The 70,064-nt window shown below is 48.9% G+C and overlaps 1 protein-coding gene across 1 annotated transcript; it reads left to right on the top strand.

Moving 5' to 3' along the window:
• The first annotated feature begins 35,999 nt into the window (after positions 1-35,999).
• LOC140209066 (myelin and lymphocyte protein-like) lies at positions 36,000-69,655 on the top strand. The gene is made up of 4 exons (XM_072277620.1): positions 36,000-36,089; positions 51,031-51,198; positions 53,230-53,355; positions 69,578-69,655. Exons 1-4 carry the CDS (start codon positions 36,000-36,002, stop codon positions 69,653-69,655), a joined length of 462 nt encoding a protein of 153 aa, XP_072133721.1.
• The last annotated feature ends 409 nt before the right edge of the window (positions 69,656-70,064 follow it).

The following is a 70,064-nucleotide window of genomic DNA, read 5'->3' as shown; positions in this document are numbered from 1 at the left end:
GAGTCTTCAGGCTTGAGGCTAGGCAGGAGGCTGGAGGCTTCGGGCTTGAGGCTAGGCAGGAGACTGGAGTCTTGAGGCTAGGCAGGAGGCTGGAGTCTTCAGGGTTGAGGCGAGGCAGGAGGCTGGAGTCTTCAGGCTTGAGGCTAGGAAGAAGTCTGGAGTTTACAGGCTTGAGGCTAGGATAGAGGCTGGAGTCTTCAGGTTTGAGGCTAGGCAGGAGGCTGGAGTCTTCAGGCTTGAGGCTAGGCAGGAGGGTTGAGTCTTCAGGCTTGAGGCTAGGCAGGATGGTGGAGTCTTCAGGCTTGAGGCTAGGAAGGAGGCTGGAATCTTCAGGCTTGAGGCTAGGCAGGATGCTGGAGTCATCGGGCTTGAGGCTAGGCAGGAGGCTGGAGTCTTCGGGCTTGAGGCTAGGCAGCAGGCTGGAGTCTTCGGGCTTGAGGCTAGGCAGGAGGCTGGAGTATTCGCACTTGAGGCTAGAAAGGAGGCTGGAGTCATCGGGCTTGAGGCTAGGGAGGAGGCTGGACTCTTCCGGCTTTGGGGCTAGGCAGGAGGCTGGAGGCTTGAGGCTAGGCAGGAGGCTGGAGTCTTCAGGCTTGAACCGAGGCTGGAGGCTGCAGTCTTCAGGTTTGTGGCTAGGCAGGAGGCTGGAAACCAGGCTTGAGGCTAGGAAGGAGTCTGGAGTCTTCAGGCTTGACGCTAGACATGAGGCTGGAGTCTTCGGGCTTGAGGCTAGGCAGGAGGCTGGATTCTTCGGGTTTGAGGCTAGGCAGGAGGCTGGAGTCTTCGGGCTTGAGGCTTGGCAGGAGGCTGGAGTCTTCGGGCTTGAGGCTTGGCAGGATTCTGGAGTCTTTGCAGTTGAGGCTACGCAGGCGGCTGGAGTCTTCGGGCTTGAAGCTAGGCAGTAGGCTGGAGTCTTTGGGTTTGAGGCTAGGCAGGAGGCTGGAGCCTTCGGGCTTGAGGCTGAGCCGGAGGTTGGAGTCTTCAGGCTTGAGGCTAGACAGGAGGCTGGAGTCTTCGGGCTTGAGGCTTGGCAGGAGGCTGGAGGCTTGAGGCTAGGCAGGAGGCTGGAGTCTTCAGGCTTGAAGCGAGGCTGGAGGCTGCAGTCTTCAGGTTTGTGGCTAGGCAGGAGGCTGGAAACTTCAGGCTTGAGGCTAGGAAGGAGTCTGGAGTCTTCAGGCTTGACGCTAGACATGAGGCTGGAGTCTTCGGGCTTGAGGCTAGGCAGGAGGCTGGAGTCTTTGGGTTTGAGGCTACGCAGGAGGCTGGAGTCTTTGGGCTTAAGGCTTGGCAGGATGCTCGAGTCTTTGAGCTTGAGGCTAGGCAGGAGGCTGGAGTCGTCAGGCTTGAGGCTAGGCAGGAGGCTGGAGTCTTCGGGCTTGAGGCTAGGCAGGAGGCTGCAGTCTTCGGGCTTAAGCCCAGGCAGGAGGCTGGAGTCTTCGAGCTTGAGGCTAGACAGGAGGCTGGCGTCTTCGGGCTTGAGGCTAGGCAGGAGGCTGGAGTCTTCGTGCTTGAGGCTAGGCAGGAGGCTGGACTCTTCGAGCTTGAGGCTAGGCAGGAGGCTGGAGTCTTCAGGCTTGAGGCTAGGCAGGAGGGTTGAGTCTTCAGGCTTGAGGCTAGGCAGGATGGTGGAGTCTTCAGGCTTGAGGCTAGGAAGGAGGCTGGAATCTTCAGGCTTGAGGCTAGGCAGGATGCTGGAGTCATCGGGCTTGAGGCTAGGCAGGAGGCTGGAGTCTTCGGGCTTGAGGCTAGGCAGCAGGCTGGAGTCTTCGGGCTTGAGGCTAGGCAGGAGGCTGGAGTATTCGCGCTTGAGGCTAGAAAGGAGGCTGGAGTCATCGGGCTTGAGGCTAGGGAGGAGGCTGGACTCTTCGGGCTTTGGGGCTAGGCAGGAGGCTGGAGGCTTGAGGCTAGGCAGGAGGCTGGAGTCTTCAGGCTTGAACCGAGGCTGGAGGCTGCAGTCTTCAGGTTTGTGGCTAGGCAGGAGGCTGGAAACCAGGCTTGAGGCTAGGAAGGAGTCTGGAGTCTTCAGGCTTGACGCTAGACATGAGGCTGGAGTCTTCGGGCTTGAGGCTAGGCAGGAGGCTGGATTCTTCGGGTTTGAGGCTAGGCAGGAGGCTGGAGTCTTCGGGCTTGAGGCTTGGCAGGAGGCTGGAGTCTTCGGGCTTGAGGCTTGGCAGGATTCTGGAGTCTTTGCAGTTGAGGCTACGCAGGCGGCTGGAGTCTTCGGGCTTGAAGCTAGGCAGTAGGCTGGAGTCTTTGGGTTTGAGGCTAGGCAGGAGGCTGGAGCCTTCGGGCTTGAGGCTGAGCCGGAGGTTGGAGTCTTCAGGCTTGAGGCTAGACAGGAGGCTGGAGTCTTCGGGCTTGAGGCTTGGCAGGAGGCTGGAGGCTTGAGGCTAGGCAGGAGGCTGGAGTCTTCAGGCTTGAAGCGAGGCTGGAGGCTGCAGTCTTCAGGTTTGTGGCTAGGCAGGAGGCTGGAAACTTCAGGCTTGAGGCTAGGAAGGAGTCTGGAGTCTTCAGGCTTGACGCTAGACATGAGGCTGGAGTCTTCGGGCTTGAGGCTAGGCAGGAGGCTGGAGTCTTTGGGTTTGAGGCTACGCAGGAGGCTGGAGTCTTTGGGCTTAAGGCTTGGCAGGATGCTCGAGTCTTTGAGCTTGAGGCTAGGCAGGAGGCTGGAGTCGTCAGGCTTGAGGCTAGGCAGGAGGCTGGAGTCTTCGGGCTTGAGGCTAGGCAGGAGGCTGCAGTCTTCGGGCTTAAGCCCAGGCAGGAGGCTGGAGTCTTTGGGCTTGAGGCTAGACAGGAGGCTGGCGTCTTCGGGCTTGAGGCTAGGCAGGAGGCTGGAGTCTTCGTGCTTGAGGCTAGGCAGGAGGCTGGACTCTTCGAGCTTGAGGCTAGGCAGGAGGCTGGAGTCTTCAGGCTTGAGGCTAGGCAGGAGGCTGGATTCTTCAGTTTTGAGGCTAGGCAGGAGGCTGGAGACTTCAGGCTTGAGACTAGGCAGGAGGCCTGAGCCTTCCGGCTTCAGGCTAGGCAGGAGGCTGGAGTCTTCGGGCTTAAGGCTTGGCAGGAGGCTGGAGACTTCGGGCTTGAGACTAGGCAGGATGCCGGAGTCTTCGGGCTTGAGGCTAGGCACGAGGCTGGAGTCTTCAGGCTTGAGGCTAGGCAGGAGGCTGGACTCTTCAGGCTTTAGGCTAGGCAGGAGTCTGGAGTCTTTGGGCTTGTGGCTAGGAAGGAGGCTGGATTCTTGAGGCTGGGCAGGATGCTGGAGTCTTCAGGCTTGAGGCTTGGCAGGAGGCTGGAGTCTTCGGGCTTAAGGCTAGGCAGGAGGCTGGAGTCTTCGGGCTTGAGGCTTGGCAGGAGGCTGGAGTCTTTCGGCTTGAGGCTTGGCAGGAGGCTGGAGTCTTCGGGCTTAAGCCTTGGCAGGATGCTGGAGTCTTTGAGCTTGAGGCTAGGCAGGAGGCTGGAGTCGTCAGGCTTGAGACTAGGCAGGAGGCTGAGGGTCTTCGGGCTTGAGGCTAGGCAGGAGGCTGGAGTCTTCAGGCTTGAGGCTAGGAAGGAGGCTGTAGTCGTCGGGCTTGAGACTAGGCCGGAGGCTGGAGTCTTCGGGCTTGAGGCTAGGCAGGAGGCTGGAGGCTTCGGGCTTGAGGCTAGGCAGGAGACTGGAGTCTTGAGGCTAGGCAGGAGGCTGGAGTCTTCAGGGTTGAGGCGAGGCAGGAGGCTGGAGTCTTCAGGCTTGAGGCTAGGAAGGAGTCTGGAGTTTACAGGCTTGAGGCTAGGATAGAGGCTGGAGTCTTCAGGTTTGAGGCTAGGCAGGAGGCTGGAGTCTTCAGGCTTGAGGCTAGGCAGGAGGGTTGAGTCTTCAGGCTTGAGGCTAGGCAGGATGGTGGAGTCTTCAGGCTTGAGGCTAGGAAGGAGGCTGGAATCTTCAGGCTTGAGGCTAGGCAGGATGCTGGAGTCATCGGGCTTGAGGCTAGGCAGGAGGCTGGAGTCTTCGGGCTTGAGGCTAGGCAGCAGGCTGGAGTCTTCGGGCTTGAGGCTAGGCAGGAGGCTGGAGTATTCGCGCTTGAGGCTAGAAAGGAGGCTGGAGTCATCGGGCTTGAGGCTAGGGAGGAGGCTGGACTCTTCGGGCTTTGGGGCTAGGCAGGAGGCTGGAGGCTTGAGGCTAGGCAGGAGGCTGGAGTCTTCAGGCTTGAACCGAGGCTGGAGGCTGCAGTCTTCAGGTTTGTGGCTAGGCAGGAGGCTGGAAACCAGGCTTGAGGCTAGGAAGGAGTCTGGAGTCTTCAGGCTTGACGCTAGACATGAGGCTGGAGTCTTCAGGCTTGAGGCTAGGCAGGAGGCTGGATTCTTCGGGTTTGAGGCTAGGCAGGAGGCTGGAGTCTTCGGGCTTGAGGCTTGGCAGGAGGCTGGAGTCTTCGGGCTTGAGGCTTGGCAGGATTCTGGAGTCCTTGCAGTTGAGGCTACGCAGGCGGCTGGAGTCTTCGGGCTTGAAGCTAGGCAGTAGGCTGGAGTCTTTGGGTTTGAGGCTAGGCAGGAGGCTGGAGCCTTCGGGCTTGAGGCTGAGCCGGAGGTTGGAGTCTTCAGGCTTGAGGCTAGACAGGAGGCTGGAGTCTTCGGGCTTGAGGCTTGGCAGGAGGCTGGAGGCTTGAGGCTAGGCAGGAGGATGGAGTCTTCAGGCTTGAAGCGAGGCTGGAGGCTGCAGTCTTCAGGTTTGTGGCTAGGCAGGAGGCTGGAAACTTCAGGCTTGAGGCTAGGAAGGAGTCTGGAGTCTTCAGGCTTGACGCTAGACATGAGGCTGGAGTCTTCGGGCTTGAGGCTAGGCAGGAGGCTGGAGTCTTTGGGTTTGAGGCTACGCAGGAGGCTGGAGTCTTTGGGCTTAAGGCTTGGCAGGATGCTCGAGTCTTTGAGCTTGAGGCTAGGCAGGAGGCTGGAGTCGTCAGGCTTGAGGCTAGGCAGGAGGCTGGAGTCCTCGGGCTTGAGGCTAGGCAGGAGGCTGCAGTCTTCGGGCTTAAGCCCAGGCAGGAGGCTGGAGTCTTTGGGCTTGAGGCTAGACAGGAGGCTGGCGTCTTCGGGCTTGAGGCTAGGCAGGAGGCTGGAGTCTTCGTGCTTGAGGCTAGGCAGGAGGCTGGACTCTTCGAGCTTGAGGCTAGGCAGGAGGCTGGAGTCTTCAGGCTTGAGGCTAGGCAGGAGGCTGGAGTCTTCAGTTTTGAGGCTAGGCAGGAGGCTGGAGTCTTTGGGCTTGAGGCTAGACAGGAGGCTGGCGTCTTCGGGCTTGAGGCTAGGCAGGAGGCTGGAGTCTTCGTGCTTGAGGCTAGGGAGGAGGCTGGACTCTTCGGGCTTTGGGGCTAGGCAGGAGGCTGGAGGCTTGAGGCTAGGCAGGAGGCTGGAGTCTTCAGGCTTGAACCGAGGCTGGAGGCTGCAGTCTTCAGGTTTGTGGCTAGGCAGGAGGCTGGAAACCAGGCTTGAGGCTAGGAAGGAGTCTGGAGTCTTCAGGCTTGACGCTAGACATGAGGCTGGAGTCTTCGGGCTTGAGGCTAGGCAGGAGGCTGATTTCTTCGGGTTTGAGGCTAGGCAGGAGGCTGGACTCTTCAGGCTTGAGGCTTGGCAGGAGGCTGTAGTCTTCGCGGTTGAGGCTACGCAGGAGGGTGGAGTCTTCGGGCTTGAAGCTAGGCAGTAGGCTGGAGTCTTTGGGTTTGAGGCTAGGCAGGAGGCTGGAGTCTTTGGGCTTAAGGCTTGGCAGGAGGCTGGAGTCTTCGGGCTTAAGCCCAGGCAGGAGGCTGGAGTCTTTGGGCTTGAGGCTAGGCAGGAGGCTGGAGTCTTCGTGCTTGAGGCTAGGCAGGAGGCTGGACTCTTCGAGCTTGAGGCTAGGCAGGAGGCTGGAGTCTTCGGGCTTGAGGCTAGGCAGGAGGCTGGAGTCTTCAGGCTTGAGGCTAGGCAGGAGGCTGGAGTCTTCAGGCTTGAGACTAGGCAGGAGGCCTGAGCCTTCCGGCTTGAGGCTAGGCAGGAGGCTGGAGTCGTCAGGCTTGAGGCTAAGCAGGAGGCTGGAGTCTTCGGGCTAGAGGCTAGGCAGGAGGCTGGAGTCTTCGGGCTTGAGGCTAGGCAGGAGGCTGGAGTCTTCGGGCTTGAGGCTTGGCAGGAGAGTGGAGTCTTCGGGCTTGAGGCTTGCAAGGAGGCTGCAGTCTTCAGGTTTGAAGCTTGGCAGGAGTCTGGATTCTTCGGGCTTGAGGCTTTGCAGGAGGCTGGAGTTTTCGGGCTTGAGGCTGGACAGGAGGCTGGAGTCTTTGGGCTTGAGGCGTGGCAGGAGGCTGGAGTCTTCGGGCTTGAGGCTTGGCAGGAGGCTGGAGTCTTCCGTCTTGAGGCTTGGCAGGAGGTTGTTGTCTTCGAGCTTGAGGCTAGGCAGGAGGCTGGTGTCTTCGAGCTTGAGGCTAGGCAGGAGGCTGGGGTCTTCAGGCTTGGGGCTTGGAAAGAGGCTGGAGTCTTCGGGCTTGAGGCTTGGCAGGAGGCTGGAGTCTTCGGGCTTGAGGCTAGGCAGGAGGCCCGAGTCTTCGGGCTTGAGGCTAGGCAGGAGGCTGGAGTCTTGAGGCTAGGCAGGAGGCTGGAGTCTTCAGGGTTGAGGCGAGGCAGGAGGCTGGAGTCTTCAGGCTTGAGGCTAGGAAGGAGTCTGGAGTCTTCAGGCTTTAGGCTGGACAGGAGGCTGGAGTCTTCAGGCTTGAGGCTAGGCAGGAGTCTGGAGTCCTCTGGTTTGAGGCTAGGCAGGAGGCTGGAGTCTTCAGGCTTGAGGTTAGGCAGAAGGCTGGAATCTTCAGGCTTGAGGCTAGGCAGGAGGGTGGAGTCTTCAGGCTTGAGGCTAGGAAGGAGGCTGGAATCTTCAGACGAGGCTAGGCAGGGGGCTGGATTCTTCCGGCCAGCGGCCTGGCAGGAGGCTGGAGTCTTCGGGCTTGAGGCTAGGCAGGAGGTTGTGGTCTTCAGGCTTGAGGCTAGGCAGGAGGCTGGAGTCTTCGGGCTTGAGGCTAGGCAGGAGGCTGGAGTCTTCGGGCTTGAGGCTAGGCAGTAGGCTGGAGTCTTCGGGCTTGAGGCTAGGCAGGAGGCTGGAGTCTTCGGGCTTGAGGCTAGGCAGGAGGCTGGAGTCTTCGGGCTTGAGGCTTGGCAGGAGACTGGAGTCTTTGGGCTTAAGGCTTGGCAGAAGTCTGGAGACTTTGGGCTTGAGGCTTGACAGGAGGCTGGAGTCTTCGGGCTTGAGGCTTGGCAGGATGCTGGAGTCTTCGGTCTTAAGGGTTGGCAGGACGCTGGAGTCTTCAGACTTGAGGCTTGGCAGGAGGCTGGAGTCTTCAGGCTTGAGACAATGCAGGAGGCTCGAGTCTTCAGGCTTGAGGGTAGGCAGAAGGCTGGAATCTTCAGGCTTGAGGCTAGGCAGGAGGGTGGAGTCTTCAGGCTTGAGGCTAGGAAGGAGGCTGGAATCTTCAGGCTTGAGGCTAGGCAGGAGGCTGGAGTCTTCACTCTTGAGGCTTGGCAGGATGCTGGAGTCTTCGGGCTTGAGGCTAGGCAGGAGGCTGGAGCCTTCGGGCTTGAGGCTAGGCAGGAGGCTGGAGTCTTCGGGCTTTGGGGCTAGGCAGGAGGCTTGAGTCTTGAGGCTAGGCAGCAGGCTGGAGTCTTCGGGCTTGAGGCTAGGGAGGAGGCTGGATTCTTCGGGTTTGAGGTTAGGCAGGAGGCTGGTGTCTTCGGGCTTGAGGCTTGGCAGGAGGCTGGAGTCTTCGGGCTTGAGGCTTGGCAGGATTCTGGAGTCTTTGCGGTTGAGGCTACGCAGGCGGTTGGAGTCTTCAGGCTTGAAGCTAGGCAGTAGGCTGGAGTCTTTGGGTTTGAGGCTAGGCAGGAGGCTGGAGTCTTTGGGTTTGAGGCTAGGCAGGAGGGTGGAGTCTTCAGGCTTGAGGCTAGGAAGGAGGCTGGAGTCTTTGATTTTGAGGCTAGGCAGGAGGCTGGAGTCGTCAGGCTTGAGGCTAGGCAGGAGGCTGGAGTCTTCGTGCTTGAGGCTAGGCAGGAGGCTGGACTCTTCGAGCTTGAGGCTAGGCAGGAGGCTGGAGTCTTCAGGCTTGAGGCTAGGCAGGAGGGTTGAGTCTTCAGGCTTGAGGCTAGGCAGGATGGTGGAGTCTTCAGGCTTGAGGCTAGGAAGGAGGCTGGAATCTTCAGGCTTGAGGCTAGGCAGGATGCTGGAGTCATCGGGCTTGAGGCTAGGCAGGAGGCTGGAGTCTTCGGGCTTGAGGCTAGGCAGCAGGCTGGAGTCTTCGGGCTTGAGGCTAGGCAGGAGGCTGGAGTATTCGCGCTTGAGGCTAGAAAGGAGGCTGGAGTCATCGGGCTTGAGGCTAGGGAGGAGGCTGGACTCTTCGGGCTTTGGGGCTAGGCAGGAGGCTGGAGGCTTGAGGCTAGGCAGGAGGCTGGAGTCTTCAGGCTTGAACCGAGGCTGGAGGCTGCAGTCTTCAGGTTTGTGGCTAGGCAGGAGGCTGGAAACCAGGCTTGAGGCTAGGAAGGAGTCTGGAGTCTTCAGGCTTGACGCTAGACATGAGGCTGGAGTCTTCGGGCTTGAGGCTAGGCAGGAGGCTGGATTCTTCGGGTTTGAGGCTAGGCAGGAGGCTGGAGTCTTCGGGCTTGAGGCTTGGCAGGAGGCTGGAGTCTTCGGGCTTGAGGCTTGGCAGGATTCTGGAGTCTTTGCAGTTGAGGCTACGCAGGCGGCTGGAGTCTTCGGGCTTGAAGCTAGGCAGTAGGCTGGAGTCTTTGGGTTTGAGGCTAGGCAGGAGGCTGGAGCCTTCGGGCTTGAGGCTGAGCCGGAGGTTGGAGTCTTCAGGCTTGAGGCTAGACAGGAGGCTGGAGTCTTCGGGCTTGAGGCTTGGCAGGAGGCTGGAGGCTTGAGGCTAGGCAGGAGGCTGGAGTCTTCAGGCTTGAAGCGAGGCTGGAGGCTGCAGTCTTCAGGTTTGTGGCTAGGCAGGAGGCTGGAAACTTCAGGCTTGAGGCTAGGAAGGAGTCTGGAGTCTTCAGGCTTGACGCTAGACATGAGGCTGGAGTCTTCGGGCTTGAGGCTAGGCAGGAGGCTGGAGTCTTTGGGTTTGAGGCTACGCAGGAGGCTGGAGTCTTTGGGCTTAAGGCTTGGCAGGATGCTCGAGTCTTTGAGCTTGAGGCTAGGCAGGAGGCTGGAGTCGTCAGGCTTGAGGCTAGGCAGGAGGCTGGAGTCTTCGGGCTTGAGGCTAGGCAGGAGGCTGCAGTCTTCGGGCTTAAGCCCAGGCAGGAGGCTGGAGTCTTTGGGCTTGAGGCTAGACAGGAGGCTGGCGTCTTCGGGCTTGAGGCTAGGCAGGAGGCTGGAGTCTTCGTGCTTGAGGCTAGGCAGGAGGCTGGACTCTTCGAGCTTGAGGCTAGGCAGGAGGCTGGAGTCTTCAGGCTTGAGGCTAGGCAGGAGGCTGGATTCTTCAGTTTTGAGGCTAGGCAGGAGGCTGGAGACTTCAGGCTTGAGACTAGGCAGGAGGCCTGAGCCTTCCGGCTTCAGGCTAGGCAGGAGGCTGGAGTCTTCGGGCTTAAGGCTTGGCAGGAGGCTGGAGACTTCGGGCTTGAGACTAGGCAGGATGCCGGAGTCTTCGGGCTTGAGGCTAGGCACGAGGCTGGAGTCTTCAGGCTTGAGGCTAGGCAGGAGGCTGGACTCTTCAGGCTTTAGGCTAGGCAGGAGTCTGGAGTCTTTGGGCTTGTGGCTAGGAAGGAGGCTGGATTCTTGAGGCTGGGCAGGATGCTGGAGTCTTCAGGCTTGAGGCTTGGCAGGAGGCTGGAGTCTTCGGGCTTAAGGCTAGGCAGGAGGCTGGAGTCTTCGGGCTTGAGGCTTGGCAGGAGGCTGGAGTCTTTCGGCTTGAGGCTTGGCAGGAGGCTGGAGTCTTCGGGCTTAAGCCTTGGCAGGATGCTGGAGTCTTTGAGCTTGAGGCTAGGCAGGAGGCTGGAGTCGTCAGGCTTGAGACTAGGCAGGAGGCTGAGGGTCTTCGGGCTTGAGGCTAGGCAGGAGGCTGGAGTCTTCAGGCTTGAGGCTAGGAAGGAGGCTGTAGTCGTCGGGCTTGAGACTAGGCCGGAGGCTGGAGTCTTCGGGCTTGAGGCTAGGCAGGAGGCTGGAGGCTTCGGGCTTGAGGCTAGGCAGGAGACTGGAGTCTTGAGGCTAGGCAGGAGGCTGGAGTCTTCAGGGTTGAGGCGAGGCAGGAGGCTGGAGTCTTCAGGCTTGAGGCTAGGAAGGAGTCTGGAGTTTACAGGCTTGAGGCTAGGATAGAGGCTGGAGTCTTCAGGTTTGAGGCTAGGCAGGAGGCTGGAGTCTTCAGGCTTGAGGCTAGGCAGGAGGGTTGAGTCTTCAGGCTTGAGGCTAGGCAGGATGGTGGAGTCTTCAGGCTTGAGGCTAGGAAGGAGGCTGGAATCTTCAGGCTTGAGGCTAGGCAGGATGCTGGAGTCATCGGGCTTGAGGCTAGGCAGGAGGCTGGAGTCTTCGGGCTTGAGGCTAGGCAGCAGGCTGGAGTCTTCGGGCTTGAGGCTAGGCAGGAGGCTGGAGTATTCGCGCTTGAGGCTAGAAAGGAGGCTGGAGTCATCGGGCTTGAGGCTAGGGAGGAGGCTGGACTCTTCGGGCTTTGGGGCTAGGCAGGAGGCTGGAGGCTTGAGGCTAGGCAGGAGGCTGGAGTCTTCAGGCTTGAACCGAGGCTGGAGGCTGCAGTCTTCAGGTTTGTGGCTAGGCAGGAGGCTGGAAACCAGGCTTGAGGCTAGGAAGGAGTCTGGAGTCTTCAGGCTTGACGCTAGACATGAGGCTGGAGTCTTCAGGCTTGAGGCTAGGCAGGAGGCTGGATTCTTCGGGTTTGAGGCTAGGCAGGAGGCTGGAGTCTTCGGGCTTGAGGCTTGGCAGGAGGCTGGAGTCTTCGGGCTTGAGGCTTGGCAGGATTCTGGAGTCCTTGCAGTTGAGGCTACGCAGGCGGCTGGAGTCTTCGGGCTTGAAGCTAGGCAGTAGGCTGGAGTCTTTGGGTTTGAGGCTAGGCAGGAGGCTGGAGCCTTCGGGCTTGAGGCTGAGCCGGAGGTTGGAGTCTTCAGGCTTGAGGCTAGACAGGAGGCTGGAGTCTTCGGGCTTGAGGCTTGGCAGGAGGCTGGAGGCTTGAGGCTAGGCAGGAGGATGGAGTCTTCAGGCTTGAAGCGAGGCTGGAGGCTGCAGTCTTCAGGTTTGTGGCTAGGCAGGAGGCTGGAAACTTCAGGCTTGAGGCTAGGAAGGAGTCTGGAGTCTTCAGGCTTGACGCTAGACATGAGGCTGGAGTCTTCGGGCTTGAGGCTAGGCAGGAGGCTGGAGTCTTTGGGTTTGAGGCTACGCAGGAGGCTGGAGTCTTTGGGCTTAAGGCTTGGCAGGATGCTCGAGTCTTTGAGCTTGAGGCTAGGCAGGAGGCTGGAGTCGTCAGGCTTGAGGCTAGGCAGGAGGCTGGAGTCCTCGGGCTTGAGGCTAGGCAGGAGGCTGCAGTCTTCGGGCTTAAGCCCAGGCAGGAGGCTGGAGTCTTTGGGCTTGAGGCTAGACAGGAGGCTGGCGTCTTCGGGCTTGAGGCTAGGCAGGAGGCTGGAGTCTTCGTGCTTGAGGCTAGGCAGGAGGCTGGACTCTTCGAGCTTGAGGCTAGGCAGGAGGCTGGAGTCTTCAGGCTTGAGGCTAGGCAGGAGGCTGGAGTCTTCAGTTTTGAGGCTAGGCAGGAGGCTGGAGTCTTTGGGCTTGAGGCTAGACAGGAGGCTGGCGTCTTCGGGCTTGAGGCTAGGCAGGAGGCTGGAGTCTTCGTGCTTGAGGCTAGGGAGGAGGCTGGACTCTTCGGGCTTTGGGGCTAGGCAGGAGGCTGGAGGCTTGAGGCTAGGCAGGAGGCTGGAGTCTTCAGGCTTGAACCGAGGCTGGAGGCTGCAGTCTTCAGGTTTGTGGCTAGGCAGGAGGCTGGAAACCAGGCTTGAGGCTAGGAAGGAGTCTGGAGTCTTCAGGCTTGACGCTAGACATGAGGCTGGAGTCTTCGGGCTTGAGGCTAGGCAGGAGGCTGATTTCTTCGGGTTTGAGGCTAGGCAGGAGGCTGGACTCTTCAGGCTTGAGGCTTGGCAGGAGGCTGTAGTCTTCGCGGTTGAGGCTACGCAGGAGGGTGGAGTCTTCGGGCTTGAAGCTAGGCAGTAGGCTGGAGTCTTTGGGTTTGAGGCTAGGCAGGAGGCTGGAGTCTTTGGGCTTAAGGCTTGGCAGGAGGCTGGAGTCTTCGGGCTTAAGCCCAGGCAGGAGGCTGGAGTCTTTGGGCTTGAGGCTAGGCAGGAGGCTGGAGTCTTCGTGCTTGAGGCTAGGCAGGAGGCTGGACTCTTCGAGCTTGAGGCTAGGCAGGAGGCTGGAGTCTTCGGGCTTGAGGCTAGGCAGGAGGCTGGAGTCTTCAGGCTTGAGGCTAGGCAGGAGGCTGGAGTCTTCAGGCTTGAGACTAGGCAGGAGGCCTGAGCCTTCCGGCTTGAGGCTAGGCAGGAGGCTGGAGTCGTCAGGCTTGAGGCTAAGCAGGAGGCTGGAGTCTTCGGGCTAGAGGCTAGGCAGGAGGCTGGAGTCTTCGGGCTTGAGGCTAGGCAGGAGGCTGGAGTCTTCGGGCTTGAGGCTTGGCAGGAGAGTGGAGTCTTCGGGCTTGAGGCTTGCAAGGAGGCTGCAGTCTTCAGGTTTGAAGCTTGGCAGGAGTCTGGATTCTTCGGGCTTGAGGCTTTGCAGGAGGCTGGAGTTTTCGGGCTTGAGGCTGGACAGGAGGCTGGAGTCTTTGGGCTTGAGGCGTGGCAGGAGGCTGGAGTCTTCGGGCTTGAGGCTTGGCAGGAGGCTGGAGTCTTCCGTCTTGAGGCTTGGCAGGAGGTTGTTGTCTTCGAGCTTGAGGCTAGGCAGGAGGCTGGTGTCTTCGAGCTTGAGGCTAGGCAGGAGGCTGGGGTCTTCAGGCTTGGGGCTTGGAAAGAGGCTGGAGTCTTCGGGCTTGAGGCTTGGCAGGAGGCTGGAGTCTTCGGGCTTGAGGCTAGGCAGGAGGCCCGAGTCTTCGGGCTTGAGGCTAGGCAGGAGGCTGGAGTCTTGAGGCTAGGCAGGAGGCTGGAGTCTTCAGGGTTGAGGCGAGGCAGGAGGCTGGAGTCTTCAGGCTTGAGGCTAGGAAGGAGTCTGGAGTCTTCAGGCTTTAGGCTGGACAGGAGGCTGGAGTCTTCAGGCTTGAGGCTAGGCAGGAGTCTGGAGTCCTCTGGTTTGAGGCTAGGCAGGAGGCTGGAGTCTTCAGGCTTGAGGTTAGGCAGAAGGCTGGAATCTTCAGGCTTGAGGCTAGGCAGGAGGGTGGAGTCTTCAGGCTTGAGGCTAGGAAGGAGGCTGGAATCTTCAGACGAGGCTAGGCAGGGGGCTGGATTCTTCCGGCCAGCGGCCTGGCAGGAGGCTGGAGTCTTCGGGCTTGAGGCTAGGCAGGAGGTTGTGGTCTTCAGGCTTGAGGCTAGGCAGGAGGCTGGAGTCTTCGGGCTTGAGGCTAGGCAGGAGGCTGGAGTCTTCGGGCTTGAGGCTAGGCAGTAGGCTGGAGTCTTCGGGCTTGAGGCTAGGCAGGAGGCTGGAGTCTTCGGGCTTGAGGCTAGGCAGGAGGCTGGAGTCTTCGGGCTTGAGGCTTGGCAGGAGACTGGAGTCTTTGGGCTTAAGGCTTGGCAGAAGTCTGGAGACTTTGGGCTTGAGGCTTGACAGGAGGCTGGAGTCTTCGGGCTTGAGGCTTGGCAGGATGCTGGAGTCTTCGGTCTTAAGGGTTGGCAGGACGCTGGAGTCTTCAGACTTGAGGCTTGGCAGGAGGCTGGAGTCTTCAGGCTTGAGACAATGCAGGAGGCTCGAGTCTTCAGGCTTGAGGGTAGGCAGAAGGCTGGAATCTTCAGGCTTGAGGCTAGGCAGGAGGGTGGAGTCTTCAGGCTTGAGGCTAGGAAGGAGGCTGGAATCTTCAGGCTTGAGGCTAGGCAGGAGGCTGGAGTCTTCACTCTTGAGGCTTGGCAGGATGCTGGAGTCTTCGGGCTTGAGGCTAGGCAGGAGGCTGGAGCCTTCGGGCTTGAGGCTAGGCAGGAGGCTGGAGTCTTCGGGCTTTGGGGCTAGGCAGGAGGCTTGAGTCTTGAGGCTAGGCAGCAGGCTGGAGTCTTCGGGCTTGAGGCTAGGGAGGAGGCTGGATTCTTCGGGTTTGAGGTTAGGCAGGAGGCTGGTGTCTTCGGGCTTGAGGCTTGGCAGGAGGCTGGAGTCTTCGGGCTTGAGGCTTGGCAGGATTCTGGAGTCTTTGCGGTTGAGGCTACGCAGGCGGTTGGAGTCTTCAGGCTTGAAGCTAGGCAGTAGGCTGGAGTCTTTGGGTTTGAGGCTAGGCAGGAGGCTGGAGCCTTCGGGCTTGAGGCTGAGCCAGAGGCTGGAGTCTTCAGGCTTGAGGCTAGACAGGAAGCTGGAGTCTTCGGGCTTGAGGCTTGGCAGGAGGCTGCAGTCTTCAGGCTTGAAGCTTGGCAGGAGTCTGGATTCTTCGGGCTTGAGGCTTGGCACGGGGCTGGAGTCTTCGGGCATGAGGCTTGGCAGGAGGCTGGAGTCTTCAGTCTTGAGGCGTGGCAGGAGGCTGGAGTCTTCAGGCTTGAGGCTAGGCAGGAGGCTGGAATCTTCAAACGAGGCTAGGCAGGGGGCTGGATTCTTCAGGCCAGCGGCCTGGCAGGAGGCTGGAGTCTTCGGGCTTGAGGCTAGGCAGGAGGCTGTAGTCTTCAGGCTTGAGGCTAGACAGGAGGCTGGAGTCTTCGGGCTTGAGGCTTGGCAGGAGGCTGCAGTCTTCAGGCTTGAAGCTTGGCAGGAGTCTGGATTCTTCGGGCTTGAGGCTTGGCACGGGGCTGGAGTCTTCGGGCATGAGGCTTGGCAGGAGGCTGGAGTCTTCAGTCTTGAGGCGTGGCAGGAGGCTGGAGTCTTCAGGCTTGAGGCTAGGCAGGGGGCTGGATTCTTCAGGCCAGCGGCCTGGCAGGAGGCTGGAGTCTTCGGGCTTGAGGCTAGGCAGGAGGCTGTAGTCTTCAGGCTTGAGGCTAGGCAGGAGGCTGGAGTCTTCGGGCTGAGGCTAGGCAGGAGGCTGGAGTCTTCGGGCTTGAGGCTAGGCAGGAGGCTGGATTCTTCGGGCTTGAGGCTTGGCAGGAGGCTGGAGTCTTCGGGCTTGAGGCTTGGCAGGAGACTGGAGTCTTTACGGTTGAGGCCACGCAGGCGGCTGGATTCTTCGGGCTTGAAGCTAGGCAGGAGGCTGGAGCCTTCGGGCATGAGGCTAGACAGGAGGCTGTAGTCTTCGGGCTTGAGGCTTGGCAGGAGGCTGCAGTCTTCGGGCTTGAGGCTTGGCAGGAGACTGGAGTCTTTGGGCTTAAGGCTTGGCAGAAGTCTGGAGACTTCGGGCTTGAGGCTTGACAGGAAGCTGGAGTCTTCGGGCTTGAGGCTTGGCAGGATGCTGGAGTCTTCGGTCTTAAGGGTTGGCAGGACGCTGTAGTCTTCAGGCCTGAGGCTTGGCAGGAGGCTGGAGTCTTCGGGCTTGAGACAATGCAGGAGGCTCGAGTCTTCAGGCTTGAGTCTTTTCAGGAGTCTGGAGTCTTCGGGCTTGAGGCTAGGCAGGAGGCTGGAGTCTTCAGGCTTGAGGCTAGGAAGGAGGCTGGAATCTTCAGGCTTGAGGCTAGGCAGGATGCTGGAGTCATCGGGCTTGAGGCTAGGCAGGAGGCTGGAGTCTTCGGGCTTGAGGCTAGGCAGCAGGCTGGAGTCTTCGGGCTTGAGGCTAGGCAGGAGGCTGGAGTATTCGCGCTTGAGGCTAGAAAGGAGACTGGAGTCATCGGGCTTGAGGCTAGGGAGGAGGCTGGACTCTTCGGGCTTTGGGGCTAGGCAGGAGGCTGGAGGCTTGAGGCTAGGCAGGAGGCTGGAGTCTTCAGGCTTGAACCGAGGCTGGAGGCTGCAGTCTTCAGGTTTGTGGCTAGGCAGGAGGCTGGAAACCAGGCTTGAGGCTAGGAAGGAGTCTGGAGTCTTCAGGCTTGACGCTAGACATGAGGCTGGAGTCTTCGGGCTTGAGGCTAGGCAGGAGGCTGATTTCTTCGGGTTTGAGGCTAGGCAGGAGGCTGGACTCTTCAGGCTTGAGGCTTGGCAGGAGGCTGTAGTCTTCGCGGTTGAGGCTACGCAGGAGGGTGGAGTCTTCGGGCTTGAAGCTAGGCAGTAGGCTGGAGTCTTTGGGTTTGAGGCTAGGCAGGAGGCTGGAGTCTTTGGGCTTAAGGCTTGGCAGGAGGCTGGAGTCTTCGGGCTTAAGCCCAGGCAGGAGGCTGGAGTCTTTGGGCTTGAGGCTAGGCAGGAGGCTGGAGTCTTCGTGCTTGAGGCTAGGCAGGAGGCTGGACTCTTCGAGCTTGAGGCTAGGCAGGAGGCTGGAGTCTTCGGGCTTGAGGCTAGGCAGGAGGCTGGAGTCTTCAGGCTTGAGGCTAGGCAGGAGGCTGGAGTCTTCAGGCTTGAGACTAGGCAGGAGGCCTGAGCCTTCCGGCTTGAGGCTAGGCAGGAGGCTGGAGTCGTCAGGCTTGAGGCTAAGCAGGAGGCTGGAGTCTTCGGGCTAGAGGCTAGGCAGGAGGCTGGAGTCTTCGGGCTTGAGGCTAGGCAGGAGGCTGGAGTCTTCGGGCTTGAGGCTTGGCAGGAGAGTGGAGTCTTCGGGCTTGAGGCTTGCAAGGAGGCTGCAGTCTTCAGGTTTGAAGCTTGGCAGGAGTCTGGATTCTTCGGGCTTGAGGCTTTGCAGGAGGCTGGAGTTTTCGGGCTTGAGGCTGGACAGGAGGCTGGAGTCTTTGGGCTTGAGGCGTGGCAGGAGGCTGGAGTCTTCGGGCTTGAGACTTGGCAGGAGGCTGGAGTCTTCCGTCTTGAGGCTTGGCAGGAGGTTGGTGTCTTCGAGCTTGAGGCTAGGCAGGAGGCTGGTGTCTTCGAGCTTGAGGCTAGGCAGGAGGCTGGGGTCTTCAGGCTTGAGGCTTGGAAAGAGGCTGGAGTCTTCGGGCTTGAGGCTTGGCAGGAGGCTGGAGTCTTCGGGCTTGAGGCTAGGCAGGAGGCCCGAGTCTTCGGGCTTGAGGCTAGGCAGGAGGCTGGAGTCTTGAGGCTAGGCAGGAGGCTGGAGTCTTCAGGGTTGAGGCGAGGCAGGAGGCTGGAGTCTTCAGGCTTGAGGCTAGGAAGGAGTCTGGAGTCTTCAGGCTTTAGGCTGGACAGGAGGCTGGAGTCTTCAGGCTTGAGGCTAGGCAGGAGTCTGGAGTCCTCTGGTTTGAGGCTAGGCAGGAGGCTGGAGTCTTCAGGCTTGAGGTTAGGCAGAAGGCTGGAATCTTCAGGCTTGAGGCTAGGCAGGAGGGTGGAGTCTTCAGGCTTGAGGCTAGGAAGGAGGCTGGAATCTTCAGACGAGGCTAGGCAGGGGGCTGGATTCTTCCGGCCAGCGGCCTGGCAGGAGGCTGGAGTCTTCGGGCTTGAGGCTAGGGAGGAGGTTGTGGTCTTCAGGCTTGAGGCTAGGCAGGAGGCTGGAGTCTTCGGGCTTGAGGCTAGGCAGGAGGCTGGAGTCTTCGGGCTTGAGGCTAGGCAGTAGGCTGGAGTCTTCGGGCTTGAGGCTAGGCAGGAGGCTGGAGTCTTCGGGCTTGAGGCTAGGCAGGAGGCTGGAGTCTTCGGGCTTGAGGCTTGGCAGGAGACTGGAGTCTTTGGGCTTAAGGCTTGGCAGAAGTCTGGAGACTTTGGGCTTGAGGCTTGACAGGAGGCTGGAGTCTTCGGGCTTGAGGCTTGGCAGGATGCTGGAGTCTTCGGTCTTAAGGGTTGGCAGGACGCTGGAGTCTTCAGACTTGAGGCTTGGCAGGAGGCTGGAGTCTTCAGGCTTGAGACAATGCAGGAGGCTCGAGTCTTCAGGCTTGAGGGTAGGCAGAAGGCTGGAATCTTCAGGCTTGAGGCTAGGCAGGAGGGTGGAGTCTTCAGGCTTGAGGCTAGGAAGGAGGCTGGAATCTTCAGGCTTGAGGCTAGGCAGGAGGCTGGAGTCTTCACTCTTGAGGCTTGGCAGGATGCTGGAGTCTTCGGGCTTGAGGCTAGGCAGGAGGCTGGAGCCTTCGGGCTTGAGGCTAGGCAGGAGGCTGGAGTCTTCGGGCTTTGGGGCTAGGCAGGAGGCTTGAGTCTTGAGGCTAGGCAGCAGGCTGGAGTCTTCGGGCTTGAGGCTAGGGAGGAGGCTGGATTCTTCGGGTTTGAGGTTAGGCAGGAGGCTGGTGTCTTCGGGCTTGAGGCTTGGCAGGAGGCTGGAGTCTTCGGGCTTGAGGCTTGGCAGGATTCTGGAGTCTTTGCGGTTGAGGCTACGCAGGCGGTTGGAGTCTTCAGGCTTGAAGCTAGGCAGTAGGCTGGAGTCTTTGGGTTTGAGGCTAGGCAGGAGGCTGGAGCCTTCGGGCTTGAGGCTGAGCCAGAGGCTGGAGTCTTCAGGCTTGAGGCTAGACAGGAAGCTGGAGTCTTCGGGCTTGAGGCTTGGCAGGAGGCTGCAGTCTTCAGGCTTGAAGCTTGGCAGGAGTCTGGATTCTTCGGGCTTGAGGCTTGGCACGGGGCTGGAGTCTTCGGGCATGAGGCTTGGCAGGAGGCTGGAGTCTTCAGTCTTGAGGCGTGGCAGGAGGCTGGAGTCTTCAGGCTTGAGGCTAGGCAGGAGGCTGGAATCTTCAAACGAGGCTAGGCAGGGGGCTGGATTCTTCAGGCCAGCGGCCTGGCAGGAGGCTGGAGTCTTCGGGCTTGAGGCTAGGCAGGAGGCTGTAGTCTTCAGGCTTGAGGCTAGACAGGAGGCTGGAGTCTTCGGGCTTGAGGCTTGGCAGGAGGCTGCAGTCTTCAGGCTTGAAGCTTGGCAGGAGTCTGGATTCTTCGGGCTTGAGGCTTGGCACGGGGCTGGAGTCTTCGGGCATGAGGCTTGGCAGGAGGCTGGAGTCTTCAGTCTTGAGGCGTGGCAGGAGGCTGGAGTCTTCAGGCTTGAGGCTAGGCAGGGGGCTGGATTCTTCAGGCCAGCGGCCTGGCAGGAGGCTGGAGTCTTCGGGCTTGAGGCTAGGCAGGAGGCTGTAGTCTTCAGGCTTGAGGCTAGGCAGGAGGCTGGAGTCTTCGGGCTGAGGCTAGGTAGGAGGCTGGAGTCTTCGGGCTTGAGGCTAGGCAGGAGGCTGGATTCTTCGGGCTTGAGGCTTGGCAGGAGGCTGGAGTCTTCGGGCTTGAGGCTTGGCAGGAGACTGGAGTCTTTACGGTTGAGGCCACGCAGGCGGCTGGATTCTTCGGGCTTGAAGCTAGGCAGGAGGCTGGAGCCTTCGGGCATGAGGCTAGACAGGAGGCTGTAGTCTTCGGGCTTGAGGCTTGGCAGGAGGCTGCAGTCTTCGGGCTTGAGGCTTGGCAGGAGACTGGAGTCTTTGGGCTTAAGGCTTGGCAGAAGTCTGGAGACTTTGGGCTTGAGGCTTGACAGGAAGCTGGAGTCTTCGGGCTTGAGGCTTGGCAGGATGCTGGAGTCTTCGGTCTTAAGGGTTGGCAGGACGCTGTAGTCTTCAGGCTTGAGGCTTGGCAGGAGGCTGGAGTCTTCGGGCTTGAGACAATGCAGGAGGCTCGAGTCTTCAGGCTTGAGTCTTTTCAGGAGTCTGGAGTCTTCGGGCTTGAGGCTAGGCAGGAGGCTGGAGTCTTCGGGCTTGAGGCTAGGCAGGAGGCTGGAGTCTTCGGGCTTGAGGCTTGGCAGGATTCTGGAGTCTTTGCGGTTGAGGCTACGCAGGCGGCTGGAGTCTTCAGGCTTGAAGCTAGGCAGTAGGCTGGAGTCTTTGGGTTTGAGGCTAGGCAGGAGGCTGGAGCCTTCAGGCTTGAGGCTGAGCCAGAGGCTGGAGTCTTCAGGCTTGAGGCTAGACAGGCGGCTGGATTCTTCGGGCTTGAAGCTAGGCAGGAGGCTGGAGCCTTCGGGCATGAGGCTAGACAGGAGGCTGTAGTCTTTGGGCTTGAGGCTTGGCAGGAGGCTGCAGTCTTCGGGCTTGAGGCTTGGCAGGAGACTGGAGTCTTTGGGCTTAAGGCTTGGCAGAAGTCTGGAGACTTTGGGCTTGAGGCTTGGCAGGATGCTGGAGTCTTCGGTCTTAAGGGTTGGCAGGACGCTGGAGTCTTCAGGCTTGTGGCTTGGCAGGAGGCTGGAGTCTTCGGGCTTGAGACAATGCAGGAGGCTCGAGTCTTCAGGCTTGAGTCTTTTCAGGAGTCTGGAGTCTTCGGGCTTGAGGCTAGGCAGGAGGCTGGAGTCTTCGGGCTTGAGGCTAGGCAGGAGGCTGGAGTCTTCGGGCTTGAGGCTAGGCAGGAGGCTGGAGTCTTCGGGCTTGAGGCTAGGCAGGAGGCTGGAGTCTTCCGATTTGAGGCTAGGCAGGAGGCTGGAGTCTTCGGGCTTGAGGCTTGGCAGGAGGCTGGATTCTTCGGTCTTAAGTCTTGGCAGGAGGCTGGAGTCTTCGGGCTTAAGGTTTGGCAGGAGGATGTAGTCTTCGGGCTTGAGGCTAGGCAGGAGGCTGGAGTCTTCAGGCTTGAGGCTAGGCAGGAGGCTGGAGACTTCAGGCTTGAGGCTAGGCAGGAGGCTGGAGTCTTCGGGCTTGAGGCTTGGCAGGATGCTGGAGTCTTCGGTCTTAAGGGTTGGCAGGACGCTGGAGTCTTCAGGCTTGAGGCTTGGCAGGAGGCTGGAGTCTTCGGGCTTGAGACAATGCAGGAGGCTCGAGTCTTCAGGCTTGAGTCTTTTCAGGAGTCTGGAGTCTTCGGGCTTGAGGCTAGGCAGGAGGCTGGAGTCTTCGGGCTTGAGGCTAGGCAGGAGGCTGGAGTCTTCGGGCTTGAGGCTAGGCAGGAGGCTGGAGTCTTCGGGCTTGAGGCTAGGCAGGAGGCTGGAGTCTTCCGATTTGAGGCTAGGCAGGAGGCTGGAGTCTTCGGGCTTGAGGCTTGGCAGGAGGCTGGATTCTTTGGTCTTAAGTCTTGGCAGGAGGCTGGAGTCTTCGGGCTTAAGGTTTGGCAGGAGGATGTAGTCTTCGGGCTTGAGGCTCGGCAGGAGGCTGGAGTCTTCAGGCTTGAGGCTAGGCAGGAGGCTGGAGACTTCAGGCTTGAGGCTAGGCAGGAGGCTGGAGTCTTCGGGCTTGAGGCTAGGAAGGAGGCTGGAATCGTCGGACTTGAGGCTAGGCAGGAGGCTGGAGTCTTCGGGCTTGATGCTAGGCATTGGGCTGGAGTCTTTGGGTTTGAGGCCAGGCAGGAGGCTGGAGTCTTCGGGCTTGAGGCTAAGCCGGAAAGCAGGATTCTTCAGGCTTGAAGCTTGGCAGGAGTCTGGATTCTTCGGTCTTAAGTCTTGGCAGGAGGCTGGAGTCTTCGGGCTTAAGGTTTGGCAGGAGGATGTAGTCTTCGGGCTTGAGGCTCGGCAGGAGGCTGGAGTCTTCAGGCTTGAGGCTAGGCAGGAGGCTGGAGACTTCAGGCTTGAGGCTAGGCAGGAGGCTGGAGTCTTCGGGCTTGAGGCTAGGAAGGAGGCTGGAGTCTTCGGGCTTGAGGCTTGGCAGGAGGCTGCAGTCTTCAGGCTTGAAGCTTGGCAGGAGTCTGGATTCTTCGGGCTTGAGGCTTGGCACGGGGCTGGAGTCTTCGGGCATGAGGCTTGGCAGGAGGCTGGAGTCTTCAGTCTTGAGGCGTGGCAGGAGGCTGGAGTCTTCAGGCTTGAGGCTAGGCAGGGGGCTGGATTCTTCAGGCCAGCGGCCTGGCAGGAGGCTGGAGTCTTCGGGCTTGAGGCTAGGCAGGAGGCTGTAGTCTTCAGGCTTGAGGCTAGGCAGGAGGCTGGAGTCTTCGGGCTTGAGGCTAGGCAGGAGGCTGGAGTCTTCGGGCTTGAGGCTAGGCAGGAGGCTGGATTCTTCGGGCTTGAGGCTTGGCAGGAGGCTGGAGTCTTCGGGCTTGAGGCTTGGCAGGAGACTGGAGTCTTTGCGGTTGAGGCCACGCAGGCGGCTGGATTCTTCGGGCTTGAAGCTAGGCAGGAGGCTGGAGCCTTCGGGCATGAGGCTAGACAGGAGGCTGTAGTCTTTGGGCTTGAGGCTTGGCAGGAGGCTGCAGTCTTCGGTCTTGAGGCTTGGCAGGAGACTGGAGTCTTTGGGCTTAAGGCTTGGCAGAAGTCTGGAGACTTTGGGCTTGAGGCTTGACAGGAGGCTGGAGTCTTCGGGCTTGAGGCTTGGCAGGATGCTGGAGTCTTCGGTCTTAAGGGTTGGCAGGACGCTGGAGTCTTCAGGCTTGTGGCTTGGCAGGAGGCTGGAGTCTTCGGGCTTGAGACAATGCAGGAGGCTCGAGTCTTCAGGCTTGAGTCTTTTCAGGAGTCTGGAGTCTTCGGGCTTGAGGCTAGGCAGGAGGCTGGAGTCTTCGGGCTTGAGGCTAGGCAGGAGGCTGGAGTCTTCGGGCTTGAGGCTAGGCAGGAGGCTGGAGTCTTCGGGCTTGAGGCTAGGCAGGAGGCTGGAGTCTTCCGATTTGAGGCTAGGCAGGAGGCTGGAGTCTTCGGGCTTGAGGCTTGGCAGGAGGCTGGATTCTTCGGTCTTAAGTCTTGGCAGGAGGCTGGAGTCTTCGGGCTTAAGGTTTGGCAGGAGGATGTAGTCTTCGGGCTTGAGGCTAGGCAGGAGGCTGGAGTCTTCAGGCTTGAGGCTAGGCAGGAGGCTGGAGACTTCAGGCTTGAGGCTAGGCAGGAGGCTGGAGTCTTCGGGCTTGAGGCTTGGCAGGATGCTGGAGTCTTCGGTCTTAAGGGTTGGCAGGACGCTGGAGTCTTCAGGCTTGAGGCTTGGCAGGAGGCTGGAGTCTTCGGGCTTGAGACAATGCAGGAGGCTCGAGTCTTCAGGCTTGAGTCTTTTCAGGAGTCTGGAGTCTTCGGGCTTGAGGCTAGGCAGGAGGCTGGAGTCTTCGGGCTTGAGGCTAGGCAGGAGGCTGGAGTCTTCGGGCTTGAGGCTAGGCAGGAGGCTGGAGTCTTCGGGCTTGAGGCTAGGCAGGAGGCTGGAGTCTTCCGATTTGAGGCTAGGCAGGAGGCTGGAGTCTTCGGGCTTGAGGCTTGGCAGGAGGCTGGATTCTTCGGTCTTAAGTCTTGGCAGGAGGCTGGAGTCTTCGGGCTTAAGGTTTGGCAGGAGGATGTAGTCTTCGGGCTTGAGGCTCGGCAGGAGGCTGGAGTCTTCAGGCTTGAGGCTAGGCAGGAGGCTGGAGACTTCAGGCTTGAGGCTAGGCAGGAGGCTGGAGTCTTCGGGCTTGAGGCTAGGAAGGAGGCTGGAATCGTCGGACTTGAGGCTAGGCAGGAGGCTGGAGTCTTCGGGCTTGATGCTAGGCATTGGGCTGGAGTCTTTGGGTTTGAGGCCAGGCAGGAGGCTGGAGTCTTCGGGCTTGAGGCTAAGCCGGAAAGCAGGATTCTTCAGGCTTGAAGCTTGGCAGGAGTCTGGATTCTTCGGGCTTTAGGCTTGCCAGGAGGCTGGAGTCTTCGGTCTTGAGGCTCGGCAGGATGCTGGAGTCTTCAGGCTTGAGGCTAGGCAGGCTTCTCCTGGGCAGGGCGTGGATCACTACCCGACAGAGGCATGTAACAGGAAGGGCAGAACCAATCGCAGATAATGGCAAGGCAGCCTGGCTTACCTGGGTGGAAGCAAGGGAGAGGAAGAGAGCTAGGTACAGGGTGGCTCCAGGACAAGTCTGCAGGTGAGACGAGGCGAGAGTTACCAGCAAGACAAGACAAAAGAATGCGAGACGAGAAATTCAGGTGACGCGAGAGTTACTGGCTAGACAAGGCAAGGATTCTGGCAAAGCAAGGCGAGACGCGAACTTCAGGCGAGGCGAGAGTTACCAGCAAGAGAAGGCAGGGGTTCAGGCGAGGAAACAGAAGGCCAAGGAAGGGATACAAGGAGTAAGAACAATCTAGCAGCCACGCCTTGGTCTCTGAAGGTATTTATGCAGCCAGCCCCAACGAGCATCAGCTAGCTCAATTAGAGCTCAACAAGAACAGAAACAGGGTAGACAGGAAAACCTGGAGCCGGGGTCGATGGACCTGACCTTGAACTGGAATACGGATTTCACGGTCCGGAACATTATAATAAGACACAGGAGCAGAATTAGGCCATTTGGCGCATCAAATCTGCTCTGCCATTCCATCATTGCCGATTTATTATCCCTCTCAATCCCATTCCTGTGCCTTCTCCTCATAACTTTTCGCGCCCTGACTAATCAAGTACTTACCAACCTCCACTTTGGGTATACTCAGTGACTTGGCCTTCACAGCCACTTGTGACAATGAATTCCAATACCCTCTAGCTAAAGACATTCTTCCTCATCTCTGCTCTCTCCATTGTCTGATGCTGAGCTCCCTGGTGCAAGACACACCTACTATAGGAAACATCATAGCTACATCCACTCTACCCAAACCATTCAATATCCGATAAGTTTCAATGAGATCCCCACTCATTCTTCCAAACTCCAGTGAGTATAGGCCCAGAGCCATCAATCACATCTCATACATTAACTCTTTCATTCCTGGAATCATTCTCATGACTTCCTCTGGGCTCTTTCCAATGCTAGCGCATCTTCTCAAATCATTAGAAAGAAGTGACATAGCATTGGAAGGTGTTGAATCAATGTGGATAGAGCTAAGGAACTGCAAAGGTAAAAAGACCCCAATGGGAGTTGTACACAGACCCCTCCCCAAACAGTAGTAAGGATGTTGCCTACAAAGTACAACAGGAGATTGAAAATGCATGCCAAGAAGGCAACGTTACAACAGTCATGGGACACTTCAATATGCAGGTACATTGAGAAAATCAGTTTGGTGTTGGATTACAGGAGGGGGAATTTCTAGAGTGCCTATGAGATGGCTTTTTAGAGCAGGTTATGGTTGGGCCTACTAGACGATCAGCAATTCCCGAATGGATGTTGTGCAATGAACCAGACAGCTTAAGGTAAAAGAACCCTAAGGGGAAAGTGATGATAATATGATTGAATTCCCCTTGAAATTTGAGAAGGAGAAGCTAATTTCAGATGTATCAGTATGACGGTGGAATAAAAGGGATTACCGAGGCTTTGAGAAAAGAGCTGGCCAGAATTGTTTGGAAAAGAACACTGGCAGAGCAACAATAGCTGGAACTTCTGGAAGCAATTTGGAAGGGCCAGGATATATTCATCCCAAAGAGGAAGGCATATTCTAAAGGAAAGATGACACAACCATGGCTAACAGGAGAAGTCAAAGCCAACACAAAAGCCAAAGAGTGGGCATATAATAGAGCAAAGATTAGTGCGGTTAGAGGACTAGGAAGCATTTAAAAACCAACAGATGACAACTAAAAAAGTCATTAAGGTAAAGATGGAATACAAAAGTAAGCTAGCCAATAATATTAAAGAGGATACCAAAAATTTCTTCAGATACATAAAATGTAAAAGAGAGGTGAGAGTGGATATTGGACCACTGGAAAACAATGCTGGAGAGGTAGTAATGAGGGTCAATGAAATAGCGGATGAATTGAATAAGTATTTTGCAACACACACAAAATGTTGGAAGAACTCAGCAGGCCAGGCAGCATCTGTGGGAAAGAGTACAGTCAACACTTCAGGCTGAGACCCTTCAGCAGGACCATGAAATTACCATAAGTATTTTGTATTATTCTTCACTGTGGAAGACACTAGTAGTACGGTGGACGTTCCAGGTGTTAGGGGGCATGAAGTGTGTGAAGTTACCATTACCAGGGAGAAGGTTCTTGGGAAACTGAAAGGTCTGAAGGTAAATAAGTCACCTGTACACCCTGGAGTTCTGAAAGAGGTGGCTGTAAAGATTGTAGAGGTATTGGTATGAGCTTTCAAGAATCACTAGATTGTGGTATTGTTCCAAAAGACTGGAAAATTGCAGGTGTCATTTCATTCTTCAAGAAGGGAGAGAGCAAAAGAAAGGAAATTATAGACCAGTTAGTCTGACCTCAGCGATTGGGAAGAAGTTGGAGTTGATTATTAAGGATGAGGTCTCAGGGTACTTGGAGGCACTTGATAAAATAGGCCATAGTCAGCATGGTTTCCTCAAGGGAAAATCTTGTCTGACAAATCTGTTGGGATTCTTTGAATAAGTGACAAGCAGGATAGACAAAGGGAAATCGGCTGATGTTGTGTACTTGGATGCTCAGAAGGCTTTTGACAAGGCTGCTTAATAAGTTATGGGCCCATGGTTTTACAGGAAAGATTCTAGCATGGATGAAGCATTGGCTGATTGTCAGGAGGCAAAGAGTAGGAATAAAGGGAGCCTTTTCTGACTGGCTGCCAGTGACTAGTGGTGTTCCACAGGGGTCTGTGTTGAGACTGATTGTTTTCACGTTATATGTCAATGATTTGGATGATGGAGTTGATGGCTTTGTTGCAAAATTTGCAGATGATACGAAGACAGGTGAAGGGGCAGGTAGCTTTGTGGAAGTAGAGAGGCTACAGAAGGACTTGGACAGATTAGGAGAATGGGCAAAGAAATTGCAGATGGGATACAGTGTCCGGAAGTGTATGGTCATGCACTTTGGTAGAAGAAATGAAAGGGGTGACTATTTTCTAAATGGAGAGAAAATAATAAAAACTGAAGCACAAAGGGATGTGGGAGTTCTTGAGCAGGAACGCCTAAAGGTTAATTTGCGGGTAGAGTCTGTAGTGTGGAAGGCAAATGTGATGTTTACAGCAATTTCAAGAGGTCTAGAATACAAAAGCAAGGATGTAATGTTGAGACTTTATAAAGCACTGGTGAGGCCTCACTTGGAGCAGGTTTAGGCCCCTTATCACAGAAAGGTTGTGTTGAAACTGGAGAGAGTTCAAAGGAGGTTTACGAAAATGATTCCAGGATTGAATGACTTGTCATATGGAGAGCATCTGATGGCTCTTGGCCTATATTCACTTACTAGAATTCAGAAGAATGAGGGTGACCTCATTGAAACATATTGAATGGTGTAAGACCTTGATAGAGTGGATGTGGAGAGGATGTTTCCTTTGGTGGGAGAACCTAAGACCAGAGGACACGGCCTCAGAATAGGTGGGGGCATCCTTTTAGAATGAAGATGAGGATGAATTTCTTTAGCCGGAGGGTGTTGATTCTTTGCCACAGGCGGTTGTGGAGGTCAAGTCTTTATGCACATTTAAGGCAGTGGTTGATGGATTCTTGATTGGTCAGGGCATGAAGGGATACAGGAAGAAGGCAGGAGACTCTAGCTGAGAGAAAAATTGGATCAGCCATGATGAAATGGTGGAACGGATTCGATGGGCCAGATGGCCTATTTCTGCTCTAGTATCTTATTGTCTTCTGATCTTATGGACTAAACCAGCCATGTTGAGATGGTGGAGTAGACTCGATGGGTCATGAATCCTAATTCTGCTCCTGTCTTATGGTCTATGGTCTTTATAGTCCTATGATCTTTTCTTAGATAAGGGGCCTAAAACAGCTAACAATACTCTAACAACAGGAATTCTGCAGATGCTGGAAATTCAAGCAACACACATCAAAGTTGCTGGTGAACGCAGCAGGTCAGGCAGCATCTGCAGGAAGAGGTGCAGTCGACGTTTCAGGCCGAGACCCTTCGTCAGGACTAACTGAAGGAAGAGTGAGTAAGGGATTTGAAAGTTGGAGGGGGAGGGGGAGATCCAAAATGATAGGAGAAGACAGGAGGGGGAGGGATAGAGCCAAGAGCTGGACAGGTGATAGGCAAAAGGGATATGAGAGGATCATGGGACAGGAGGTCCGGGAAGAAAGACAAGGAGGGGGGGAGACCCAGAGGATGGGCAAGGGGTATAGTCAAAGGGACAGAGGGAGAAAAAGGAGAGTGAGAAAAAGAATGTGTGTATAAAAATAAATAACATTCTTTCTCTCACTCTCCTTTTTCTCCCTCTGTCCCTCTGAATATACCCCTTGCCCATCCTCTGGGCCCCCCCCCCCCGTCTTTCTTCCCGGACCTCCTGTCCCATGATCCTCTCATATCCCTTTTGCCAATCACCTGTCCAGCTCTTGGCTCCATCCCTCCCCCTCCTGTCTTCTCCTATCATTTTGTATCTCCCCCTCCCCCTCCAACTTTCAAATCTCTTACTCACTCTTCCTTCAGTTAGTCCTGACGAAGGGTCTCGGCCTGAAACGTCGACTGCACCTCTTCCTACAGATGCTGCCTGGCCTGCTGCGTTCACCAGCAACTTTGATGTGTGTTGCTGTAACAATACTCTAAGTGCGGTCTGATCAATGCCTTTTAAACCTGAGCATTATGTCCCTGCTCTTGTATTCTAGTCATCTTGAAATGAATGCTAACATTGTAAATGACTTATCTGCCTCCGATTCATCCTGCAAGTTAACCATCAGGGAAACCTGCACAAGGATTCCCAAGGCCCTTTACACTTCTGATTTTTCCATTTTCTTCCCATTTAAAAAATAGTCTACATCTTTATTCTTCCTATCAAATTGCATGACATACACTCCCTACACTGCCACTTCCATCAACCACTTCTTTGCCTATTCTTCTAATTTGTCTAAATCCTTCTGCAGTATCCCTGTTTCCTCAATACTACTTGCCCCTCAGCTTATCTTTGTATTGTCCATAATCTTGGCCACAAAGCCATCAATTCCATCACCCAGATTATTCACATATAACGTTAAAAGAAGTGAACCCTGTGGAACACCACTAGTCTCTGGCAGCCAACCAGAAAAGCTCCATTTATTCCCCCTCTTTGTCTACTGCCAGTCAGCCTATCTTCTATCCATGCTATTATCTTTCCTGTAATACCATGGGCTCTGATCATATTAAACAGAATCATATGCGGTACCTTGTCAAAGGCCTTCTGAACTTCCAAGTAAGCAACCTCCACTGACTCTCCTTTGTTTATCTTGCCTGTTATTTCTTCAAAGAATTCCAACATATCTGTCAGGCAAGATTTTCCCTTAAGGAAACCATTCTGACTTTACCCTATTTTATTATGTGCATTCAGGTACCTTGGAACCTCATCCTTTATAATGGACTCCTCTAACATCTTGCTAACCACTGAATTCAAGCTAAGTGACCTATAATTTCCTTTCTTCTGCTTCCCTCCCTTCTTAAAGAGTGGAGTGGCGTTTGCAATTTTCCAGTCCGTTGGAACCATTCCAGAATCTATTGTTTCTTGAACGATCTTTACTGAAGCCTCCAGAATCTCTTCGACTACCTCGTTCAGAATTCTGGAGTGGAGTTCATGTGAGTCCAGGCAATTTATTTACCTTCAGACCTTTCATCCTCCCGAGCACCTTCTCCTTAGTAATTGCAACAACACTCACTTCTGCCCCTTGATGCTTTTGAATTTCTGGTTTACTGCTAGTATATTCCACAGTGAAGACTGATACAAAATACTTATTAATTTCCTCCGCCATTTTTTGTTTCCCATTACTACCCATGTAGTTTCCCATTACTACAGCATCATTTTTCAGTGGTCTAATATCCACTCTCATCTCTCTTTTACTCTTTATATATTTGAAATAACTTTAGGTATACTCTTTAATACTATTGGCTGGCTTCCATTCATATTTCATTTGTTCTCTCTTTATGGTTTTTAGTTGCCATCTGTTGGTTTTTAAAAACTTTCCAATCCTCTAACAACCCACCATTGTTTGCTATATTGTATGCTCTCTCCTCTCTTTAGAATACTTCTTCATCTTTGTGATGTGCCATCTGAATTGTCCCCAGAAAAGCAAGCTATTGCTGTTTTCCCATCATCCCTGCTAGTGTCCCCTTGCAATCAACTCTGGCCAGCTCCTCTCTCATGCATCTGTAATTCCCTTTACTCCACTGTAATTCTGGTTCATCTAACTTTATCGTCTCCTTCTCAAACTTTAGGGTGAATTCTATCATATAATGATCACAATTCCTAGAGGTTCCTTTACTTTAAGCCCCCTAATCAAATTTGGTTCATTACACAACACCCAATCCAGAAATGCCTTTTCCGTAGTGGGCTCAACCACAAGCTGCTCTAAAAGCCATGTTGTAGGCATTCTACAAATTGCCTCTCTTGAGATCCAGCACCAACCCAACTTTTCCAATCTACCTGCATATTGAAATTCCTCATGACTGTCATACCATTGCCCTCTTTACATCTTTTCTATCTTCTGTTATAATTTGTATATCACATCCTGGCTACTATTTGGAGCTCTGCATGCATCTCTTAGCAGGGTCTTTTTAACCTTGCAGATCTTTATTCCACCCACGAGGACCCTGCATCTTCCAATCCTATGCACCTCTTAAGGTTTGATTTCAATTTTTACCAACATAGCCACCCCACCACCTCTGGCCACTTGCATGTCCTTTCAATACAAGATGTACCCTTAGATGTTAAGTTCCCAACTATGACCTTTTTTCAGCCGTGACTCAGTGATGCCCAGAATGCTGCACCTGCCAATCTCTAATTGTGCTGCCTTATTCTGTATACTTTATAACACCTTAAGTCCTGTATTCATCACCCTTATCGCCCCCAATGTTACACTTCAGTTCATCCACCTGACTGCAATTTTGCCCTATCATCGGCCCGTCTTTCCTCACTGTGTCTCTACACATGGCAACTATTTGTATGCCAACTGCCCCATCCTCAGCCCTCTTATTCCAGCTCCCGTCCCCCTACCAAATTAATTAAAACCCTCCCCAAAAGATCTAGCAAACCTGCCCATAACTTTATTGGTCTCCTTTAGGTTCAGGTGTAACCTATCCTTTTTGTACATGTCTTAGCTTCTCCAGAAGCGATGCCAATGATCCAGAAATCTGAAACCCTGCCCCCTGCACCAATTGTTCAGCTGCACATCCACCTGCCGAAACACCCTATTCTTACCCTCACTGGCGCGTGTCGCAGGCAGCAATCTAGAGATTGCTACTCTGGATGTCCTGCTATTCTGCGTTCTACCTAACTCCCTATATTCCCTCTTCAGGACCTCCTCCCCTTTCCTACCTATGTCGTTCATACCAATATGTACCATGACTTCTGGCTGTTCACCCTCTCCTTTTAGAATGCTGTGGATCTGATCTGAGACGTCCTTGACCCTGGCACCTGGGAGACAAAATACTATCTTGGTATCTTTGTTACATCCACAGAATCTCCTGTCTGCTCCCTTAACTATAGAATTCCCTATCATTGTTGCACTCCTGGTCTCCCCTCTTCCCTTCTGAGCTACCGAGACAGATCGGTGCCAGAGACCTGTTTCTGTGGCTTCTCCAAGGTAGGTCACTCCAGCTCCAACAGTGTCCAAAGCAGTACGTATACTTATTATTGAGGGGAATGGCCATAGGGGCAGTCTGCACTGGCTGCCTATTCCACTCCCCTCTCCTGACAGTCAGTCAGGTACCTGCCTCATGCAACTTAGGGGTGAATACCCCCTTGTTGCTCCTGTTTATCACCTCCTCATTCTCTCATAAGAGCCGAAGATAAATGATCCGGAAATTTAGGTCCTTAACATGGTCTCTAAGGAGTTGCAGCTCAGTGCACTTCGTGCAGATATAGATAACTACCAGGGAGCTGGAGGTCTCTCAAATTTCCCACATCTCACACAAAGGACGTAGCCACTAACTCTGGACATATTCTCAGTTCACTAGCTATGTACCCACAAAAACTTACTAGAAACTTATTTAGAAACTCTGCTTGTGCTTGCTCAACCCTTTTGAGCCAAAACTGGAACTCTCTAACACTGCCACACTCCAACAATGGCTGCTCCAGGTACACCTCCTTTCTTTTTACTGGCTCAAATAAGACTCACTCCCAATGGAACTTGCAGTTTTCAAATAGTGCCCGCCCTACAAGATGTCGCATTCTCACTCGCTACTTTGAACAATGACTCACTCCTGATGAGACTTGCAACTTTCAAATGGCTGCCATCATACGAGGGGGGGGGGGAAGAGAGAGAGAGAGAGAGAGAGAGAGAGAGGGAGGGGGGAGAGGGGGAGAGTGCAACTATTGATGCCAGGCAGAAAATTTCTGAAGTTTATTGATAATGGCTGGGGTCATCTATCTTGTAAAGACACTGCCCAGAAGAAAACAATGGCAAACCACTTCTGCAGAAAAATTTTCCAAGAACAATCATGGCCATGGAAAGACCATGAGCGCCCACATCATATGATTATGGTACATAACGATGGTGATGATGATGATTGTTCTTACATCTGGAAAAGTCAAGGGATTTGGTGAAAATGCTGCAACAGGATATTGATTTTGATGATAAGCCATGATCATAATGAATGGATAAACAGGCCCAAAGTGCTGAATGGCCTACTGCTGTTTCTATTTACAATGTTTCTAATTTGGAGCATTCATTAAGGTTGGCTTTGATGTAGACTCATTGGTTAATATCATGTCTTTCACACCATTATGAAGCAAATAGAAGATGGAGATGAACTTTTGTGAGCAGCCTCATTGAGGAAACACTTCTGAAGTTAAGGGTTTCGGTGAGGCTGAGAAGGTCAGGTTTAGCTGCTGATGCTGCCCTTTTGGAGTTGCCTGTACCATGAGCAGAATCCACATTGTGATTCAGGGAGCCGCTCTTCAGCCATTGGAACAAGGTGGTAGTGAAGGATGCCATTAATGACTTTCTCTCTGGCAGGCAACAGCTGCTGGATTTGAAATTGGTGTTCGTGGTTTATTACAGCAACATCTACCAACATACCAAATTACCTTTGCATGGCATCCATACAAATTACTTCAGGACATTAGTACAAGGGAAAAGCAATAACAGCATGCAGAATATATTGTTACAGTTACAGAGAAAGTGCAGTATCAGTAGACAATAGGTGAAAGGTCAATAATTAGGTAGATTGTGAGGTCAAGAGTCCAAATGGTTCCATTTATTATTAGAGAATGTATACAGTATACAACCTGAAATTCTTATTCTTCTTAGACATCCATGAAAAACAGAAGCATCCCAAAAGAATGAACAACAGAAAAACATTAGAACCCCAAAGCCCCCCTTTCCCTTGAACAAGCAGCAACAGGGCATCAACTTTCCCCTCCCCCACTCACTTCAGTAGAATGCGTTAGTGCCCGCCACCCACCCAGCAACAGCAAAGCACCCAAAGAGAGCCCATGGTCTGCAGTCAGCAAAAACTATTGTTTATCCCTACAGTTCGACGTGCCGTAGGCTCCCTCTCTCTCACTAACAAAGGACAGAGGGATGTCACTCATTTCACAGTGAAACGGGAAGCAACAAACAGTAACTGTTATGATGTTACAGTCGGCTGCGTCACTTTTTATCGCAGATTTTCCAACTCGAGAATTGGCAGCAAACTCTTTGCCCAACATAAACATACAGGAGGTCCATTCAAGAGTCTTATAACAGTAAGGTAGAAAGACCTCTCTTTATTGACCACAGATTGGGTGGTTTCCTTTTCTGAATTTGGCCATGATTCTGGTACCTCTGAGGTCACCTGAATATCCACATCTTCCCAAGTATGGCCATGAAAGTGTGGATTTGTGACTGAACCTCGTCACCAACATATTTTGGAGTTTATCTCCTCTGAAGGCCTGATTCACCACTGCTCTGTTAAGTAAACCACTGACAGCAAGAACAGAACCAGATAAAATTCCATAGATTCTGTGGGTGTTGCAGTGGAATGATTGGGAATTGTTCTCTCCCTGTCCCACCCATGCATGAAATGCCTTGAAGGAATGTTATAGTAGAAGGGTGGAGATGGGTTTCATGTGGGACTCTTACTTTGACCTACCGATTAATACTTCTCAACTGATAAGATATCCTATCTTTACGTAATGCTGTTTGCTTAAGATTTCAGAGTCAGTGTGACATTTCCATGGAAACAGGCATTTGTGCCCAGCCTGGTAGCTATACCCATTTCATTTCTCATGCATTCTCAGCATATTCTCATCATATTTACCTCCACACCACCCCACGACTCTACCGCTCACCAACATGCTGAAGGCAATGTACAGTAGCCAATTAACCTACCAACTCACATCGCTTTGGGATTTTTTTTGGGGGGGAAATGTTAGAGTACCCTGAAGACCTTGAAGGCTCAACTTGCACTGTACTTCTGCCACAAAACAACCCATTTCATGTCATCTAAGACAGTGGTATTAAACATGATTCTGATTCTGAGGATTACACCTCATAGGCCAGCAACTTCTTACCTATTGCCCACCTGAATGATCGTAACACCATCTCCTACTTAAGTATTTTTTTTCACTCTCTATCTCAATCTTACACTAGTTTTGTTATATTTAATCTGTGGTTTATTTTGTGCAGGTGTAATTTAAGTTTATGCTAACTTGTGTTCCATAGCCTGTATGTCTGTGACGACAACCAGAAGGCTGGACCTTGAACTTAAAACCTATGTGGTCAGAAGGACCATGTACACAGTAGCAGAGGTCAGAATTGAGTTGGGCTTTCTGGCACTGTGAGAGAGCAGCCCCACCAATTGTGTCACTGTACCACTCATTAAATCAAAGTGATTCATAGCTGCAAACTGCTTTTTCTATTCATACGTACATGCTGTGAGAAATGGTGAAATTGAAAGGCAATCTTTTTCTCTGCTATATGACTCATCTAAAAATTGTAATATCTGAACAACCTCAGTTAATCTGATTTTGAAAAATCAAGACCGATTGCTTTCTATAACCTCAGGGAGACCCAGGAGTTCAGGTACACAGTCGCTTGATAGTGGTGGTGCAGGTAGACAGGGCAGTGGAGAAGACATCTGGCATGTTTGCCTTAATGGGACAGAAGATTGAATAGGGGTATTATGTTACGGTTATACAAGACGTTGGTAAGGCCACTTCTGGGGCATTTCTGGACACCCTGCTATAGGGAGGATGTCTTTAAACTGGAATATATATTTACAAGCTTGTTACTGGGACTGGAAGGATGGTGAGGCTGATCAGGGGAAAGGAACATTTTTCCCTTGAGCATAGGATGCTGACGGGTGACCTTATAGATTTTCACAAAATCACAAGGGGTATAGATAAGGTGACTAGCCAATGTCTCTTCCACAGGACAGAGTAGTCCAATATTAGATGGCATAGGCTTAAGGAAAAAGGGGAAAAATTTGAAAGGGACAAGGGGCACTTTTTTCACATGGAAGATGGTGAGTCTATGCAACGAGCTGCCAGAGGAAGTAGTAGAGGCAGGTAAACTACTACTAAAGGCATTTGGAAAGTTACAGGAATAGGAAAGGTTTAGGTGGATATGGGCCAAATGGGATTAGATCAGTTAGACAACTTGATGAGCATGTCCGAGCTGTGTGCTGTATGTTTCTATAACTTCATGACTTGAGTCTCAAGACTGTTTGGTTCAACCAGGTGCAGAAGGTTTGGCCTTAGTGTTCTTGCAACACCTTGTCAAGGCTGTTGATGCCCCCATGCATTTTCTTCCACGAGTGTGCTGACACGCAGCTCGTTGTTGTTCAGAGGGTCTCCACCGGCTGTGGCGGAACGCAAAGGTGAAGCTTTGAGCCACATTTTTAAAATGGAGTTCTCTATACAGTACACTTGTGGAATTCAAAACATGCCTAACTCTTCCTTCAGTTAGTCCTGACGAAGGGTCTCGGCCTGAAACGTCGACTGTACCTCTTCCTAGAGATGCTGCCTGGCCTGCTGCGTTCACCAGCAACTTTGATGTGTGTTGCTTGAATGTCCAGCACCTGCAGAATTCCTGTTGTTCATGTGAAACAAAGCTCGTATTCCACAAGTTTCAGAAAGATAATCTTTATTGCTGCTCACCTGCCTTTCTTTAACAATGAAGTAATGTACCAACAAAATTGCCTGTCCTATAGAATGATAGCAAACAATTGTCTGAAAAATATTTTGCACAATCACTCTTTTGCCCAGCCCTAGTTTGCCTTTTCATTGACGTTAGATGCTGGGACAAAAGTGAAAGATTTATGAATATCTGAATAATTTTGAAGGACACACCTTCAATTAATCCCTGGTATAATGCTGAACCACATATTAGCACAACTCCAGTGCACCAAGTGAGTGACTGCATCTGGACCAGCCAAGTGACTTTCCTTACAGCTTTACTGACATTGCAGCAAATACCATGTCATCTTCAGCTGGATCAAGCAGTCCCATACCATCTGGAGGGAGTGTGTGTACATCATTTCCAGAACTCTTGATGTTAGGCGAATTTGTGAGTAATATTACTTTGTTCCATTGCACTAAAGGACAGCATTTTTATGTGTACATATTTTGAATTACAGTGGGATTCTAATACAGGTGTGTCGTATTAGCTATGGGTGGCTGAGAAAAAGAGACAGTAATGTGTTTGAGAAAGAGCAAAATAGAAGCTTTGAGATGAAAAAAGCAACAGTTAAAAGATAGACAGAGAGGCACAAGAACAGAGTATATGTATAGTAAATTTGCAAGATGGTATCTTGATGAAGGAGTAGCGAACAGGAGACATCAAGGGTCATAAAGGGAAACAAGTTGCTCACTGGAAATCAGTAAAGAGGCTGTCAGGAATTCTCTTAATGATACATAAAGAAAATGAGTCTGTGCTCCTGTACCTGTTTGGTGAAGAATATTTTGCATGGAATCCCCTCAGTTTGAATGGGGAATGGACAAGACTACAGATAGGGAGCAGCTGTCTCTATGGTAGAGATCGACCAGAGGGACGATGAGTGAGGTGGATATCTTCCTACCCTTGGGATAAGGAATCCTTCTTGCTCTGGAATTTTTCCACCAGATTTATGACTGCCACATGCAAGAACCAGTGATGACTCTCTGCAGTTCTCTAGCATTCTGAAACATCCTGCTCTGTGTTTATTAACCTTCTCTATATCTACTATGGAGGCTCCATATACCACTGCAGAAAAATTGCTTCTATTCAGTGCCTGCAGTTGGCTGCTTCATCACTTTCAGATCATAGTAATTAACCATTCAGCTCAACACTATGCTTCAAAATGAGACTTACACAGGCATGAAAACAGTAACACACTCAGGATGCTGGGGGCATTCAGCAGGTCAGGCAGCATCTATAGAGGAGAATGAAAAATTGGCATTTTGAGCCGAGACCCTTCTTCTGGTGTGTCCCGTATTAGCACAACACCCGCCTTGTGCTGTTTTTTCAATCTTTACCAAAGTAACCTCTAATGAGAATAAGGGGAAGCGAGCGAGATGAAGAAGGTAGATTGAGAACGGGTGCATTTTCAGCCTTGAGATCGAAATGTGTTGTTACTAATGCCATTTCTAAAACACCAAACTGTTGCAATAACTATAAACTTTATTATCCCACTGAAGAAAAACTGAGATATTTGTAGTTTAACTCTTAATGGCTGAAAGAACGTTCCGGTAACTTCAACAGGATTGGCGGGATGCTGGGAGTAGACCATGGGGAATTAATACAAGAGGAACATGTGAAACTCTAGAAGCTTGAGATCCCCAATATTTAAGCATGAAATTGTTTTCTTATTGTCAGTCTTTTATTGTTTCTATGGATAATGCTGCCCTTGGTTTAAGGCTTTGAAATTTAAATGATATTCAGCACAGGTAATTGTTCTTAAGTTAGGCCAACGGTATAGAATGGGTATAGTCAACTAGAACTTGGTGATACATCATAACAATGCAAATATAACTAGTATTGGGCAAACAGTAGGAAGACAAATAATAATTACACAAGCAAATGCATTATATAAAAATACAGAAGGCACAAGAGATTGGAAACTGGGGCAGCAAGCAATCTTTTGGAGGAACTCAGTGGGTGATATAGCATCTGTGGTGGGGGAAGGGGATTGTCAACATCTCAGGTCTACATTTGCCTTGCTTGCTTACTACTACAGGCTGTCCCTGAGGTAAAGAATGTTCTACTTATGGGCACCCCTACATAAGAATTAACTGCTGCTGTATTACATTCAAAAGTCCAACGGACCTATAGAACCAGCAAAGCTGGTTTCCTCTCTCCCCTCTCAATCCTCTTTCTGCACCCCCCTACTCTCTCTACACTTTTAGTAATTGCTCTTTCCTACCAGACCAGTCTTATGTGATTTTTCTGCCATTCACTACAACAGCGTGGAGCAGCTTAGTGACCACACCAAATGCTTTTTGTGTATTTTCCAACTACAGACAAAATTGAATTATGGATGTCTGTAAAACTGGAAACTGATCATTAACTGGGATGGACTGTTAAAAAAAACATCATGAAAGTTAGAGCAGAGAGTAGAACGTTTGCCAGCCAGGTCATGCTGGTCTTTAACCTCAACTTTTGTATATGGATCTAATTGCATTTACGCCCTCTTTCTATTTGCCTTCCTAGCCCTTTTCTTTTATCATCTGTCAAGTGATTCATAACTATTGATTTTTTTTGCCTCAACTACTGACGTTGGAAATTAACTTCATAGGCTCACAACTACTTATAAGCAAAACAAGCTTTCTATTGTGTATCAGTCAGAATTACATGGAGATTATAATTTCACTTGCCTGACAGCAGCCAATGGATAGGACATTAAAATGCTCAGAGCTCTCCACCTCTTCATGAAGAGGTCAATTGCACTCAGATTGGAGGTGAAAAGAGGCTGAGAGATAAAATGAATTCAAGTTGAGTAAAAAACTGACTGGGGTTAAAATGAGTCAGTGCTGCTGCAGGGTTTCTCTGAAAATTTCGACAATTCCTCTCCTCTGCTTGGCTCACTGAGATCTTTTAACCAATTGTTTGATGCCCCAGATTCCAGCACCTGCAGCCGTTGTGTCAATATCGTACAATGTCAAAAGACAAGGGCAGCTTGGGTATGAAATGGATAATTAAAGTGATGGGAGATTTACAGTTGTGTAGAGAATATAAGTGTTCAACATGGCAATTACTCATTTTATATGACTTCCCAAAATAGAGACTATATTAGATCATACTTCAGTAAGATGGCACTATTAAATGGTAACTGTCTGTAGGCAGCTCCGATGGGAATATTCAAATATTCCCTTTTAGGACTACTATGTCACAGCTTTGAGTAAGCAACATCAAGTTAAGACGTTTAAAAAATCTATCGATATTCAAAATCCATGAATGTTGGATGGCAGACTCGGGTCATGAGTGCAGTTTCCCTTGAAGTAAGTGGAAGCGGGAACATTGTGGTAGTCTACAGGTATAAATGAAATGCAGGGGCCTTAGACTTCCACTCCTGACTATCCTGCTGCCAAAAGTGCAGTCTCTGGAAAATAAAACTGAAGACTTCAGAGCAAGATTGCTGTACCAGAAGGATATCGGGGACTGCTATGTACTCTGCTTTACAGAAGCATGGCTCACACCCTCAATTTCGGATGCAGTGTTGCAGTCCAATGGCTTCACCATTCTCCACAGAGACTGGACAGCTCAGTCTTTTAAAGGCAAAGGAGATGGAGTCTGCTTCATGATTAACTCATCGTGGTACACAGACATGGTGGTCTGTCTCAGTCCTGCTCACCAGACCTGGAACATCTAGTGGTTAAATGTTGTCCACTTTATCTGCTAAGGGGGTTTTCTGCCATCATCCTAGTAATGGTGTACAGTGAACCTCAGGCCAAAGTTGGGCAGACACTGGAGGAACTGAGCAACCCGATCAGCAGGCACAAAACTTCCCTGTCACTGTGAGAGATTTCAACCAGGCTAGCTTGAAGAAGTCTGTGAACAACTACCACCAACACATCACCTGTGGAAACAAAGGAGCTACTGTTTTGCCACCATCAAGTATGTTTACTATGACATCCCACGCCCACACTTTGGCAAGGCTGATCTCCTGGCTGTACTTCCACTCCCAGCGCATAGGCAGAGGCTAAAGACCTCAGTGCCAGTGGTGAGGACTCAGAAGATATGGGTCAAGGGAAGTGGAGCACTGCTTACAGAAAAGTTTTGAGTCAATGGATCACACAATATTCAGAGATTTATCTTCAAGTCTGAATGAATACACAGCAGTTGTCACCAAGACTGTGACAACTTCAAGACCTGTGTCGATGAGCGTGTGCCTTCAAGAACATACTGGACATACCCAAAACGAAAACCATGGATGAACCAAGAGACTCATAGCCTGCTGAGGGTTGGATCTGTGGCATTTAAATACAAGAAATCCAGGCATGACCTATGGAAGGCTGTTTTAAGAACAAAAAAACATACCATTTGTGGTTAGAGATTCGCATCAGCTCTGACAGGTTTTGCAGGCCATTCCTTCCTACAAAGTGAGCCTATCATCATGTATGGCTGTGATGTTTCACTCTCAGATGAGCTCAACGCCTTTTATGCTCGCTTTGAGAAGGAGAATAAAGCTAGACCTGTGCAAATCCCTGCAGCATCTGGTGACCCTGTGATCTCTGTCTTGGAGGCCAATGTCAGAACATCTTTCAGGAGGGTGAACCCTCGCAAGACATCAGGCTTTGATGGTGTACTTGGTGGGGCCCCGGAAACCTGTGCCAACCAACTGGCGGGAGTGTTAAAGGACGTCTTCAGTCGCACACTGCTGCAGTCTGAGGTTCTCAACTGCTTCAAAAGACCATCAGAGAGTAGGGTGAGCTGCCTCAATGATTATCTGTAGTGGCACTCACATCTACTGTGATGAAGTGCCTTGAGAGGTTGGTCATGGCCAGAATCAACTCTTGCCTAAGCGAGGACCTGGACCTGCCTATCACCACAGCTGGTCTCCAGCGGTTGCAATCTCACTGGCTCTCCACCTGGCCTTGGATCACCTGGACAATAGTAATACCCGTGTCAGGCTTCTGTTGATTGATCACAAACAAGAGAAAATCTGCGGATGCTGGAAATCCAAGCACAACACACAAAATGCTAGAGGAACTCAGCAGGCCAGGCATAATCTATGGAAAAGAGTACAGTTGTCGTTTCAGGCCGAGTCCCTTCAGCAGGACTGGAGAAAAAAAGATGAGGAGTAGATTTAAAAGATGGGGGAGGGGAGGGAGTAACACAAGGTGGGGGAGGTGATAGGCGAAAATGGGAGGGGGATGGGTGAAGTAAAGAGCTGGGAAGTAGATTGGTGAGAATGATACAGTGCTGGAGATGGGGGTGTCTGATAGGAGAGGACAGAAGGCCATGGAAAAAAGAAAAGGGGGGGAGGAACACCAGAGGGAGGAAATGGGCAGGCTAGGAGATAAGGTAAGAGAGGGAAAAGGAGATGGGAAATGATGAAGAGTGGGGGGAGGGTAAATTACTGGAAGTTCGAGAAATTGATGTTCATGCCATCAGGTTGGAGGCTACCCAGATGGAATATAAGGTGTTGTTCCTTCAATCTGAGTGTGGCCTCATCACAACAGTGGAGGAACCCACAGATTAACATATCAGGATGGGAATTAAAGGGGGTGGCCATTGGGAGATCCCGCTTCTTCTGGCAGACTGAGTGTAGGTGCTCGGCAAAGCAGTCTCCCAAACTACGTCGGGTCTGACTGATATACAGGAGGCCACACCGGGAGCACTGCACCCAGTATATGACCCTAGAAGACTCACAGGTGAAGTGTCGCCTCACGTGGAAGAACTGTTTGGGGCCCTGAGTGGTAGGTAGAGAGGAGGTGTAGGGGCAGCTATAGCACTTGTTCCACTTACAAGGATAAGTGTGAGAAGAGAGAACAGTGGGGGGAGGTGGAAATGAATGGACTGGGGTGTCACATAGGGAGCAATCCCTGTGTAAAGCAGAAAGTGCAGGGGAGGGAAGTATGCGCTGGTTTCACCTATAACATTATGTTTCTTATTATTGTAATTTACCATTTTTATCATGTATTGTAAGGTACTGCTGCCTCAAAACAACAAATTTCATGCCAGTGATATTAAAACTGATCTGGTTATTATGATAACCAATATTATATATTACATTTCAAGCATTTGAAATTTTTTGGGGGGATCTGGGTGTAGTTGGCAATGCCCAGGATGGAGTTTGTGTGGGAAGAGTTTGGGAAACTGGGAACTGAGGATGGTGTTGAGAGTTCTGCAGTTGCACAGGAAGGTGAGCAATATGTACAAGATGCTGGAGGATGGAAGAACTCAGCAAGTTAGGCAGAGTTTATGGAGAGGATCCTAAATCTTGAAAAAGGCTTAGCCTGAAATGTCAACTGTTTATTGCTCCCCGTAGATGCTGCCAGACTTGTTGAGTTCCTCCCGCATTTTGTGTATTTTGCTTAAGGTGCCTAGCATCTACAGAATCTGTTATGGCCACGGGAAGGTAAGCTGTGCACTGTTGATGATTGAAGATTGAATGCATGGCGTCAGGAAGGGAACCTTCATGTTGGAACATTAGAAGTAGCAGGGAGGGAAGATATGTCTGGCAGTGGGTATCAAGCTGGAGGTTCCAGGGATGATCCATCAAAAGAGAAAAACCCTATGGTGACTCTGAAAGGAACAGGATAGGCTGGGAACTGGTTCTGAAAATGGAATGGTTCCTGTCAATGACATATTGTCTTTGCTGGAGGGCTAATTCTCAGGTGAGGTAAAAGATTATCAGAAGCACCGCAATATCTTCAACAGAACAAATGCACGCTGGAGCAGAGGGCAGAAAGTCGGGCAGTGTTGGATAATGTGAAGGGAGGAAAGGAAATTGGTTCAAAGTTAGAACAAAGTTTTGACTCGGAACAAGGCCAATGATCCAGCCATCAATGTGTCAAAAAAAGAAGCAAAGGAAGGAGGTAAGTTTGTTCAACATGTCCTATGAAGAGTTAGGCAGGGTTAGACCGAAATATCGTAGGTCATCCAGGCCTATCTGATGGTTACATTTGTTACATGATTGTTACATCTCTGCCTCTATGTTGAATCTCCAATAGTCCAGACGTCAATGGCTTAACTTCCACCGAGGTTCCACAGCGAATTTCAATATTCGTAACCTTCTGCGATAAGAAATTCTACTCCACTTCTGAAGTAAATGTATGTCCCCTTATTTTGAAGCTATGGTCCTAAGTTCAAGGTTACACCATAAGGAAAGACATTTTATCCCTGGACAAGGCTACATAGAATATTGCATATTTCACAAAGTTCATTTCTCATTCTTTTTCAATCAGCATCGGCCCAACCCACTGAGACTTTCCCCACAAGGAAACCATTTGATCCCAGGATTCAAGCCTCATGAGCTCTCTTTGAACTGCCTCCAAGCAAGTATATCCATCAGTAAATAAAGAGACAAGAGAGTATGCATTACCTCAGATGTGATCTCACGAAGGCCATATGTACTTGTAACAGGAACTGAAAACCAAAAAAGAAAAATTCTGCAGATGCTGGAATTTGGAACTAAGAATAGAAAATGCTGGAAGCACTCAGAAAATCAGGCAGCTTCAGTGGAATGAGAAACAATCTTTCCTAAAGCATTAAGTCTGCTGGCTGGGCACCCGCATGGCTCAGAGGGAAGTGGTCATGACCTGCATCAGTACTAATTAGCTGTTAGTTCAATGTTCCAGAATTCCAGCATCTGCAATCTCTTCGGTTCCTCACTTTCTGGAGTCCCTTTGCGTTTCCCTCACAACTTCCTCTCAATTCTATCTTCCCAGGTTTGGGGGAAATGTACTCAGCCCCTTCATCAAAATCACTTATGGGTTATAAACAATGAAATGGTGGCGGGGTGAAGATCCGTCTCTACTAAAGGAGGCCTAGGACACTCTTCCCTCCGCTAGCCTGCAGGTCGCCTTTGGACAAGGTGTCGCACCTGCTTTGCCCCCCCCCCCCCCGATCAGATTCACGTGAAGCCACGGAAGCAGGTGGTAGATGGTCATATGAGCAGCCGGTGCAGATCACCTGGTTATGCGACCACTGATGCCAGGCGGACTTTGAAGAGTATTGTTAATGACTGGGGTCACCCATCTTTTAAAGACACTGCTCACAAGAAGTTAATGGCAAACCACTTCTGTACAAAAGGTTTACAAGAATAATTATGGTCATGGAAAAACATGATTGGCCATGTCATAGGATATGGCACAGAGTGAGTGAATGAAACAGTTGAAGTCAGAACACCGTGTTCTGTAATGACCTGCTATAAACCAGCCAGCCTGAAGTGGACTCACCCATCCTGATTCAGCCCTCTGTCCTCTGTCCAACTTTGTATGTGGCATTGTATTGTATTGTGTGCAAATCTGATCACTCCATTACAGGGAGGATGTGGAGGCTTTGGAAGAGGTCAGAAGAAGCTTACCAGGATACAGCTTGGATTAGAGAGTGTGAACTATAAGGAAAGGTTAGACAAACTTGAGCTGTTTTCTCTTGAGGCTGACAGGAGAACAGGGGTTTCCAACCCGGGGTCCATGGACCACTTGCTTAATGGCATTGGTCCATGGCATAAAAAAGGCTGCAAACCCCTGACATAGAAGTTTATAAGATTGTAAGAGGCTTAGATGTTGAAGGCAGTCAGAATCTTTTTCCCAAGGTAGAAATACCAGATACTGGAGGACATGTATTTAAGATGAGAGGGGACAAGTTTAAAGAAGGTGCATAAGAGCAAGGTTTTTACACGATGAGTGATAGGTGCCTGGAATGGGCTGCTGGTGGGGAGGGGAAGTGGTGGAAGTGAAAACGATATTGCAGTTCCGGAGATTGTTTTCAGGCCCATGAGTATATAGGATATGGATGGAAGTAGATAAAGTGCTGGCAGAATAGATTTAATTTAATCTGGCACAGACATTGTAGGCTGCAGCGCCTGTTCCTGTTCTAGACTTCTAGAAATCCAACTACACTATATCTATTGGTTCCTCTTTATCTTCCCCGCTGGCTACATTCTCAACAAGCTAACAAATTTGTCAAGCATTTCTCTTTCATTAAGCTCTGCTCATTCTGCATGACTACATGTCTTTTTTTTTTGTCTCTGTGGATTCCTACTTTGACCTTCCACCATCAGGCACTTGAACCAGTGTGGACAGCTTCACACACCTCAACACTGAACTGGTTCCATAACCTATGGGCTCACTTTCAATAAATTTATTTACTTAGATACTTAATTTGTTTGTTTGCTTATTTTCTGTATTTGCACAGATCGTCTTCTTTCGCACAATGGTTGTCAGTTCTTGTGTGTCGTTCTTCATCAATTCTATTGTATTTCATTTTCTTGTTTGATAGCCTGCAAGAAAATAAATCTCAGGGTAGTATATGATGACATAAACATACTTTGATAATAAATTGTGAGCCCTACAGTGGGGAAGCTGCATGGCCTTGGTTGCTACACGGACCAGGCCCTCAAGCCGCGGCGTCACCTGTTACAGCCACCCAGGACAGGAGGCAGTGTGGGAAAGTACAGAGGCATGATGGGCTTGCTGGAATCCATGCAGGGTTGGGGCCTGGCCCCCTCCAGTCAGTATTGCTTCCATTGTTGGCTCCCTGGAAGACAAACTTGATTGCCTTCCCCTGTGGCTGACAAAGCACGCGACAAGCTGATTTGCCTTTGTCTGTGGCTGACGCAATGTGAGATGATGAAATGCAGCCTACTTGTTCTTGCAAAAACATGGCTTCCCATGCACCATCAATCTCCGGGCCATGCCACTCAGGGTCTTGTGCTAATATTACTTTTTGTGACTGTATGTGCTATCATAACTATGTGCTGTGCCTGACTGTATGTACTGTGTTTTACATCTTGGCCCCAGAAGAATGCTGTAGCTGTATGCATGTATATGGTTGAATAACAACTAAACTTGATTTTGAAATTTAAAATGAAGTTTGAACTTTTTATTTTTTGTTTCCTTTCTTGAATAGAGGAATTACATTTCTAATGTTCCAACCCACTGGGACTTCCAGGCTCTAGGGAATTTTAGAAGATGATATCCAGTTAATTCACTGTGTCCACAGAGACTCCTCTCCAACCTGAGATTTGAATCGCATTAATTTGCCTCATCTTGTTTTTATACTGATAATTATTGATTTAAGTTCCTCCTGCTTTTTATCCTCAGATTTTCCACTATAATTGAATGCTTTTGGTGACCTCCACTATGAAGGGATAGCGTCATGGAATCATAGAAAAGTACAGCACCAAAACAGGCCCTTCGGCCCATCCAGTGTGTGCTGAACCATTTAAACAGCCTAGTCCCATTGACATGCACCGGGACCATAGCCCTGCATACCCATTCCATCCATGTACTTATCCAACCTTCTCTTAAATGTTTAATTGAGCTTGCATGCACCTCCTGCACTGGCAGCTCGTTCACCCTCTGAGTGAAGAAGTTTCCCCTCATGTTCCCCTTGAACATATCTACAATACAAAATACAAAACAGGTACAAAGTATATGGTCAAAGTCTGTTATTTACTGAACTTCCATTATTAACTTCCCACTCATTCTCAACTTCAGCTACTCATTTGAGTATGCCCACAAGGAGATGAATCTCAGGTTTGATTGTGCTTACGGTGTGCATGGTGAACTAAGGCCCTGCGATTAGCACTAATCAAGCATCCACTTGAATAATACAAAAGCACGGAATCTCTGTGCCTATCAACATAAACTTAACAAGCTTAAACAGAAGGTACCAGGAGTCAGCATTACAAAGAGCAAGTTGCTCTAGGAAAACACAAGGAACTCCAAATGAATAACAACTGCCTGCAAGACTATGCTGGACTACAAGAACTTGGGGATCAGCAGGTCTACTGCATCAGTGAGTTGATCAGAGTAGCTGGCCAGGAAGTTACCATGCTAGGAGAAGATTCTTGGGATGCTGAAAGGTCTGAAGGTAGATAAGTCACTTCGACCAGACGATGTACACTCTGAAAGAGCTAGCTGAAGGGATTACGGAGGCATTGCTATTGATCTTTCAAGAATTACTGGATTCTGGAATGGTTCTGGAAGACTGGAAAATTGCAGATGTCACTCCGCTCTCCGAGAAGGGAGCGAGGCAGAAAAAAGGAAACTATAGGCCAGTTAGTCTGACCTCAGTGGGTGGGAAGATGTTGGAGTCAATTATTAAGCATGAGATGCATGAGGCTGCTTTACAAGCTATGAGCCCACGGTGTTACAGGAAAGATCCTAGCATGGATAAAGCAGTGGCTGATTGGCAGGAGGCAAAGAGTGGGAATAAAGGGATCCTTTTCTCCAGTTACCTGCTGGTGACTAATGGTGTTCCACAGGAGTCTGTGTTGGGACTGATTCTATTTATGTTATATGTCAATGTGTCAGATGATAGAATTGATGACTTTGTTGAAAAGATTGCAGACAATATGAAGATAGGTGGAAGAGCAGGTAGTTTTGAGGAAGTAGAGAGGCTACGGAAGGACAGAGAGATTAGGAAAATGGGCATAGATATGGCTGATGGAATTCAGTGTCACAAAGTGTATGGTCATGCACTTTGGTAGAAGAAATGAAAGGGTTAACTATTTTCTAAATGGAGAGAAAATACAAAAAAAAGAGGTGCAAATGGATTTGGGAGTCCTTGTGCTGGATTCCCTATAGGATAATTTGCACGTTGAGTCTATGGTGAGGAAGGCAAATGCAATGTTAGTATTAATTTCAAGAGGAGTAGAATATAAAAGCAAGGATGTGATGTTAAAACTTTATAAAGCACTGGTGAGGCCTCACCTGGAGTATTGTGAGCAGGTTTGGGCCCCTTATTTTAGAAGTGATGTGTTGAAGCTGAAGAGGGTTCAAAGGAGATTCCACAATTGAATATGAAGAGCGTTTGATGGCTCTGGGCCTGTCTTCACTAGAATTCAGAAGACCTTATTGAAAGCTATTGAATGATGAAAGGACTTGAGAGAGTGGGTATGGCGAGAATGCTTCTTCTGGTGGGAAAGTCTAAGACGAATGGACACAGCCTCAGATTAGAGTGGCATCCTTTTAGAACAGAGATGAGGAGGAACATCTTTACCCAATGAGTGGCGAATCTGTGGAATTCTTTATGACAGGCGGCTGTGGAGGCCAGTCTTTATGTATATTTAAGGCAGAGGTTGATAGATTCTCGATTGGTCAGTGCATGAAGAGATATGGGAGAAGGCAGAAGATTGGGGCTGAGAGGAAATTTGGATCAACCATGATGAAATGGTGGAGCAGACTCGATGGGCCAAATGACCCAATTCTGCTCCTGTGTCTTATGGTCTTGTGGCCTTATGGTTCCTTCTTCCGATGATGCTTGGCTGAGCCACCGATGTTCTTTTCGAATTATTATGAATAAACTCTCGTCACTGTCTCTACATCAGAGCCTGACTTTCCTCTGCACTTGGGTTCCACTGTGACATCTGGGGAAAATGTTTCACCTCATCTCTGTCTCGAATAGGTGACCCCTTATTTTTAAAAAGTGTCTCCTAATTTTAGATTCCGCTACAAGGAGCCATCTTCCCTATATACATCATCTCTATTGTTATTGGATCTTATGTTGCAATCAAGTCCCCTCTCAGTTATCTGATTCTATGCAACATCTATCATAGGAGATCTCACACATTCCAGATATTAATCTTGTGAGGCTTCCCTGAACAGCTTCTGCTGCATAACATCCTTCCTCAATCACTTTACATAGTGGCTCAGATGTTGACTCTTCTGTGCCCTGCAAAATGGAAGAATGACCTTCCTCATTTTTTACTCAATTCCCAAGTAATACACTGTAAAATTCTACTGATTTTCTTAATTGCTCGCTCTTCCTGGATTTTAGACTTCTTCAAACAATAGTCCGGAGCATCTTCTTCCCTGTGCAGTGTTCTGAAATCTCCAGTCATTTAGACAATGCACTTCTTTTGTCATTTTCTTGTGAAAAAAGTCCCGGATGTTTGCCCTCTCATCTAACCTATCCACAGACGAAAGAGTTTGTTTTCAGTGTGATTTCATGGGATTAGAAACTGTCATTTGTGAATGCGTCAAGATAAATGAGTTGGAAAAAAATGTTTATTTATTTATTTTTTTTTCACATTAATTTTGTAAAAGTGAATTTTTATTTTGACCCTCAGATTTCTTTCTGGTAGTGATTTTTAAAGTATGTAAGCATGAAGTTCTGTTACCCAAAAAGCCATGACCCAGGCATCACCTGTATATCCTTTTCATTCTCATTACCTCTTCTTCACAGCTTACTTTATTCCCTCTCTCTGTGTTATCAACCAAGTTAGCAACTATACCTTCACCCCTTCACCCATACTACTTAGCCAACTGTTGAAGCTCCTGCACAGATCCTGGTGACACACTACTTGTTATGGTGGAAAGTAGATTAAAATAAAAACCTTTTTAAGTCTGCAACACACACAAAATGCTGGTGGAATGCAGCAGGCCAGGCGGCATCAATAGGAAGAAGTACAGTCGACGTTTTGGGCCAAGACCCTTCGTCAGGATTAACTGAAAGAAGAGATAGTAAGAGATTTGAAAGTGGGAGAGGGAGATCCGAAATGATAGAAGAAGACAGGAGGGGGAGGGATGAAGCTAAGAGCTGGGAAGTTGATTGGCAAAAGGGATACAGAACTGGAGAAGGGAGAGGTGCTCGGTACTCGGTGTCGGAGGGCTGATCAGAGCTCGAAGTTTTCGGACGACTCAGAGTCGGACTGTGGTCAGGCATGGCAGGGAGAGTTTTCTTCCTTCTCCCGTCTGCGTGAGATGTGGGACTTTCAAGAGACATTGAACTTTTTTACTGTGCCATGACCTGTTCTTCATCAAGTTATGGTATTGTTGCACCATTGCAACTATATGTTATAATTATGTGGTTTTGTCAGTTTTTTCAGTCTTGGTCTGTCCTGTGTTTTGTGATATCACACCGGAGGAAATGTTGTATCATTTCTTAATGCATGCATTACTAAATGACAATAAAAGAGGACTGTGCGTCCTCATAATCTAATCTAATCTAATCTAATCTAATCATGGGATGGGAAGCCTAGGGAGAAAGAAAGGGGGAGGGGAGCCCAGAGGAAGATGGAGAGCAGGCAAGGAGTGATTGTGAGAGGGACAGAGAGAGAGAAAAGAGAGAGGAAAAAAGTGGGGGGGGGAGGAGGAAGAGGGAATAAATAAATAAATAAATAAATAAATAAGGGATGGGGTAAAAAGGGGAGGAGGGGCATTAATGGAAGTTAGAGAAATCAATGTTCATGCCATCAGGTTGGAGGCTACCCAGACGGAATATAAGGTGTTGTTCCTCCAACCTGAGTGTGGCTTCATCTTGACAGTAGACAAGGCCGTGGATAGACATATCAGAATGGGAATGGGATGTGGAATTAAAATGTGTGGCCATTGGGAGATCCTGCTTTCTCTGGCAGACAGAGCATAGGTGTTCAGCAAAATGGTCTCCCAGTCTGCGTCGGGTCTCGCCAATATATAGGAGGCTACACCGGGAGCACCGGACGCAGTATATCACCCCAGCCGACTCACAGGTCGTTGTTTCCTGTTAACCAGCCAGTTCTTGATTCTATTCCAACACGCTACCTCCAGTCACATGAGTTTTTACTTTCTGCATTAACCTTGGAAGTACCTTCCCAGTAAATCGATCAAACATGATATGGAACGAGCAGCCTGAGAAAGTAGTTGAGGCAGGTAACATTTAAAAAGTATTTTAATAAGTACACAGATTGGAAAGGAGGGATATAGCCCAAATGTAGGAAATGGTACTAGCTTGGTCAGCATGGAGATATTGGGCTGAATGGTCTGCTTCCATGACACTCTAAGACTCCATTAACTCCATCAATTTGCTGAATGACACTGCTCTGGTGATTGCAATTTTCCTAATTTCTTCTCTCCCTTTCAATACCTGATTTTTACAGCTATTTCTGAAAATTACTTTCAACTTTTAGTTCTGTTTTATTTTATTGAGATACAGCACGGAGTAGGCCCCTCTGGCCCTTTGAGCCTCACAGACTAGCAAACCCCTGATTTAATTCTAGCCTAATCACAGGACAATTTACAGTGACCAATTAACCTGCTAACCGGTACATCTTTGGACTGTGGGAGGAAACTGGAGCACCTGGAGGAAACCCACACGCCACGAGGAGGACTCCTTACAAGGCACGGCGGGAATTGAACCTGCGCTGCTGGTACTGAAAAGCATTGTGATAACCACTACACCACCATGCCATCCCCTGTCATGTAGATGAAAATATAATGCAAACCCGATGCCCATTTTCAGGAGCTATTCAGTTTATCCTTCAGTTCATTGCCCAGCCCAGTTGAAGGATCTTTGCATGGAAAGTGTACAATACGACTTTAGAATAACTTGCCAAACTGTTCAGCCGCTTCATTTTTTTTAATGGTTTGCTTTCTAGGTTTTTGGTGGCCTAGTCTGGATCCTTGTGGCTTCAGCTCATGTTTCATTAGCTGGTGATCAAGGCTGGGTGATGTTCGTTTCGGTCTTCTGCTTTGTTATAACCACGTTGCTGCTCATCCTGTACACAGCTGGAGTTCAGAACAGTTCCTCTGCGTGGACTGCGGTGGTAGGTCTACAGCTAGAGATTGCCGCGTAGTTCTCATGTGTTGTAACATTTTATCTTAAAAATATTCCTAATGTATCAACTTCTTCATAAAAACTCGAGAAAGTCTGCAGATGCTGGAAATCCAAAGCAACAATCGCAAAATGCCGGAGGAACTCAGCAGGTCAGGCAGCATCTGTGGAAGTGAATAAACAGTTGATGTTTGGGCCGAGACCCTTCATCAGGACTGAGATGGAAGGGGGAAGCTGCCCGAATGAAAAGGTGGAGGCAGGGGGAAGAGGCTATCTGGAAGGTGATAGGTGAAGCCAAGTGGGTGGGAAAGGTCAAGGGCTGGAGAAGATGGAATCTGATAGGAGAGGAGAGTAGACTATAGGAGAAAGGGAAGGAAGAGGAGACCCAGGGGGAAGTAATAGGCAGGTGAGAAAAGGTAAAAGGTCAGAGTGGGGAATAGAGGAAGAGAGGAAGGGAATTGTTTCCCAGAAGGACAAATCGATAATCATGTCACCAGGTTGGAGGCTACCCTGATGGAATATAAGCTGCTGCTCCTCCCCCCTGAGGGTGGCCTCATCTTGGCACAAGAGGGGACCATGGATCAACATGTCAGAACTGGGATGGGAATTGGAATTAAAATGCTTAGCCATCGGGAAGTAATCACTGTAGTGAGCTTAAAGCCTGAGTTAAAGTTCAAAGTTTAAGATATATTTATTAGCAAAGTACGTATATGTTACAATATACAACCCCGAGATCCATCTTCTTGTGGGCATACCCAATAAACCCATGATAGAATAATAACCATAACAGAATCAATGAAAGACCAGACCAACTTGGGTGTTCAATCTGTGTGTAAAAGACAACAAAGTATGAAAATACAAAAAGAAAGAAATAATAACAATAATAATGAAAAAATAATCAATAAGCATCGAGAACGTGAGATGAAGGGTCCTTGAAAGTGAGTCCTTAGGTTATGAGAATATTTCAATGATGGAACAAGTGAAGTTGAGTGAAGTTATCCCCCTTGGTTCAAGAGCCTGATGGCTGAGGGGTAAAACTGTTCCTTAACCTGGTGGTGTGAGTTCTGAAGCTCCTTTACCTTCCTCCTGACAGCAGCAGCAGGAAGAGAGTGTGCCCTGGGTTGTGGGGGTCCCTGATGTTGGATGCTGCTTTCCTGGGACAGTGTTTAACGTAGATGTGCTCGATGTTGGGGAGGGCTTGTTGTGGGATTTTCTATGCGACAGATTGGTGTTTCCCTGCTGGGCCACAATGCAGCCAGTCAATAAACTGTCCGCCACACCCCTGTAGAATGCTTGTCAAAGCAGAAACGTTACATGCTTTACTTGATGTTTTAGTGCAGCAGTACAGAATGATCACAAATAAGACCAATTATAAACATAATCCCTATCCTTTGAACATAATTAGTGATTTAATGGAACAGAGAGAGGTAAAAAGGGAATGAATGTAGACTATATGTTTGAATTCAAAGGCCCTTCGGCATCCTGAGCTCACTGGCTGAAATGATTCGAAATTACTTTCCAGCTCAGGGGTACCCAGCATTTTTTATGCCATGGAGCTCAACCATTAACTGATGGGTCCATGGACCCCTGCCTAACTAATCACTAACAAAGTTGCAGAGTTTGAAAAGGGCATGGAAAGAGGTCCTTTAGCTCAATGCTGCCCTTATAGTGGCAGATAACGTGTCTGCTGTCTTCTGAAACCTCAGCCAAGTAACCATTATTCACATGTGGAACTGGTCCACGGGTGTCAGTGCCTTCTGATGAGGGGTGCTTAACTTGACGCTTTAACCACTTCTATTTCTGCAGGTGTTGCCTGTTCTGCTCAGATTTACTGGCAGTTTTGTCTGTTATTTCTGTTTCTAATCTCAGGAAGGGAAATTTGGCTGGTTTTCATGAGCCTGACTTGAGGACAACTACTGCAGCATCCCTTTAGCCTAACGAGCAGTTCACTTACAAACCAGACCTGGCTGTGATATCATTGTGTAGACTGGTTTCTCATTCTCTGTTTCCTCCTCTCTTCCAGGATGTTTTCTACCACTTCATTGCAGCTGTGTTTTATTTGAGTATTGCTGTTTTGGAGGCCAGTGACACAAGGTTTACTCTAATCGATAGGGATCAAAAGAATTACAGAATCAATATTGCTGCCACAGTAAGTCACCATGATGTAGTTGCAATATCAGAATGATAGAGTCATAGAGGTGTTCATCTCAGAAGCAGGCCCTGTCTATACTCACCATTTCACTTATGTTTACTAATTCCATGTACCCACATTAATCCTCACGCTCAAAGGCTTGAGCGGACATTTCTTACATGTTGTGAAAGAATACTTACCTTCATCATTTCCTCAGGCATTGTGTACCAGATTCCAACCATCATCTGGGTGAAAACTCTCTTCAAAATCTCCCAATACTCATCTATACCTATGACCTCTTATTTTAGACCGAGGGAAAACTATCACGCTAGGTGGCGAGGTGGAGATACGGCTCTACCAAAGGAGGTGTAAGGTGTTCCTTCCCTCCGCTCACTGGCAGATCACCCTTGGGTGAGGTGTAGCACCTGCTTAGACCCCCCGATCAGGGTCATTTGAAGCCATGGGAGCCGTTGGTGGATGATTGGATGAGCACAGCATAATTCCTGGTTATGCGACCACTGGCACCAGGCAGACAATTTCTGAAGAGTATTGATAATGGCCGGGGTAAAGACACAGCCCAGAAGAAGGCAATGGCAAACTGCTTCTGCAGAAAAATTTGCCAAGAACAATCATGATCATGGAAAGTCCATGGTTGCCCATATCATACAACACGACACATAATGAAGAAATGAACCCTATCTAATCACATCATAATTTTGTATGTCTCAGTCAGGTCCCCTTATTTTCTTCTGCCCTAGGTAAAACAAACCCTGCAATCAATCCTTCTTAACTGAAATCCACCAATCTAGACAACATCCTGGTGAATCCCTTTTGCACCGTCTCCAGCACAATCCCATCCTTCCTTTAGTATAGTTAAGTAATAGCCCAAGTGTGGCTTAACCACTGTTTATAAAGTTGTATCATGATGCCTCTGTTCATATAATCTCAAAAAAAATTCAAAGTCCAAAGTAAATTTATTATCAAAGTATGCATATGTCACTATATACTACCCTGAGGCTCATTTTCTTGTGGGCCATTCACAGTAGATGCAAAGTAACACAACAGAATCAATGAAAAAATGCACATGACAAAGACAGACAACCATTATGCAAAAGACCACAAGCTCTGTAATACAAAAAAGCATAAAAATGATGATAAATAATTAAAATAACATGCTGAATTTTCCAAATATTAAACGTAAAGAAAGATGCGGTAGAGCTAGTGGAATACAAAACAGACAGCAGGATACAATACAACCGATGGGTGAATATGAAACATGTTAGTATTTGGGATATCAACAGGCAAAGAAAACAGATCATTGTGCGATAAAGGGAAAACTTCCAACAGGATTTACCTTAAGCCTTAAGAAATTCTGCCAAACAGAGCTCAACAGGAAAAATATAATCCAAGGCAATAAACACTTCCACTATTCTCATATTAACATATTCTTTTGGCATAGTATCTTGGTCCAAAACTGATCTGAACAATTTACACTGTGTACATACATCTATTGATGCTTCTGGACACATCTTCAGTGATGTTCCTGGAATCATCGGGGTGTTTCGGGTCTTTCAACATCATACAGCCTCCTCCAGGTGACCCAGCCGGGGCTGATCAGACCCCAGCTTGTGTCCAGATGGCTAGCTACTTATGGCTCCATGGCTCCCCTCTTTTGAACCACAACCATCTTGAAGCCCTCTCTGCCGCATTGGTGGTACTGCGGATGGCTCTCCTCTTCCTCTCTCCCTCGATGTCCAAAATGCTGAAGGCTCTAACTAAGGAACGGGCTGCGAATCCTCTAGAACCAGCCTCCACTGGGAGACACCTCGCTCTCCATCCAGCCTGCTGACAGTTGCTGACCAGCCCTGCGTACTTGGAGAGCTTCCTTTCAAAGCAAAGAACTGAAATAACAAATTTTAGAAAACACCCATGTATATTTGGACACACTTAGATTAACACTACCTAGGACAGAAGGAGGAAGAGGCAAAACAGACATAAAAAATTTGCACAACAGTCAGATAAAATTTCCAAACATTTGCTTTCATCAAAGAAAACAGAATTCAGCACTACATGTGAGCATATGCAATTCTGAAAAGAAGCACACACCATTAAACTTAAATGAAAGCAGAACCCAGAAGAAATGAAGAAATTATTACTATAGAAGAAGAAGTTAACCAATAGAAGAGTATGACCATCCATGGTAGATGTCTCCATGATCTGAGCAGACTAGTTGTTGCCAAGGAAACTTTGAACGCCTGGCTCAGAGTTGGAGACCTCCTCCCAGAAACAGAAGGGTTCCTCGTGGCAGTGCAAGACCAGCTGGTTAGCACAAAAAAAAATCAAAAATGCGTAATAAAAGACAATCAAACTCAAAGTGTTAAATTAAGAAAAGGCCAAGAGAAACCAGGAGCAATCCAACACATTACAGTTTCGTGCAGCAGTTTACAGTAACTCAATCTGATTACTTACACAGGCACAGTCACGTGGGAAACATCATTCACCAAAATTTCGCTTTAAAATGCAAACTCATGAAAGACACCATGCCTTACAATAAATATAAGGCTGATCTGGTTTTAGAGTCAGAATCCTACAAAGTATGTTACGACCAATTCATTATGACAGATAGGGAAATCCATAATAACCGTCTGGATATAATATTGCAGGATAAACAAGCAAGAGCAATTTACTTAATAGATATGGCCATTCCAAACACACCTAACATACAGAAATCAATAAATGAAAAACACCAGAAATATGCAGCACTAAAAGAGGAAATTGAAAGACTACGGAACATGAACGTTGCCCTGATGGTAATATCTACAACTGCTATCATCTCAAAGGCACTACACAACAGCATTAAACAACCAGGCGCGGGCAGCAATATTTATGTAAATCTCCAGAAAGCTACAATTCTAAACACCACTAGAATAGTTCAATAGTTCCTAGCAATTGGGAAATGAGTGTGCTTAGTTATGCCCTTTTCTCAGGTTTTACCAGCTTGAGCTGAGAAAAAATAATAACAAATCATTAGGCAATAAATATCAAGAACATGAGTTATAGAGTCCTTAGAGTGAGCCCAAAGATTGAGGAATAAGTTCAGTGTTGGGGTGAGTGGACTGGAGTGGAAGTTATCCCTTCTGGTTGAAGAGCCTTATGGTTGAGGGGTAATAACTGTTCCTGAACCTGTTGGTGTGGGACTTGAGGCTCCTGTACTTCCTTTCTAATGGCAGAAGTGAAAAGAGAACTTGGGCTGGATGGAGGGGTTTGTTGATGGATGCCAAATCTTCGCAAACTTCTAAGAAAAGCCAAGGATCTGCAAAGGCCGATTAAGCCAGCATCACGCACGCCTTCTTCACCACCCCACGTACCTGTGCTGTCACTTTCCTAACACTCTTCCTCTATTACCAAGATTTAATCTGCTTTAACCTTCAGCACTAACCTAAGCGTGCACAATCTTATCGAAGTCCTTACAGCAGTCCAGGTAGATGACTTCTTCATCACATTGAACAATATACTTAGTTAACCCTTCAAAAGCTTAATTAAATTAATGGGACAGAATTGCCCACGAACATAGCCTTACTGACTTTCCATAATCATTCAAACATGAGGAATTCTGCAGATGCTGGAAATTCAAGCAACACACATCAAAGTTGCTGGTGAACGCAGCAGGCCAGGCAGCATCTGTAGGAAGAGGTACAGTCCATGTTTCGGGCCGAGACCCTTCGTCAGGACTTGACAAAGGGTCTCGGCCCGAAACGTCAACTGTACCTCTTCCTAGAGATGCTGCCTGGCCTGCTGCGTTCACCAGCAACTTTGATGTGTGTTCCATAATCATTCCCTGCCTTTCCAAGTGTAAATGAACATTGTCCCTCGGAATTCTTTAAGGGACTCACTGCCCTGGCTTGCCTTTGCTCTCCTTCTTGTATAAAGGAATCGTAGCAATTATTTATCAGTCATCTGGCACCTCGCCTCTGGCTAGCAAAGATGAAACAACCTCTGTCAGTGTCTTAGCAATATTGTCTCTAGCCTCCCATGGCCACCTGAGATTTATCTCACTAGGCCGAGTGGATTTATTCACGCAACACACATCAAAGTTGCTGGTGAACGCAGCAGGCCAGGCAGCATCTCTAGGAAAAGGTACAGTCAACGTTTCAGGCCGAGACCCTTCGTCAGGACTAACTGAAGGAAGAGTGAGTAAGGGATTTGAAAGTTGGAGGGGGAGGGGGAGATCCAAAATGATAGGAGAAGACAGGAGGGGGAGGGATGGAGCCAAGAGCTGGACAGGTGATAGGCAAAAGGGATACGAGAGGATCATGGGACAGGAGGTCCGGGGAGAAAGACCGGGGGGGGGGAACCCAGAGGATGGGCAAGGGGTATATTCAGAGGGACAGAGGGAGAAAAAGGAGAGAGAGAAAATGAATGTGTGTATAAAAATAAATAACGGATGGGGTACGAGGGGGAGGCGGGGCATTAGCGGAAGTTAGAGAAGTCAATGTTCATGCCATCAGGTTGGAGGCTACCCAGATGGAATATAAGGTGTTGTTCCTCCAACCTGAGTGTGGCTTCACCTTTACAGTAGAGGAGGTCGTGGATAGACAGGAAGCAAAGAGTGGGAATTTTCAGAATGGCAGGCGGTGACTAGTGGGGTACCGCAAGGCTCAGTGCTGGGACCCCAGTTGTTTACAATATATATTAATGACTTGGATGAGGGAATTAAATGCAGCATCTCCAAGTTTGCGGATGACACGAAGCTGGGTGGCAGTGTTAGCTGTGAGGAGGATACTAAGAGGATGCAGGGTGACTTGGATAGGTTGGGTGAGTGGGCAAATTCATGGCAGATGCAATTTAATGTGGATAAATGTGAAGTTATCCACTTTGGTGGCAAAAATAGGAAAACAGATTATTATCTGAATGGTGGCCGATTAGGAAAAGGGGAGGTGTAACGAGATCTGGGTGTCATTATACACCAGTCATTGAAAGTGGGCGTGCAGGTACAGCAGGCGGTGAAAAAGGCGAATGGTATGCTGGCATTTATAGCAAGAGGATTCGAGTACAGGAGCAGGGAGGTACTACTGCAGTTGTACAAGGCCTTGGTGAGACCACACCTGGAGTATTGTGTGCAGTTTTGGTCCCCTAATCTGAGGAAAGACATCCTTGCCATAGAGGGAGTACAAAGAAGGTTCACCAGATTGATTCCTGGGACGGCAGGACTTTCTTATGAAGAAAGACTGGATGAACTGGGCTTGTACTCGTTGGAATTTAGAAGATTGAGGGGGGATCTGATTGAAACGTATAAGATCCTAAAGGGATTGGACAGGCTAGATGCAGGAAGATTGTTCCCGATGTTGGGGAAGTCCAGAACGAGGGGCCACAGTTTGAGAATAGAGGTGAAGCCTTTTAGGACCGAGATTAGGAAAAACTTCTTCACACAGAGAGTGGTGAATCTGTGGAATTCTCTGCCACAGGAAACAGTTGAGGCCAGTTCATTGGCTATATTTAAGAGGGAGTTAGATATGGCCCTTGTGGCTACGGGGGTCAGGGGGTATGGAGGGAAGGCTGGGGCGGGGTTCTGAGTTGGATGATCAGCCATGATCATAATAAATGGCAGTGCAGGCTCGAAGGGCCGAATGGCCTACTCCTGCACCTATTTTCTATGTTTCTATGACATGTCAGAATGGGAATGGGATGTGGAATTAAAATGTGTGGCCACTGGGAGATCCTGCTTTCTCTGGCGGACAGAGCGTAGGTGTTCAGCAAAGCGGTCTCCCAGTCTGCGTCGGGTCTCGCCAATATATAGAAGGCCACATCGGGAGCACCGGACGCAGTATATCACCCCAGCCGACTCACAGGTGAAGTGTCGCCTCACCTGAAGGACTGTTTGGGGCCCTGAATGGTGGTAAGGGAGGAAGTGTAAGGGCATGTGTAGCACTTGTTCCGCTTACAAGGATAAGTGCCAGGAAGGAGATCAGTGGGGAGGGATGGAGAGGACAAATGGACAAGGGAGTCGCGTAGGGAGCGATCCCTGCGGAAAGCAGAGAGAGGGGGGAGGGAAAGATGTGCCTAGTGGTGGGATCACGGAGGTGGTGGAAGTTACGGAGAATAATATGTTGGACCTGGAGGCTGGTGGGGTGGTAGGTGAGGACCAGGGGAACCCTATTCCTGGTGGGGTGGCGGGGGGATGGAGTGAGAGCAGATGTACGTGAAATGGGGGAGATGCGTTTGAGAGCAGAGTTGATAGTGGAGGAAGGGAAGCCCCTTTCTTTAAAAAAGGAGGACATTTTCCTCGTCCTGGAATGAAAAGCCTCATCCTGAGAGCAGATGCGGTGGACATGGAGGAATTGCGAGAAGGAGATGGCATTTTTGCAAGAGACAGGGTGAGAAGAGGAATAGTCCAGATAACTGTGAGAGTCAGTAGGCTTATAGTAGACATCAGTGGATAAGCTGTCTCCGGAGACAGAGACAGAAAGATCTAGAAAGGGGAGGGAGGTGTCGGAAATGGACCAGGTAAACTTGAGGGCAGGGTGAAAGTTGGAGGCAAAGTTAATAAAGTCAACGAGCTCAGCATGCGTGCAGGAAGCAGCGCCAATGCAGTCGTCGATGTAGCGAAGGAAAAGTGGGGGACAGATACCAGAATAGGCACGGAACATAGATTGTTCCACAAAGCCAACAAAAAGGCAGGCATAGCTAGGACCCATACGGGTGCCCATAGCTACACCTTTAGTTTGGAGGAAGTGGGAGGAGCCAAAGGAGAAATTATTAAGAGTAAGGACTAATTCTGCTAGATGGAGCAGAGTGGTGGTAGAGGGGAACTGATTAGGTCTGGAATCCAAAAAGAAGCGAAGAGCTTTGAGACCTTCCTGATGGGGAATGGAAGTATATAGGGACTGGACATCCATGGTGAAAATAAAGCGGTGGGGGCCAGGGAAATTAAAGTCATCGAAAAGTTTAAGAGCGTGAGAAGTGTCACGAACATAGGTAGGAAGGGATTGAACAAGAGGGGATAAAACCGTGTCAAGGTATACAGAAACGAGTTCGGTGGGGCAGGAGCAAGCTGAGACAATAGGTCTGCCAGGACAGGCAGGTTTGTGGATCTTGGGTAGGAGGTAGAAACGGGAAGTGCGAGGTGTGGAAACTATAAGGTTGGTAGCAGTGGATGGGAGATCCCCTGAGCGGATAAAGTCGGTGATGATGTGGGAGACAATGGCCTGGTGCTCCTTAGTGGGGTCACGATCGAGGGGTAAATAATAGGAGGTATCCGCGAATTGTTGCTGTGCCTCGGCAAGGTAGAGGTCAGTACGCCAGACTACAACAGCACCCCGCTTATCGGCGGGTTTAATAACAAGGTTAGGAGTAGTGCGGAGGGAGTGGAGAGCAGAGCGTTCTGAAGGAGTGAGGTTGGAATGGGAACAAGGTGTGGTGACGTCGAGACGGTTGATGTCCCGTCAGCAGTTAGCGATAAAGAGATCCAGAGCAGACAGAAGACCAGAGCGGGGTGTCCATGAAGAGGAGGAGGGTTGAAGACAGGAGAAGGGGTCATCGGTGGGGGTGGAAGAGTCCTTGCAGAAGAAGTAGGCTCAGAGATGGAGATGGCGGAAGAAGAGTTCCGCATCGTGGCGAACACGGAACTCACTGAGGTGTGGGCGAAGGGGGACAAAGGTGAGGTCCTCAGTAAGGTACTAAGCACATCTTTGCCTGCTCCTCTCTCTCTGCTTTCCGCAGGGATCGCTCCCTACGCGACTCCCTTGTCCATTCGTCCCCCCCATCCCTCCCCACTGATCTCCCTCCTGGCACATATCCTTGTAAGCGGAACAAGTGCTGCACATGCCCTTACACTTCCTCCCTCACCACCATTCAGGGCACTTTCTCCTTAATGGTCTTGGATATCACTATCCTGCTCCCTAATCTCTTCGTCTAGTTTGCCTTTCTCTAAAATGAAAACAATGAGAAGTATTCAATTAACACCCCAATCACAGATTGTTCCTTTGATTTTAAAGGCAATTAGTGCTTTCCCTGAAAGTGCCTTGGCATTCTCCTTAATCTCGTCTACCAATGATATTTCATGGATCCCCTTTGTCTTCATCATTTCCTTTATAAATACTTTCCTACATTCTCTGTATTCCTTAAGGGTCTCTCCTGCTCCCGGTTGCCTATACCTGCCACATGTCAAATTTTCATTGAAGCTGTTCAAAAAGAATACATCAATAAAATGTATTGAATATAAAATGAATATTGAATATCAATAAAATGTATTGAATATAAAATGTTAAAGCATCAGAATATCAAGCAGCAGAACAGTAATCAATAATTCAAATTATAATTTGAAAACTCAAATTGAAGTGCTAAAGTCTATTAGTAACAGTGGTCCATGCATATTGTCGAATGGGTTGAAATGTATCATCCAATCTGGGATGTATGTAACTTCAGGCCTTCAATTATATGCTTGACAACTCTCTGTAGTAGCTTTGGGAGGCACTAATCACTTGGGTGGGACAGAAATCTTCAAGCTCCCTACAATACCATCACCTTTGCTGAAACACTGCAGCAATTCAAGTAAATGTTTGACTCAGGGAAATAAGGACTGGGTAATACATGTAGGCTTATCTAGTGGATGCACAATATGAAAAAACACCAAAACTGTTAACCTGAAAAATAGGAACAGGAGTTGGCTATTTGGCCCCTCTAAACTACCCCATGATGTAAATTCAATCCAAATTCAATACCCTGTTCCAGTTTTCTCCACGTATCCTTTGATCCATTTTAATATATAAATCATTCTTCAATCTCTAAGTGTTATTAATATCCTCATTTCCCCAAGAGCAGCTTTACATAAACATTAATTAAATGGTTCTACCTGAGTATCAGAATTGGGACATCATGTAACAAATGTAAAGGATCGTACTTGGAAGTATTGTGTACAGTTTTTCCTAGCTATAGAAAGGATGTTATTAAGCCGGAAAGGATGCAAAAAATAATCGCAAGGGACTGGAAGGCTTGAGTTACAAGGAAAATCTGGAGAGCTGGAATTTATGAGATTGTGGATGACCAGATATAGGTTTATAATGTTATGAAGGGCATTTGAGAATGGTCACAGTCCTTCTCCCAGGATAGGAAATCCTAAAGCTAGGGGGAATAAGTTGAAGGTGAACAGGGAAAGATGTGATGGGAGCAGGAGGGGCAAGTTTTTTACACAGAGAGTGGAACTAGGTGCCACAGGAAGTGATAGATGTGGATCCAATGGCAGTGTTTAAAAGACATTTGGACAGTTACACAGATAGGAAAGGTCTAGAGGGACAGGCAATTGGGGCTAACGGAGATAAGCAACTTGGTCAGCATAGAGCTGGTATAACTTTGTGTGAAGGGTTTGTTACCATGCTATATAAACTCTATGATGCTGTGTCTCTGTTAACCATGAGGCCATAAGACATAGAAGCAGAATTAGGCCATTTGGCCCATTGAGTCTGCTCTGTCACTCAATCATGGTTGATCCATTTTTCCCCTCCTCAGCCCCACTCCCCAGCCATCTCCCCGTAACCTCTGATGCCGTGTCCAATCAAGAATTTATCAATCTCTACCTTAAATATACCCAATGACCTGGCCTCCACAGCTGCCTGAGGTAATAAGCTCCATAAAAATCACCACCCTCTGGCAAAATAAATTTCTCCACATCTCTGCCTTAAATGGACACCCCTCTATCCTGAGGCTGTGCCCTCTTGTCCTAGACTGCCCCACCAAGGGAAACATCTTTTCCATATCTACTCTGTTTAGGTCTTTCAGTATTTGAAAGGTTTCAATGAGATCCACCTTCATCCTTCTAAATTCCAGTGAGTACAGACCCAGAGCTATCAAATGTTCCTAGTATGATAATCCTTCCATTCCTGGAATCATCCTTGTGAACCTCCTCCAAAACCTCTCTGTGCCAGCACATCGAGGGGCCCAAAACTGTTCACAATACTCAAAGCGAGGTCTCACCTGTGCCTTATAAAACCTCAGCACCACATCGCCGCTCTTGTATTCTAGATCTCTTGAAATGAATACTAACATTGCATTTGCTTTCCTCACCACCAACTCAACCTGCAAGTTAACCTTTAGGGTGTTCTGCACAAGGATTCCGAAGTCCCTTTGCACTTCAGATTTTTGGAATTGTTCCCTGTTTAGAAAATAGTTTGCAGATTTATTTCTACTACTGAAGTGTATGACCATGCACTTTCCAATGTAGCATTTCATTTGCCACTCTCTTGCCCATTCTCCTAATCAGTCTAAGTCCTTCCGCATCCTATCTGTTTCCTCAACAGTACCTGCGCCTCCACCAGTCTTCGTATCATCTGCAAGCTTGGCAACAAAGCCATCTATTCCAACATCTAAATCATTGATACACAGCACAGAAAGAAATGGTCCCAACACCAACCCCTGCGGAACACCACTAGTCACTGACAGCCAATCAGAAAAGCATCCTTATATTCACACTCACTGTATCCTAGCAATCAGCCAATGCTCTAGCCATGCCAGTAATTTTCCTGTAATATTATGGATTCTTAATTTGGTAAGCAGCCTCATGTGTAGCACCTTGTTAAAGACCTTCTGAAAGTCCAAATATGCAACATTCTCTGTGTCCCCTTTATCTATCCTACTGGCAATCTCCTCAAAGAATTCCAATAGGTTTGTCAGGCAAGATTTTCCCTTAGGACTTTGTCCTATCTTGTCCTGTGTCACCAAGTCCTCCATCACCTCATCCTTAACAATTGACTCCAATGTCTTCTCAGCCACTGAGGTCAGGCTAACTGGTCTATAATTTCCTTTCTGCTGCCTTCCTCCTTTCTTAAAGAGTAGAGTGACATTTGCAATTTTCCATGCCAGAGTCCAATGATTTTTTTTTAAGATCATTACTAATGCCTCCACAATCTCTGACGCTATCCCTTTCAGAACCTGATGGTGCAGTTCACCTGGTAAGGGTGACTTATGTACCCTTAGGTCTTTCAGCTTTTTGAGCTCCTTCTCCCTTGTAATAATAACTGCACTCACTCTCTTCTCTCATACCCTTCAATACCTGGCACACTGCTAGTGTCTTCCACAGCGAAGACTGATACAAAATACTCACTTAGTTCATCTGCCATCTCCTTGTTTCCTGTTATTGCTTCCCCAGCCTCTTTTTCTAGCAGTCCTATATTCACTCTCATTTCTCTTATTTTTTCTCTCTCTCTTCATGTGCCTTGCGCGTTACACGCTTGGGCGATCACGGCTTTCCACATCGAACGATCCCACGCAGCGTCAATGATATCTCGCACGCTTGGATCTGTTAGTTCTTTCACAGTGTCCAGATATTTTTTTCTTTGCCTTTCTCTTCTGCATTTCCCAGGCATATGGCCTTGTAATGTTAGGCATTCTATTTCTCCCTTTCTGATGACATGGCCCAGGAATTTAAGTTTCCTCTCATTTAATGTTCTCATTAAAGATCTTTTTGTATGGACACGTTGGATTACTGTCTCATTAGTTACCCTATCTCTATATGATATTTTCAGCATTCTTCTAAGAAACCACATTTCTGTTGCTTCCAAGTTTCTTTGGAGTTCTGGTGTTATAGCCCATGTTTCGGAAGCATACAGCAAGATTGACCAGATGTAACATTTTAGTAGCCTAAGCCTTGTTGTTATAGAAATGTGTCTGTTGGTAAAAATAGGTTTCATTTTTTGGAAGCTGGTTTTGGCAATGGCAATTCTTATTTTTTATATACTTGAAAAAAGCTTTTACTCCACCTGGATATTGTTTTCTAGTTTGCTTTCATATTTCATCTTTTCCCTCCTAATAATTCTTTTAGTTGCTCTCTGTAAGTTTTTAAAAGCTTCTCAATTCTCTATCTTCCTGCAAATGTTTGCTTCGTTTTATGCCCTCTCTTTTGCTTTTACATTAACTTTGACTTCCCTTGACAGCCACAGTTGTACTATTTTGCCATTTGAGTGTTTCTTCATTTTTCGAATACATCTGTCCTGCACCTTCCTCATTTTTTTCCCAGAAACTCATGCCACTGCCGCTCTGCTGACATCCCTGCCAGCATCTCCTTCCAATTTTCTTTGGCCAACTCCTCTCTCATACCATTGTAATTTCCTTTACATCACTGAAATATTGCTACGTCAGACTTTACTTTCTCCCAAAAAAAGTTCAAGTTGAGCTCAGTGATATTGTGATCACTGCCTCCTAAGAGTTGTTTTACCTGAAATTCCCTAATCACCTCCGGTTCATTACATGACACCCAATCTAGTATAGCTGATCACCTAGTGGGCTCAATGACAAATTACTCAAAAAAGCCAGCTTATAGGCATTCAACAAACTTACTCTCTTGAGATCCATTTCCAACCTAATTTTCCCAATCAGCCTGCACATTTAAATCCCCCATGATTATCATAACATTGCCCTTTTGACACGCCTTTTTCTATTTCCCATTGTAATCTGTGGTCCACAACCCAGCTACTGTTGGGAGGCCTGTATATAACTGCCATCAGGGTCCTTTTACCCTTGCAGTTTCTTAACGCAACCCACAAGGATTCAACAGCTTCTGATCCTATGTCACATCTTTCTACTGATTTGATGCCATTCTTTACCAGCAGAGTCACACCACCCCCTCTGCCTACCTTCATATCCCTCCGAAACAATGTGTAACCTTGGACATTTAGATCCCAACTACAACCATCCTTCAGCCATGACTCAGTGATGGCCACAACATCAAACCTGACAATCTGTAATAGTGCAACAAGATCATCCACTTTATTTCTTATACTCTGTGCATTGAGCTATAACACTTATGAGAATCAGAACCAAATCAGGTTCATTATCACTGACATACGTTGTGAAATTTGTTAGTTTTGTGGCAGCAGTACAGTGCATTACATAAATATGCTGCATATATATATATATATATATATATATGCTTATATGCATATATAAATATAAAATCGGTAGTGCAAAAAGAGAACAAAAATAATAATGAGTTAGTGTTCATGGGATTGTCTATTCATTAATCTGACGGCAGAGAAGAAGAAGCTGTTGATGAAATGTTGAATCTTCAGGCTCCTACTTCTCTCTGTTGGTAGCAAACAGAAGAGGACATATCCTGGGGATCATTAATGATGGATACTCCCATTCTGAGGGATCACCTTTTGAAGCTGTTCTTGATGGTGGGGAGGCTAGTGCCCATGATGGAGTCCGCTGAGCTTACAATTCACTGCGGCCTTTCCTGATGCTGTGCAGTGGCCCCCTCCATGCCAGACAGCCATGCAGCCAGCCAGAATGCTAACCATAGTACATCTGTAGAAATCTCCTTGAGTCTTTGATGACATGCCAAATCTCCTCAAACTCCTCATGAAATGAAGACACTGCCGTGCCTTTTCCATAATTACATCTTTATGTTGGGCCCAGGATAACTTATACAGAAAATAACAAAAAAAAAGGACTTAGAAATTTCATTTGTACTTTTGACATTGGTCTAGAAATTCTTTGAAGCCTAGAAAAGTGTGTTAATCAGGTAGTGAATGGTGAGCCAGTGAACATTTGCTGTGAAGCCTGACACAACAATGGTGCATTACACCTAACTTGTGAGCTGTTGTGTAGTTGAAGACCTACAGGGTCAAATCAAGGCCTCTGTGGGGGGGGGGGGCGCAGGGGAGGTCTGTCATTCATTGCTGGCAGTTGGAGTCAAGTTTTCACTGGGTAGGGAATATGAGGATCACAAAGGGTTTTTTTTAAACAGTTTTGCCTGTATTGCCTGCCACTGCGAGCTTACCCTGTAATATCTTAAAATGTTCAGTTTGGGAAAGGTTTTGCCAAATAGATCTATTACACTGCCTTGATCTCACCCAAAACTCAGCTTAGGTTTGTGAATGCTCTTTCTTTCACCCTGCAGTGTCAAGGCTGACTGAAAACAGAAATATCCTCCCCAGCAGATATGACATCCAAAGAAATGCAGAGAATTTTGGAAGTGCTCAGCAGGTCAGGCAGCATCGTGGAGAGAGAAGAAGAGTTTTCGACAGATTCTACATGATCTATTGAGTGTTTCCATAAGAGTATAAGACTATAAGCTACAGGATCAGAACTAGGCCATTTGGCCCATTGAGTCTGCTCCACCATTTCATCATGGCTGATCCATTTTTTCTCTCAGCCCCAACCTCCTGCCTTTCCACTGTATCCCTTCATGCCCTGACCAATCAAGAATCGATCAACCTCTGCCTTAAATATGCATATATCCACAGCTGCCTGATTCTCGACTCTCTGGCTAATGAAATTCCTCCTCAACTCTGTTCTAAAAGGACGTCCCTCTATTCTGAGGCTGTGTCCTCTGGTCTTAAACACTCCCACCATAGGAAACATCCTCTCCACATCCACTCTATCAAGGTCTTTCACCATTCAATGAGGCCACTCCTCATTCTTCTAAATTTCAGTGACAACAGGCCCGGTGGCTTCAACTGCTCTTCTTATGACAAGCTGTTTACTCCTGGAATAATTTTTTGTGAACTTCCTTGAAACTCTCTCTGGTTTCACCACATCCTTTCTAAGATAAGGGGCCCAAACCTACTCACAATATTCCAAGTGAGGCCTCACCAGTGCTTTATAAAGTTTCAACATCACATCCTTGCTTTTACATTCTAGTCCTCTTGAAACGAATGCTAACATCACACCTGCCTTCCTTCCCACAGACTTATCCTGCAAATTAACCTTTAGGGAATCCGGCACAAAGACTCCCAAATCCCTTTGCGTCTCAGATTTTTGTATTTTTTCTGCATTTAGAAAATAGTCAACCCTTTCATTCCTTCTACCAAAGTGCATGACCGTACATTTCCCAACACTGTATTCCATCTGTGGCTTCTTTGCTCATTCTCCTAATCTAAGTCCTTCTGTTGCCACCCAATTTTGTATCATCTACAAACTTCACAACAAAGCCATTATTCCATCATCCAAATCATTGACATATAACATAAAAAGAATCTGTCCCAACTCAGATCCCTACAGAACGCCATTAGTCATTGGCAGCCAGTCACTCTTTCTCACTCTTTGCCTTCTGCCAATCAGCCATTGCTTTATCCATGCTAGAATCTTTCCTGTAATACCATGTGCTCGTAGCTTGATAAGCAGCCTCATGTGTCGCACCTTCCCAAAGGACTTCTGAAAATCCAAGTACACAACACCCTCCTTTGTCTTTGCTGCTTGTTATTTTTTCAAAGAATTTCAACAAACTTGTCAGGCATGATTTTCCCGTAAGGAAACCATGCTGACTACAGCCTATTTTATCATGTACCCTGAAACCACATCCTTAACAATTGACTCCAACGTCTTCCGAACCACTGGGATGAGACCAGTTGGCCTGTAATTTCCTTTCTTCTGCCTCGCTTCCTTCTTGAAGAGTGGAGTGACATTTGCAATTTTCTAGTCTTCCAGAACCATTCCAGAATCTAGTGAAACTTGAAAGATCATTACTAATGCCCCCACAATCTCTTCAGCCACCTCTTTCAGAACCCTGGGTGTACACCATCTGATCCAGGTGACGTATCTATCTTCAGACTTCTCTGTTTCCCAAGAACCCTCTCTCTAGTAATGGTAACTTCACACACTTCATGACTCCTGACACCTGGAACTTCCACCATACTGCTGGTGTCCTCCAGAGTTTTCAGGTTTTATTTCAGATTTCCAACAAGTGCAGATTATTGGCTTTTCATTCATACTCTTCACTTTAAAGAGCAGAAGCCATTTAAAAAAATATTTCTTTGATATTGAAGGTGTAATGAAATTTAGCCCTTGCCTTTATGTACTAAATTAACTGCACCAAGGAAGGCAAGTGCAGTGGGAGCAAAACTGAGGGCTTCACAATTTGAAGCCAATATTGTTCTCCACCAGACACCAGACATTCATGATTTCAAATCCCTCACCAACAATGATCAAGAGTTGGAGTTCAGTGAAGTATTTCCTAAATGCAAGGTGCTCTTGTCTGATTTTAACACAACAAATCCTGCCATAAGTAAATCAGCAAAAAAGACTCTTTGGGGATTAATGTGAGCATTGAAATGGTTTAGAAGACATGGCTGCCCAATGGTAAACCTTTGAACCTTCTGTAAGTTAAACTGAAGAGAGTTCAAGAACTTGCTTGGTGTAGAGTGGAAAGGAGAGCTTTATACAATTATACAAAAAATATCACATATTTATTCTGCAACAAGCCTTCTTTTCTAGATATTATTTTCCTGTAAACCTTTTTGTGTTTCAGGTGTTTGCATTTGCGGCCACCTTACTGTATACGACGCATGCTATATGGTCGATAGTGAGATGGAAGAAATCCTCATGAACAAGAAGACAGGCAACACATACCCCCAGAAGATTTTACCGTCTTCCCAAAACTGTTGATTTGTCCTTCCTTATTATTGTTTTATATCCATCTTTAATGCAACTGTGATTACAGTGTTTATATATAGCCATGAAAGTACACAATACAATTGATGCATTGCAAAAAGTACCTGATATGTTCAGTTTGAGTGACATATCCTTTTGGTATCTTGTTCCATGTTAATAATACATATCTCAATAAAGCAGAGGTACGAATCAAGCCTTTCTGCATGGAGATTTTAAAACGATGTTCTATGTTCTATTTTCTATCCCTCCTAAGTGTGTGCATGAAAATTCTCAACAGTGCACACGGAAGAAAATGCAACAATTTACCTTACAGCCTCGTATTTTGGAAATGTTACAATACATAC

This window comes from Mobula birostris, chromosome 2 (genome assembly GCF_030028105.1).
Source record: "Mobula birostris isolate sMobBir1 chromosome 2, sMobBir1.hap1, whole genome shotgun sequence".
In the NCBI taxonomy this organism is placed as follows: Eukaryota; Metazoa; Chordata; class Chondrichthyes; order Myliobatiformes; family Myliobatidae; genus Mobula; species Mobula birostris.
This window is presented reverse-complemented; position numbering and strand designations above follow the sequence as displayed.

Coding starts and splice junctions, on each gene's coding strand:
- LOC140209066 (XM_072277620.1), top strand. CDS start 36,000: ATGTCATCTTCAGCTGGATCAAGCAGTCCCATACCATCTGGAGGGAGT. Junction 51,199..53,229: donor CCTCTGCGTGGACTGCGGTG/GTAGGTCTACAG, acceptor CCTCTCTTCCAG/GATGTTTTCTACCACTTCAT. Junction 53,356..69,577: donor GAATCAATATTGCTGCCACA/GTAAGTCACCAT, acceptor TTTGTGTTTCAG/GTGTTTGCATTTGCGGCCAC.